Raw genomic sequence first — 72,089 nt, 5'->3', positions numbered from 1 at the left:
CTCGAAGAAGCCATGGATCTAAGAATCAAACACTTGGATGTATATGGAGATTCTGCTTTGGTCATCAATCAAATCAAAGGAGAATGGGAAACACGCCAACCAGGGCTAATTCCTTACAAAGACTACGCGAGAAGATTATTACCATTCTTCGACAGGGTAGATTTTCATCACATTCCTCGTGAAGAAAACAACTTGGCTGATGCATTAGCCACACTCTCTTCCATGATTAGGATAAATCATTGGAATGACATTCCTCGGATCGATGTTATGCGCCTGGATAGGCCCGCTCATGTGTTCACAGTAGAAGCAATCATCGACGACAAACCGTGGTATCACGACATCAAGGACTTTCTTCAAAAGCAAGAGTACCCTCTTGGGGCGTCAAAGAAAGATAGAAAGACTTTGAGAAAGTTAGCTTGTAGATTCTTCCTGAATGAAGATGTTATGTACAAGAGAAACTTCGACATGGTTCTGCTCAGATGCGTTGACAGAAAAGAAGCAGAAATACTCATGAGAGAAATACATGAAGGTTCCTTTGGTACTCACACCAATGGACATACCATGACAAGGAAAATACTGAGAGCAGGATATTATTGGCTGACGATGGAGTCAGATTGCTACCAGTACGCAAAGAGGTGTCACAAATGCCAGATCTACGCCGATAGAATTCATGTGCCACCATCTCTTCTCAACATACTCTCTTCCCCTTGGCCTTTCTCCATGTGGGGAATCGACATGATTGGAATGATCGAACCAAAAGCGTCCAACGGACATCGCTTCATCTTGGTAGCCATAGACTATTTCACCAAATGGGTTGAAGCAGCTTCATATGCAAACGTTACAAGACAAGTTGTCGTCAGGTTTATCAAGAATCACATCATCTGTCGCTACGGCGTTCCTAGCAAGATAATCACTGACAATGGGTCAAATTTGAATAACAAAATAATGAAGGAACTTTGTGAAGAATTCAAGATTGAACATCACAACTCATCTCCTTACAGACCAAAGATGAATGGAGCTGTAGAAGCAGCTAACAAAAACATCAAGAAAATCATTCAGAAGATGGTCATTACTTACAAAGATTGGCATGAAATGCTCCCGTATGCTCTTCATGGTTACCGTACATCAGTACGTACTTCGACTGGAGCGACTCCTTTCTCCCTTGTATATGGCATGGAGGCAGTCCTACCTATAGAGGTTGAGATTCCATCAATGAGAGTTTTGATGGAGGCAAAGTTAACAGAAGCCGAATGGTGTCAAAGCAGATTCGATGAATTGAACTTAATCGAAGAAAAGCGCATGACAGCTTTATGCCACGGACAGCTATATCAACAAAGAATGAAGAAAGCTTTCGACAAAAAGGTTCGACCTCGCACAATCAAAGAAGGCGACCTTGTACTCAAAAAGATTCAATCTTTTCTCACAGATTCGAGAGGGAAATGGACTCCCAATTATGACGGCCCCTACGTGGTCAAGAGAGCTTTCTCAGGAGGAGCCTTAATACTCACGACTATGGATGGAGAAGAATTCACCCGTCCTGTGAACGTCGACGCAGTCAAGAAATACTTCGCCTAAATAAACAAAAGAACAGCTCGCTAAGTTGAAAACTCGCAAAGAGCGGCTTAAGCAAAAAAGAGCGTCTCGGTGAATCGAAAACCCGAAAGGGCGATTCAGGCAAAAGTTAGAGACATAAAAAAATAAAATAATCAATCCCGGTAAACTTAAAACCCGAAAGGGGTAGTTTACGCAAAAGTTAGGGATATATGGCAAGTAACTGTGTTCAGGACAAACTTGATCATTCAAAATCCATAAGCGGAGTATTCATCAGCAGTAGGTCATCTTCTACAAAGCACGAATACAGCGCAACTCTGAGTGGAAGGGAAAGATAACGGTCGTCACGTTTCATCGTAGCCCTTTCCCCGAAAATTACCATTTTCCAACTTTGTAAATACTCCATGGAATCAAGCATTTGGCTGATTACCATTCCATATATAATAATTTGAGCCTTGTGCTTTTCCTTTGCAATCTAGTCTTATTCAGTTTCTTGAAATGCATTTTAAATTTAAACAGTCACTTTCTTGAAACAAATGTTTTCATAAAATAAAAATGAATTTACTTGCAAAAATAAAGGTGAAATTTCTTTCTGAGGTTTACAAACAATAGGAAGAGTGCAAACAGTTGCTCCAAGAACGGTTGAGACTCCGGGAACCAATATTTCCCCATGAGGTCGCTTTGCGAACATCTCCCGATGACGGATCTTTACTTCAATTCATATTACTTACTTCGGACAGCGGACAACTGATAACCCGATATTCCCAAGAGAGTTCGAACTCCAAGAAGAGGACATCTTCTGATCAACAAGAATTCAAGTCGTATCATTAGGATTTTACATCCGCGACAATTCTATTCACATTCACTTTTCATTTTATCGTTGTCATAATATTCATGCATACATTACATCACAACTGCATAGTCAAATTAGGCTTTTAATCATGAGAATGCCCGAGTCATGAGGGCATGAACTCAAGTTTCCCCTGCAAGTCCTGGAGAAACTTTTTCCTTCAAGACAACGATCCATGTAGAGAGATTTCCCCAAGCAAGTCAACAGATGGTAGTCTCCCTCAAGGAGATAGTTTGTTCACTTTTGGAATTCCTCTGCCGAGATTCTCCTGCAGAGCGGCATTCGACAGTCTTCTTCAAATAAGATAGTCTGCTTCACATTTTGGAATTCCCCAGAGGTTTGGTATTTCCCCAGCAGGGTCAAGTGATGCCACTTCTTGTCAAAGAATAATCCAGAATCTCCCAGCAGATCGACAAATGATTCCCCAACAGAATCGGTGAATGGTAATCTTCATCCAGAAGATAGTTCATGATCCCCAGCGGAGTCAACAAATGGTAGTCTTTCCCCAAGGAAAGACAGTTTGTCTGTTAAATACTCAAGAGATCGACAAATGGTAGTTTCTTCAAACAGTTTGTCCGTTTCAGGGATGTTTAGTTCCCCACAGAGTCAATAAATGGTAGTTTTCCCCTTAGGAAAACAGTTTGTTGATTCCTCAGGCACCAATCGACGAATGGCAGTTTTCACCCCGAAAACAGTTCGTCCGCCTTCAAACAAGGTCATTAGCCCCTCAAAAGAGCGCGGGCCCATATGACAATCTTTCAAAGATGCCAAGTCAAAAGGGAAGATGGTGAAGTTTCTTTATTACCATCAAATGGTATCTCATCTCCAAGTGCTGATGAGAAGTTTGATGAGGAAACAAACCCTTGAAGTTTCTCTATTTACCGTCAAATGGTATCTCATCTCCAAGTGCTGATGAGAAGTTTGATGAGGAAACAAACCTTTGAAGTTTCTTTATTTACCATCAAATGGTATCTCATCTCCAAGTGCTGATGAGAAGTTTGATGAGGAAACAAACCCTTGAAGTTTCTCTATTTACCGTCAAATGGTATCTCATCTCCAAGTGCTGATGAGAAGTTTGATGAGGAAACAAACCTTTGAAGTTTCTTTATTTACCGTCAAATGGTATCTCATCTCCAAGTGCTGATGAGAAGTTTGATGAGGAAACAAATCTTTGAAGTTTCTTTATTTACCGTCAAATGGTATCTTACCTCCAAGTGCTGGTAAGAAGTTTGATGAGGAAACAAACCTTTGGAAATTTTCTCTTTATCTGAGATATTGTCCAAACGCAACCAAGACCAGTTTCGAGATTTGGACATCCGGAACAAGAGGAGGTTGTTTACCTTTTTCTAAGTATCAACACTTAGTTAAAGAAGATGGATTGCGCATCCTATATTGCCATCCATTCACCAGAATCCACATCAAGTATTTCTGCAGGAGTTTGTCTCATCATCCCCCGCCAAGCGCGACTATGGGATCAAGTCATGCAAAGACTATGTCAATTACAACATCTCAGGAGCGCCCAAAATTCGGGCATTCTTTGATATTTAAGTCTCTTTTACGCAGGAGAGATCGAGATATCAATCTCTCTCCCTCCAGATAAAAGAAACTTAAATAGGGGCATCTGTCATACCCTAATTTTTGACCCCCCTGAGATGGCATATCTTCAGGATTTTTCATCAGGTCAAGACAAGTACTCAGAGCAGTCATTTCTCCATCTGGTATCTAATCGAGGATGCTCAAAGACAAGAAAGCTCAGGCAAAGGATCAATCAATACAAGGATTAGTCCCTAATACAATCATGGGGCCCAAAAACTTCACTTTTCTCATCTATGATTGATTAGACATCCAATCATATAAGTACAGGTTTACTCAGGTCACCAGACTAGGGTTTTGAGCCTATCAAGGACTAAAGTCAGGGATCACATTTGGGGAACCCTGAAAAACCTCAGAGGGTCATTCAAAGACATCAATCATCTTCAAATAACTCATATGACAAGATCTACTAGACATCACACTTCAATTCAAAGTCTACAGTCATTGTTTTCACATGGTCGACAAATTAGGGTTTTGACCTAATTCACCAAGATAGTTGACTTTTGATCAGGGCATGAATCCAAAACTCAAGACATGATTCAAGGATCTCTACTACCTCCATATAATCCATTTATATCATCCATTTGGGGAGAAGATCTTATTTCTACACAAAAGCCCAAAAATTCACTTTGTCAGGAAGAAGTCAACTGTGAAGGATCATCATTGACTTTTAAGGCTTTTGGTCAAAAAATGACTTTCAAGGATCAATATAATCAATATATGGATGTCAAAGTCATTTGGCCAAAGAAATTCAAAGAAATTCATCAAGGAGCGAAAAGTCGGGAATTAGGGTTTTTGAGGGCATGGTGAGATCTCAAAATTTCACCTACACAACTCAAAAAACTTCCAACATGAAAGTTGTAGATCTTGCCAAATAAAACAACATCTTACAAGGGAACTTTTTTCAAAAGATCAACCATTTATGAAGTTTTGGAAATTTTGAAGTTTAGGTCATAAACACTTAGAAATTTTTCTAAGTGTTTTAACCTAGTTTTCTTCCAACTTTGACCTCATTTTTCACAAATTTCCCAAAAGATTCTGAAGAAGACATAAACTAATGATTTAAAGTAGATGTTTAGGGCTTTCCAAATTGTGTTCAACCTTCTCAAAATTCAATTTGAGCTAAGAGTTATGCTTGTTCAAAGTTGGCCTCATGAAGTGAAATTATAGGTCATGCATCATTTTGGAACTTTGAAGTTTTGTGCACATGACCTCAAATACAGATGCTACATGACCCATAATACATCTGCAAACATGCCATGCATTCATTTTCACCATGCCATAAGAATTGAAGAAGATTCTAAAAAACAAGAACATGTGATTATGTAATGATTACATTTGTGAATTTATGGCAAATTGATGAATCACCCAAGGAATCTTCTCACCAACCGATTAGAGCTCATTTCTGGCTCAGAATTGTCCCCTAAGATTAAACAAAATCGAGGGCTAGGGGATTGATCAAATGGAATCAAAATTCTCATCATTGCATAAGAGATACTTGCAAACTTCCTTCATGGCTAAGAAAGCAAATCAACTTCACTAAGGAAGCTCACTCCTCTGCAGCTATACTGATCCATTTGCCTATAAAAACAGATGCATTCCTCATTCAAAAACACACCAAAGCAACCATATTACTTGCTTTCTCTTTCTCTTCTCTTGTTCATTGTTTTTCAAAGTTCTTTGGCAAGAAGAATCGATTTCTTCAAACCAGAGCTTATCTTTGGGAAGTGAGCATTCCAACATCTCAAGGGAGGTCATTTGAGGTGATCCAAGCACCTGGATCATTTCTGTAGGTGGAGGAACACCATTGTTGCTCTCACTTTGGAGCATCTGCAGTTGGAGGTCCATGGAGTGATTCAGAAGGTTTCAAGGCAAGCCAATCATCCAGACACACTCCTCAGGTCATAGTGAAGCTAACCAGATGGCTGCAGCTCATCTGTAACTCGAGAATCAACACCCTCCATGTTCACTTGAAGCTGAAATCGAGGGAGGTCCATAGAACAATTCAGGAGGTTTGAGGTCATTACAAGCATTCAGTTAGCATCACTGAGCCACAAGGAAGCTTTTGGGATCATTCATACAAGCCCAGTTGCTCTCTATCATCCTCACGATCTCCATTTTCAGAGGTAAGTTTCTGAACTCCACCTCTTTAATTTAAGCACTCTTTATGATATAGCTCGATTCTATCTTGTTCAGCATCATCAGAGGATTGAAAACCCTCTATCATCATTCATTTATTCAGCTTGTGCATCATTTAATTTTAAAATTAGGGTTTATGTGTTCTTCGTGTTCATGATGAAATTCGTTAGTTACACTTAGAATAAATGAATTTTGAGCCCATGATCATGTTCCTTGTCCAAAAACGAGTGAGATTGATGTTTACATCATGCCATTTAGTTGAGAAACCAGAGAGTTAGGAATTTGAAAATCTGAAGCTCGAGGAAGAAGATGAACATGGCGCGCGTAAAATTTGAATTTCCTGGCTTATCTGAAAATATAATATATTGAGTGTATATAGTTAACAAGCTGCGCGCGCAGCTCAGTTGGTTAAGTTTTGAAATGTGATCATGAAGGGCGTGGGTTCGAACCTCTCTAGGGCCAAACCAATTTTTTAGCACCCATTTTCATTCCCTTTTTTTATACAAACTTCACACAATTAATTCACCTATCAAATTAATTTATTTTCACTTCATTTTTCACACACTTGTCATTTAATATACCTATTTTGTGAATAATAAAAAAAATCATAAAAATATTATTTATTTCATATATTTTTATTAGGTTTAAAATAGTATGTTTTAGGTGTTTTCTTAAATACTTTAATACATATTTTCACTTTGTTTTAACCTAAATTATTTTCTAAATAAAGTTTATGATAAAACCCTAATTGTTTAGGTCTTAATTAAGTAAAAAATCTTTATTTTTACTTTAATTAAGTTAACTTTTGTCAATTCTCAAAACTGTTTTCAATCTCCGAATAAATCGAATAATTAGGGTTTTCAAACAACAAAACCTTGTATCATTCCAAATCATTTTCAAATTGCTTTTATCACCAGTACTATAAAGTACTGGGCCTCTAATAGAGTGTAAGTCCCAAACACCTTCTCTTCTTAGCTTGTTTTCAAAACTGTATTTTCAAAATCTTCTTTCTGTTTTAAAAACATTCTTCTGGTATTTGAAGGGCATTATTCCCGGTGAAACTCTTCAGATACCTATGTGACCTTTGTCCATCTTCACTTCTTCTGTTTTAAAAAAACCATTAACTGTTTATTATATATATTCAACTGTTATCAACAAAACAATAAAAATACTGTTGAGGCTCTGTACATACTTCTTCAAAGGCCTCCACTCCATCCAGGTTAGGCTTTACAAGCTTTCAATTTACAGTCTTTGTTTAAATTACTGTCAAATATAAACTGTGCATATATTAGTTTAGAACTGCGTTTGAGTATAAACCTTAGGACAGTTAAACTATATATATATTATAGGAATATGACCTAGGATTGAGAATGTCTTCCCGGTGAAGGCTCTTTCCTAATTAGAGATCTGTAGTTCAAACCCCCAAGATGAATTATTCCCGGTGAAACATCTTGGCAAAAACCTTAGAATCCAAATAATAGGACACATCCACCCAAAGAGGAATTATTCCCGGTGAAACCTCTTACCCATTTGCTTAGAGCCAAAATAAGTTCAAAACTACATAGCTTTCTCTTGTGCTATAACAAGGACCCTCGATTAGCCTCCTCTTGGGCTTTGTACAAGGACCCACAGGCTTCTTAAAAGCATTTCCAGCTTCCTCTTGAGCTTGTATACAAGGACCCATCAGGTTTCTTATAAACATAGGAACAGGTCTTTAGTCACCTTTTAGCCTACCCTGGTGAGTTTCTTCCAATTTAAAACCAGACTTTAAACAAGCTAAGTTTGTCTCAATTTCACATTGAGTACATTTTTGGAATGAGAGACATGGACAGTCTTTGTCACCCTTATCTTCATCAATCTTCCTTAGCAGAGTCTAGGATCCATGTTTGGTCATCCTCAGCATTGAGTCAGCCTTCATCTTGGGCTTTAAACAAGAAGTCTCCATTAGATAATCTTTCTGCCATTCATTTTCAAAAACCCCTGGAAAGGGTTAGCCTCCAAACATCTGTCTAAAAAATGTCAAAAAAACCCCTGGAAAGGGTTAGCCTCCAAAATAAATTAATTAATAATTTCATTCTCTTAGGAGATAATTTCCCCAAAAGAGTCAGAACCCCTGGAAAGGGTCAGCCTCCAAAAAAACATGATAAAGTCAGTCTTTTAACAGACAAACTCACCAGCTGAGTCAAAATCCCTGGAAAGGGTTAGCTTCCAAAGAAAAACAGTCTTTTAATAAATAAAACCTCCTCAGTAGAGTCAAAACCAACAAAAACAGTTAGCCTCAACCTTGGGCTTCATACAAGGCACCCAAACAATAAAACCCCCCTGTTAAGAGTCAGCCTCAACCTTGGGCATTGTACAAGGCAGATAAAAGAGTCTCCCCAGTGAGTCCTTCATCACTCAGTAGCCACAACCTTGGGCTTTGTACAAGGCAGATAAACCATATCTTTCATGTGTCAAAGATTCCTAACACTTAGGATCTTTCCCCATATAGTCACCCATACTTAATTCATTTAAGAGTCCGCCACAACCTTGGGCTTTGTACAAGGCAGAAAATAATGTTTTCCCCTAGCTAGAGTTAGCCACAACCTTGGGCTTTGTACAAGGCACATAAAATAGAGTCATTCAATTATCCTCAACAGTTAGCCACAACCTTGGGCTTTGTACAAGGCACACAAATAGAGTCTCCCTAAGTAGAGTCAGCCTCAATTCTGGGCTTTGTACAGAACACTAAAATACCCTGTAATTAATCCCCAATGGAGTCATCTCCCAGAGTCAATAATTAATTAATCAATCAAAAAGCCTCAAGCTTGGGCCTCATACAAGCCAGCTAAAGTCAAATCTTTTATACAGTAGATAGACCTAGCTTATCTCTATAGAGAGATATTTTTACTACTCTACCACATTCAAACAAACAAACATTCAATTTCAATTTTAATCAAGTCTCCCATTTAGGATTTTGAAAGGCATGAGCTGGCAGTAAAACCCAGACATGTGGTAACTTTCCCTAATTTGGATGAGCATCTTTCTTTCATTTAAGATGCATTTGACTGGTATACTTGCACATACACAAGTAAGGCCCCCCTCTTGAATGAAATGAATTCAGTTATTCTGTCACTCCTTTAAATGTTTGTGGTAGAATAGTACAAATACCTCTCTGTAGAGATAATTTCATGTCTCTTTACTGTAAACAGAGATTTAATTCCAAGCTTCAACCTTGAGCTTTAAGCAAGGCACCAAAAAATAATTAATTTCCCTAGTTAGTTCCCCGAACTACATTAAGCTCTGACTTCCACTAGGGATATGTAGGCATGAGGTTCACAAGGAATCTCAGCGAGCTAATAAAATACCAAAAATAGTCAGTTTGTCTGTCTGTCTGTCTTTTAAAATCAATTCAATTCTCTCTCCTAATACAAAGGAGAAACTTTCCCAATCATTAGCAATAAACACAAACACAATGACACAGAGAAGGTTCCTGTAGAGTACTACAGATATGTAGGGTGTTTAAACACTTCCCTATGTATAACCGACCTCCCGGACTCCAGAATTTCTAGTCTAGGTGTAAATCCCCACACTTAGCAAACTCCTAGGGTTTAGTTGAGATCTTTTTTTCCCTTTCCTACTCGTAGGACAAATAAGAAAGTTCGTGTGATATCGTAGGAAGAACTGAAACAAAATTCATCCCACCACGGGCGCATTCTCCTTCCAAATTTCGCGTGAAGGGTTTAGCGTGCCGTCCTCCCAAGTGAAACGGGGAGGTAAAGAAAACGACCACCACAAGAACTATGGTTGTCAAATTCGCTGGTAGACTCTTAAACTCGCACATAGAATCATTTTTTGATAGACTCGAGTAGACACATGTAGACTCGCACAAACTCGTATAAACTCGCGAGTCTATGGCGAGTTTAAGAGTTTATAAATTTTTTTGATATTTTTTTAAAATCCAAAATGGCCCAAATTCCCTAAAAGATTTTATTTAATTTTTAAAAAACTCTTTTTTGCTTGTACGGGAATTAGAAAATATCTCCTCTGGTATCATGTTTCACCAACATTTCTTCATCCATTCATCAACAATGTGCATTTGTTCTGTCTCTTTCTTTGTTCGTGTTCATTGTCGTAAGCGAATCCTTTGTTGTAAGTATGTTCTTATATGTTTCATTTGGATATTTCTCTTGTATACTCTCTTGTCTAAATGTGACGTGTCATTGTTCAATCAGGTGATTCAGGTCCACTGATCGCAATCCCTGTCTATCAATAATTGGCTTTTAGGGATTTAGATAGATGTTTTAGGGGGAAACACAATCACATGCTTGAAGACATTTCCTTCTCTCGTGGAGGTCCTCAAATTGGTTGATTACGAAGAAAAGCCCTATATGGGTTTCTTATATGCACATATGGATTTAGCCAAAGAAAAGATAAAAAAATCAACAATGTTTATTTTGATTTCTTCAATGTTTTAATTAATTTTTTGTCGTTTCTAATATAATATGTTTGGTATTTGTAGATATGCACTCATCTTGAAAATCATTGATGAACGTTGGGATAATCAACTTCACAGGACCTTACATGCCATAACATATTATTTTAATCCTCAATTCTACTAAGATAATTTTAAAGATGAGGATACCGAAGTTAAAAATCGGTTGTTTAGTTGTTTATTTAGGATCATAAATGATGTTGTTAAGCGCAACAAATTCTTAATCAAATGATTGAATTTAATTATGCTAGAAGAATGTTTAGTTGTGAAGATGCAAAGAACTCTAGGAAGAATATGTTACCCATTGAACAGTGGGATTTCTATGGAGATATGTCTACAAAATTAAATAGGTTTGCAATTTGTGTTCTAAGCTTAACTTGTTGTTCCTCTTGTTGTGAATGGAACTCTAGCTCATTTGAAATGGTAATGAATTATTAATTGTTTATTTATATACTTTATTTTTTATTTTTTAGAAACATTGAGTTTAATTGTTATTTACTTTGTAGGTTCATACAAAGAGAATAAATAGGTTGTATCAAAAAAAGATGAATAAATTTGTTTATGTCATGTACAATTTGTAAGTGAATAGTAGAAAAAGAAAAGAAAAAAGTGTTGTTCTTTCATTTAAAGATACTCATTCAGATAATGAATGGATAATTGAAGATCCTAATGAAGAAAATGTGCAAATTGAAGTTAACGTTGAGCAAGATGATGTTATTGTTAACAATGTTGTGAAAGCTGATGTTGTTGTTACTAATGTTGTGCAAAATGATGATGGTGGCAATAAGGAATTAGGTGGAAGCAGAACTTCAAGCAATCCAATTTTGGTTAATGATGTAAGTAGGTGTTTTATCTGGGGTAGAGTTTGATGATGATAATCATGATACCGATGAAGATGTTGGTGAGATTATTGATGGTGATTATTTCACTAGAGCTTTGGATGTTTAAAGTCATTAGCATATTTATTTAATGATTTTTTTTTTACTTTATGTAGTAGTCAATTAAGAAGAAATTAGTACTTTAGGTCTTTAACAACATACTTTGATATTTTCTTTTTTTTATTATTGATTTTTTTTGTTAAGAAATTTGTTATAAAGTATCAAACTTAAATTTTGATGTTAATTGGTGTTCTATTATATATATATATATATATATATATATATATATATATATATATATATATATATATATATATATATATATATATATATATATATATATATATATATATATATATGAGGCATTTACAAGTTTAAAAATATATGTGTGTGTCAAGTACGTGTCACTTATAGATTTTTGAAAGTCTTTTTTAATTTTCCATAGACTCGTACGATTATGCGAGTCGAGTCTACAGACTCTTTGGGAGTCTAAGTAGACTCGTGAGTTTGACAACAAACTTTTTGTAAGAGCCAGTTAATTAACAGTTTATAATCCTTTATTCATTTTCTTAGTTATAATAATGTGTATTGAATTGTTAAAGTGCTTTTTTTGTTATAGAAGAGCCAAATCCAATATATTTTGTGTATATTTAGTTTATAGAAGACTAGAAGTAGGTAACTGAGTTGTTCTTGATGAAATTTTCATGTTTCTTGATTGTCGGTGGAGCTGTGCTGGATGATGGGTCAATTACTGAGATTAAAATGAGATAGGGGAAAACCTTAGTCTCCACGCTAGGAGCATATCTTAATACCCAGGCCTCTGAGGGTGTGTCTTGTGTTAATGCTAACATTTTAAAGGTTTGGTAGATTGTTGGACAATTTCTTCAGATGATGTAGGCACTTGGTTTTACACAAATGACACTCTCTGATTTTAATGTCTTAGCAGTTGTAATTGTCAATGATTATTTAGCTCAATGGTATGCTAAATGGATGGGGGGCGTGTTATCGTTTCTTAGGTCTTTCTTATGGTCTTATTTAGGTAAATTCTCTCTTCCAATGGTTAAATTTTTTTTATATATATGATTTAATCTTCGAGTTTGTATCTACTTACTAGTTTAATTGATTTAATTTTCTATAAAATAATTATGATTAGTATTTATCTATTATTTTAGGATTAATTTAAGTGCAAATACATGAAAGTAAAGACACAAGAACATTCAAATTGTGGATACAATAACATACAAATATAAGAATTAATTTTTTTTTTATTTTATGTGAAAATTCAAATATAAAAAATAGGAACATGAAGTTAATATATAGTAAGATGTTAAGTATATGATTTCTTTTGCAATTGATTCTTATTAATATATTATGAAATCAAACTTTTTAGATTGAACTATTTGAATTTGATAGAAAACAATATAATGGTTTAATTTTAGTTATTAAGCTTTCTTATGGGTTAAAATGCATTGAAAAACATTTTAAATTGGTAATTTTTATTTTAATATTAGTAATAGAGCTTAAAGGCTTTAAAGGCTGTGCAGTGTCAGTGTAAAATGTTTTATATGGTCAGTGTATTACAACCCTTAAAAGGAAATACTTTATATCTGATTTTAGAAAAAAAAGTTAAACTTCTACAAAAATTAACGGTTATGATTTTACTGACAGTGTAAAACTGTTTTACACTGTCGGTGTATTTCCATTAAATTCTTAATGATATTTCTCAATTATATTAAAAATTGAATTTATTAATTTATTATATTTTGATATAACAAAAATTATATGTATTGAAGTTTTAATGACAGCTAATAATAATAATTTGTAGGTATATTTTCTCTTGTAATACCAACATAGTGTATAATGACATTCATTGTAAATGTAGGAAAACGTTTTGTCGTAGTTAAAAGTTATAATGACATTTAATTTACCGTGACACCATTCCCACTTATAGTTGATGCCAAAGGTGGGTGTTACTCAAATTCTTACAAATATTTACTTACAAATTATTGACTTTTAGTGACAGTTTTTATGTCACGAGAAGTCTATTTTTGTAAGGTTTATTTTTCTTATTGTTCTATTATTAATAATATTTGTGGATTTCTCATATATTATTATAATATCTTATGTATTAAAGTTTTTTTGTTCATGTAATTATTTTAGTGTGTAATAAAAAGATTGATGACATGTCGATAAAAAGATCTCTAATAAGGCAATGATGATATCTGGTATGGCGGAGCGGTGATGTCTATATGGTAAGCATTGCAATATTAAAGTCAGTTATTTCAGATAGGTGAAACTTTGTATCTGTTGCAGCGTGTAGACGAGTTTATATATGACCGACAGTTAAAAATGGCCTTAGTTAACGTTGTGTGGAGTGTGGAAACTGTTGGATTAGATCCAATTGTTGATGGTGATTAAGTTGTTTGAACTCGATGTGTGTATTTTTTGCGATTATTTACCTATCCAGTAATCTTCTGTGAGGTTCTCTTAAATTTGGCATTTGATGTTGGGTTGGTTTTGCTTGGCCTTCATGCTAGTCTAAAAGACAGTTGCACCCCAAGTCTTTGTTTCTCAATATGGATATGAGTAAGGAAGATGCATTCAGACTACCCTAAACTTTTCTCTTGCTCGCTGCCTGACGTAGAGGCAAGTATCCACTTTAGATACAAGGTCGAAGACACGCTGTGTAGAGGTAGGTGACCTTAGAAACATGAACATTAAATATCTTTCTTGTAACCAAAACATTTCATGATGTAGCTTCTCTACATGGCCCTGGGCTTCTAGGATATGGGTGTTATAAATAGAATACTTGAGTGTTAATGCACGAACGAGATCAGACATGGGTTGTTGAATTTGCTTTAGTGCACTTGCCTTTTGTTAATCTTGGGGTTCCACATTGTCTACATGTTTACAAAAAGATAAAGTTGATTTTTTCTTTTGGTCTTCTTTGTTTATTGAGGGATTATTCTTCTTTCTTACCATGGTTTCTGTTGTGATGTTTGTATTATGCTAATGTTGACAGAGAGGGTGTAAATGGAAATTCCCCTTCGTAGGTGCAAGCCGTGACTCGAGCTTACATCAAACACTTTTTGTGGATCTATATGCTTGCAGGTATCAAGCCGATGATCTCGATGCTGGCAACCTCGTTGGTGTTTTTATGACAATAACGCATATGAACGTTGAAGTCGGTGATGAGATCTTTCCAACTGTTTGATGATGGCAATTAAATTAAAGATATCTCAAGTCTCATCAAGTAGAATATTCAAGGTTTTAGTGAAATGCTTGTATGATTGGTATATCTAGAAAAGGAATTTGAAAGCTTCATGGTTGTTAAAGAGAGGAAGTGTGAAAGCTCTTTTGGTCATGTCTGTTTGAGTGACCAGAGTCTCGTTAAAGATACTAATACAACTCACACATACTTAAAATACTTTTAAAGCCTCCTTTTATTCAACAATGTCACCTAAAAATATTTGTATGGCATAGCCAATAAATTACGGGACTGTCTATTTGATTAGGAGACTTTTTCAAGTTGTCTAAACGATTAGATCATTTATCTAGTCGATTAGATAATACCTAATTAAGTCTATGATAGATTGTAACAGTCTCTTAACTAATGAAAATTTATCTGTATCAAAAATTTCCTTTTGGGTCACAATAATTGATTATTAGATGCACCTAATCGATTAGGCCATTATTTCCATTTTGAAGCAAATTGTTTCCTATATAAAAGAGGTTTCTCCTCACTTCATTTCAACCAGAATTTGAATTTTTCTTAATTCATTACAATTTATCTATGTCTTCTCTCTTTATCTCTCTCTCTCTCTCTCCCTCTCTCTCTCTCTCTCTCTCTCTCTCTCTCTCTATATATATATATATATATATATATATATATATATATATATATATTATATAAATTCTTTTACCAAAGTTGCCTTAGTTTCTTGTGAATAAAAACTACTTATGAGAAAAGAGTTGTATCAATGTTGTGCCTCTGTTGTTATTTTCAAGAGTGTGATACTCTTGAAAAATTGAGTTTGGTTCTTGATATCAACCACTAAAAATATTTGTTAGGTTATTAAACTCAACATGTAAAAGTTATGTTCGATTATTGAGATCGTTGGTGAAATATCTACTCGGTTTGTGAGGAAATCTCTCTTTTTATTTAAGGGAAAAGCCAATTTAAAATCTCCCATTTGAATGTAATAAGGGTTTGTTGGCATAATCTATAAAGGCTCAAAATTATAGTGAAGTCTCAAGAAGATCTCTTGGGGACAAGACTAAGCCAACATTCTGTGATGTCAAGACTCTCCATTCAAAGTGTTTTGATGAAGACAAAGTACAAGTCAAATAATCATGTCAAAAAGTATGAAAAAAGCTTCAATAATATTTAATCAATTCAAGTGTCCAAGTCTTATCATGAGCAAAAGCTAGCACCAAATTATTCAAGATTAAAGTTTAAGACTAAGCATGGATCTTGATTGATAGAGGTACAAGCATGCAATTATATTGATAATTTTAGTGCTCAAATTATTCTTCAAAAAATCACTTGCATGCATTGGTCATTTATGTTCAAAATCACTTTCAAATATATATTTTTTTATCATACTTGAGGCATGTTAAATCACTTTAAAATATAATTTTTTATCATGTTTGAACCATGTTAAATCACTTTCAAATATAATCTATCATGGATAAATCAATAGATGTTGCATTAGGTTGGTTCAAATAGTTAGACAAATTTTCAATTTTATCAAACATGCATTTTTTGGTAAATTGTGGCATTTTGACCTGCCGTAACAGCACAAAATTAGCCACAATTTACAACGTTCTGCAACAGTATTTTTAAATTTGAAATTTAAAAATTGCTGCAGACTTGTTAAGTCAAGTGACCGTTTTAACTTAATTATGAAGTACTGTACAAAATTTAAAATTATATTTTTTCATGAACCATTGTTATTATAAACTATTGCAAACCTTCATGAAAATGTCTCAACCTTTACCATATTTCATAGAGGTGTTATGTACTTATAAATACATATAATTTTAAATTAAAAATCACCTCCTCCATTGCAATTAGAAATCATATTCTCATTCATTTTCAAACAAGTGTTTTTGATACTTAAACTTTCATTGATATTTTTCTGCCTATTGTTTCATCTTCAATTTAGAAAAATTTCTCCATCATTCACAAAACACTTGAGAATTATATTGTCATTATAAATTGCTTGTTTGGAAGAGAAGATCAATCATAGTGATTGATATATGTTCATCAACTTTACTACTCAAATATTTTCCAAAAGTGTTTTGTAATTGCTTGTTGTCCAGAATTATTGGAAACAAGAAAGTAGCAATGAAAGGATTTTTTTTCTTGTTCTACTTGGTTGGTTGTACCTTGTTTTCCGGGATTATTGGAAGCAAGAAAGTCACTTTGAGAGGATTGTTCTCTTAGCAGACTTGGTGTAAAATCCAAGATGATTGTTCTTGGTCCAAGATGATTGTTCTCTTAGTGGACTTAGTGTAAAATTCAAGACGATTGTTCTTGGTCCAAGAGGATTGCTCTTGGTGTTTGTGTGAGTCTTGTATAAGTCATAAACAATAGTAAAATATCTTTCAAGTTACCTTTCTTATGTGACCCTCCTTTCTTTCAGGCATTCAGGGCACACCTTTCTTGTGTGACCCTCCTTCTTGCAATGAAAGCATCGAATGCCAGATGCTTCGCCGCTGTAATGATGAGAGACTAGTATGCTATTTATAATAAAACCTAACATACTAACTAATGAGCTTTTTCCACAAAGTCCATTACACAAGTGAACTTAATAAACAAGCTAACTTAACAAATTGGGGTTTAAACACTAAAACCTAATTTAACATGCTAACAATCCTAGCATCTTCGACACAAGCATGTGAACAACCTTCGACTTCATGCTTAATCCTGTTGAACCAAGAAGCTACCTTTCGACCATAGTAGAGTTCGATCCAATATCTCACAAATAGAATTGCTCAAAATTATTTAGATCTGAACCTAGACTCTTGTATCCATCACACTGGGACACTACACAATCTAACTCCTGAAGACTAAAGGGAGGCGATAGAAAAAGGTTATCGTCATCTGAAAGAGAGCCGCAGACTACTCCATCCAGACGAGGTCAATCATCATTTTGTTTTTGAAAAATATGAGGGAAATGATTCAGTACTTCATATTTTTCTTAATTATAGAACCTATATAATGTATCAAGCCGAGTATGAGTTTTACACATAAATCTTCTCAACACTTTGGTGAATTTTACCATTCTCAAAGTCTCTAACATTTAAAAAAAGAACTGAAATTTTTTTAAACTAATCATTGGTACCACCAATATTATTTTAGTAAACCTAGTACAAGAAGCTCTTATTAGTCTTAGTTCTAATTAGATACACTTGATTGCATGCATCCACGTTTATGTTATCTTGTCGAAAATCTTTTATTTTGTATTTTTGTGTGTTGTGACTGTTGGGAACCAACCCCACAATCGACAAAAACTAAACTATAATATTTTATATATTCCTATGGATATATAGATCATAAGTCGTGTACCAGACTAACCTTATACCAATCTAAACAATTAAACATAATCCCACATTATATATTATTAAACGATTACATTGAACTTGATGCATGTTTAAGTTCTTCCTAAATTCCTATTAAAATTAAATATTTCACAAAAGAATGTTGGTGGGTGAATGTATTCACAGTAGCCATTATCAAAATCATAGATAAATACAAAGACACTGGTAGGTAGGTGAATGCATTCCCAGTAGCCATTATCAAAATCATAGATAAAATTCCTTCTAACTATCAGTTGACTTTCCCTCATTCCACTAAAGACAAATATTCATCTTCTATATAAACCCTACAAGCCATGCACATCATATTCATCAATCAAGCTATAACAACCTTTCATTCCTTCATCCAAAAAATAATGGCTTTCAAGAATTTCTCCTATCTACTTTCCATGTTCTTGATCTTTGTTTCATTGTGTATAGCAAATGCTGTTCCACCAGAAACCATTTGCAACTCTATTGTAAACCCTACTTATTGTAAAACCGTTATCGGTAATCAAAATGGAAACATCTATGACTACGGTCGCATTTCTATTCAAAAATCGTTGTCACAATCTCATAAGTTCATCAACTTATTGGACTCATATCTTCAAGGTAGCTCGTCTTTGACTCAATCCACAATTCACGCTCTCGAAGATTGTCGATTCCTTGCTAGCCTAAGTTTTGAATACTTATCAAACACCTATGCCACAACAAATACATATAGTAATGTTCTTCCAACTTCTCAAGCAGAAGATTTCGAAACGTTTCTTAGTGCAGTTTTGACTAACCAACAAACATGTTTGGACGGTCTAGACACTATAGTTTCTTCTGATCACAGAGTGAAGAACGACTTATCGTTATCACTCTCTAATGAGAAAAAACTTAATAGTGTAACCCTAGCCTTGTTCTTGAAAGGTTGGATGCCAGAGAAAAAAATAAGAACATCATGGCCACAAAGCGGCAAACACTTGAATTTCAAAAATGGCCGGTTACCATTGAAGATGTCAAATAAAGCACACGCTATTTATGATTCAGCTAGACGCCATGGGCGAAAACTAGTTCAAACTCAAACAGATGAAAATAGTGTTGTGGTAAGTGATATTGTGGTTGTTAGTCAAGATGGAAGTGGAAACTTTAGCACTATCAATGAAGCAATTGCTGCTGCACCGAATAACACAGTTGCTAGTGATGGATACTTTCTCATTTTTATCACTGAAGGTGTGTATCAAGAGTATGTATCTATTGACAAAAAGAAGAAGTACTTGATGCTGGTTGGAGAAGGAATCAACAAAACAGTTATCACAGGAAATCACAATGTTGTTGATGGTTTCACAACATTCAATTCTGCCACATTTGGTAAGAAAAATCTAGATTATGTCATATGTTATATATATTATCTATAGATTAAAGATTTCACTAACTTAGTTGATGCTTCATATGGATTTACAGCTGTGGTAGGTCAAGGGTTTGTGGGAGTTAATATAACATTTCGCAACACGGCTGGACCAGGAAAACATCAAGCAGTTGCAATGAGAAGTGGGGCTGACATGTCCACATTCTACCGTTGCAGCTTTGAAGGGTATCAAGACACACTATATACACATTCTTTGAGGCAATTCTATAGAGAATGTGATATCTATGGAACAGTTGATTTCATATTTGGAAATGCTGCAGTTGTTTTACAAAACTGTAACATCTATCCTCGTCTTCCTCTTAATGGACAATTCAATACCATCACAGCGCAAGGTCGAACCGATCCAAATCAAAACACAGGAACTTCTATACAAAATGCAACTATTAAAGCAGCAGATGATTTGGCTCCTAATGTTGGAACAGTTGAAACATATTTAGGGAGACCATGGAAGAATTATTCAAGGACGGTAGTTATGCAATCATCTATGGATAGTTTCATAAATCCTTCTGGTTGGCATATATGGGATGGTGATTTTGCATTGAGTACTTTGTATTATGCAGAATATGATAATAGAGGAGGTGGTTCAAGCACTGCAAATCGAGTCACATGGTCTGGTTATCATGTTATTGATGCTTCGGATGCAGCAAATTTCACAGTCTCTAATTGTTGAACAATCACGAGAGATGGTTTAGAACTAAGAGTTTTTGAGTTTTTTTTGGTTGTTATGTTTCTGTAAACGTGTGTATCTTTTATTGTGTATTTTCACAACTTACTGTAAAGATTGTTATTAAACTAATTAATTAATAATTCGCAAAGTTTATGCATATCTTTAAAGGAATGATTTAATAATCAATGTTTAAACATATTTCAACAATTATCAAGTTTATTGTGTTTAATACGTGGATAAGTTGGTGAAGGAGTTCTTATGATCATGGTTATTTCTAAAATGTGCAGTAGCACCTAACCAAGTTCATGTATGTGTAGAACTTCATTTTGCTTATTGTTCAATTTTTGAATAATATATGTGGTTTTCTCATATATTATAATATATTAGATTGAGACGACCCGCGCGATGCGGAGGACTTTGATCAATTTTTTTAAAGTAATATTGGACCGTATCTGTGTTTTCACATCAAGAATTTTCTCCAGATGAAGAGATGTCAAGGATACTGTTGACTTCCCAAACCAAAAAATTTTATTGGAAATATCTTAATAAACGCTGGTTTAGGAAGAATATCCTAGAACATAATTTAGAATTGTTGATTAATCACGAGAGATGGTTTAGAACCAAGAGTTCAGTGTCAAATGAATTTTTTCATTCTAGTACTCTATACGAGAGTTATCAATATTTCTCAAATCATTTCCTATCTAATGGAACCCTATCTAACGGAACCCTAGTATATGTTCCAATAATGAACGATTGGTTTAACTGAAAAATGAAATAAAATAGATACTTTCTTTCCCGTCGTCTCAAGTCGATATTAGGGGATCTTTCAATTGAGAAGATCCCCTACTAATATGGAGAATCCCTATTTTCGTTGACCGAGCCTACTTGTTTTGAAGCAAATAAAGAGATCCACAGGGTGATTTGTCCTATTCAGATATTCACGACCAATAAGTACATAATTTTTCTGATAGGTCCTAGGTCCTGGTGCTGTCCTGAAAGGAGAAAGAAGGTTGGTATGCCAACAGGCGTCAATTATGGAATTCACCCGACCCGAGAGTACAGTACCTATTTTTTTTTACTGTCGAGTGCCAAAGTAATTCAATGGGTAAGTCACCAATCTCCAAAATTGAATATAGAATGTACCTTATCCATTGGTTTATGGGGGTTGCAGGTGGGACGATTTCAAAATTGACTGTATTCATTAGATAGGTAAGATCACCAAAACTTCGTGATCTGCTGACGAACTTATTCCAATTCAATAACATGTCTCAATATTTTGCCTTGAAGAGGACTCGAACCTCCACGCTGTTTAGCACGAGATTCTGAGTCTCGCGTGTCTACCATTTCACCACCAATCGAGTCACATGGTCTGGTTATCATGTTATTGATGCTTCGGATGCAGCAAATTTCACAGTCTCTAATTTTGTGAGTGGTGATGATTGGATTCCTCAAACAGGTGTTCCATACTTGACTGGATTAATATAGTCAAATCCAAACACCTAATATACCAACACGTTGAGTTATATATTTTTTGTTTTTGTTTTAGTAAACGTGTGTTCCTCTTTATTGTGTATTATCACTAGATAGGGGACATGAAACTTATTGTAAAGATTGTTAATAAAGTTTATGCATATCTCTAAACAAGTGATTTAATAATTAATGTTTAAACGTAGTTCAACAACTAATCAAGTTGATTGTGTTTAATATGGATATAATAAGTTGTGAGAAGGTGTTCTTATTAATGTATACTATCCCATGACATTTTTGTTAAGTGAAATCTCAACCCTACACTTATAAGTAAAAAATATTGAATGATAGAGATTTAAGGGTTGATATGTTAATTGCTCCACCTCCAGCGAAATTCATAGTGGAGGAAAATCACTCTCTTATTATAAGTATGCTTATTTCTAAAATGTGAAGGATATTGATCACCGTCTATAAACAAATCCTTGTCGTTCATTTCATGACTATCAATGCTTAAGACACTGCGATTAGTGATCCGCGTGAAACATAAAAAACTTCTATTATAAAAGCATTATGAATATAAAAAATTTACAATGAAACAACAGGGAGCGCTTGAAACTATCTACATCCTCCACTTTAAGGTTTGCAAGAGTATTTGTCATGAAGAGTTCTCTATGATGAATTGCAAGACCAGAAAATTATTTGGATTTAAGATTTGTGTTCTTAAACATTTATTTGAGCAGAAAATCATTTATTTATCTAACTTTTTTTTTTTTTTGGTTTCTATTAGAAACAAAAGAAAGAAAAAACAATAGAAAATATATTGGCACACAACATTTGATTTAGCCCAGAATATCAAGGAATTGAAGATCCAACATATGATCTTCATGGACAAATTAGTTTTAATTTTATTATTTTATATAAACAATATAATATTCTGGGTAAACATTGTAGTTTGTAAACAAATTATTTTATTAATTTTCTAAGTAAACAATGTAACGAGTTTTAATTTAAAAAAATCAATCTTACCTCTCGATTTTATAGATAAACCGAGATATTTGAGGCGTTAGTTTTGTAAATAATAAAAGTGGACATGACGGGGTTCGAACTTATGTGCAAAAAAGTTAACCTCTCGGTGTTTTAAGAACTGGGGTGTTAAGTCGTTACTTTTCATAACGTCAATCGTTACCTCGCTTCCACTATGAAAAATAAAACCTTAGACAACACTTTTTTTAAAAGCGTTGTCTATTTTAGAGCTGTTGTAGGTATAGACAACACTTATTTTTGAAGTATAAGCGTTGGTTTAAGTTCACTTTAAGCAGCGTTTTCTGTTACAAGAGCTGGTTTAAATCCTCTTAAGGCAGCGCTTTTTGATAAAAGCGCAGGCTTAAGTGCTGTTTATATGTTATGAGGTATTTTTACTCATTCAAATTTACATGATGTAGTTTTGTGGAAGATCCCAAAACTAATGACAACAAGCCGGTGAAGTTCATCGAAAGATACTCTTCACCTCCCTGTTCCATATGCATATTGATGTTTAGTTTTTGGCAAGCAATGGTAATTAACCAACCTGAATTTAGTATAATTCCTAAACTAATTTTTTTAAATGGAATCTCAACTTTTAAATAATTTTCAATTAGGTCTCCTACACTTTAATTAGTTTTTGTTTGGATCTCTAAATACAGGGACTAGGTATAAACTATTTAATAGTTTAGGGACTTTAGTTTCTCTCAAAATTGAGCTAAATCTGGTTTGAAGGTTAGTTTCTCTCAAACTTGTATTTGGTATTTGCCTATTTTCTTTTCCTTGTGCACAAGTTTGAAATAAAAAATAAATAAAACTAACTTGGCTTGTTTTATTATTCATGTTGAATTCGGAAAGCTGTACATGAATCTTTATCGTTGCTTACTTACTTTTTCGTGCTCTCTTCCACGCGGCGTCGTTTCCCTCTCGTATTAGTTTTTTTTATAAGAGGTACTAGGGGTACCCCAACCCTTATAAGAGGAGAACCGAAACAAATTAAAACAGTGAAATTAAATATAATCCGCCGGATTTTTAAACCATTCGTAAAAGTTACAAGTAATTCTTTCCTTTGATTCAATAGCAAGCCACCACCATGAAAACCACAAAGACGCAAAAAACAGTTCTTCTTCGTCCAAAACTGCGTTATTAAACACGATATCATTTCGAACTTTCCAAATACACCAGCATATTGTCAACCAAATAGCTCCAATTCTGCAGCCAGACATGTTTCCCCTTAGCAAATCAATACACTTCAGCAAGTGGCAGCATCAGTCTTACATAACAGGAATATCCACATTCAGCCAAATATCGATTTCCCTCTCGTATTAGTTCCCACCTTATATCTTAAGATTCGTTTGCTCTTCATGCACTTCAACTGTCTGACGAAATGCCATAACTGACTGGCTTATATCCCTTCAATTCAAGAAAATCTTTGCCGCATTCGTAAAACTTTTGCTAACTTCACAAGCTTGAATCACAAGGTAGTTAAGGACTATTTCCGTCTAGTGGACTCCATCAATGCTTTCGGGTCCTTAGATTCAAGCTCTCTCCGATGAGCAATTGGCCGCCAAAATGGAATATTTTCGCCTCCGGCATGGGCAACGGGAGATACTTACGGATATTCAAGTTGATTCGCTTCACTATTTTTATTCTATTTCTTCAATGCTTAATTTGAGTAATCTTTGAACCACGACTTTTGAATGTAATTGTTGATGAATGAATGAATGAATGTTCGCAGTTGTTCATGAGGCTACAATAACAAAACTTGAAATGCGCCATTTTGATGTTCATGTCTCACTCTCTTGCATATGTTTGTCAGTTGTATCAAATAATAAAGTATGGAGTTAAAAATGTGAAAATCTACTATCCAAAAATATTTGACATTCTTGTAGTTTGTTTTGATATAGTTTTGCTTATATTTTTATTATAATTTAAATTGTTAGAGTGCACTTTTTGTTATAGAAGATCCAAATTCAATACATTACATGCATATTTAGTTTATAGAAGATTAGAAGTAGGTAATTGTGTTGTTCTTCATGAAAATTCTTTAGATTATAACTTAATATATGTATGAGTTATTGTGTGTTTTTGTTCATATTGGAAGCTTCAACACTTGACCAGGAAGTTTTTAATTTTAATGCTGATGATGGATTTTTTCATGGAATTGAAGAAGCGTTGTTAAGGTATAGAGAATTGGTCCCTTAATTGCGGCTTTCCGGTATTTGATCATTCGTCAAACTTCATCTCATTTTTTATATATATTTCATTTAGCTTCTTGCTTATGCTATTTATCACCTCAAATTCATGACAGGACCTTGACGATTTGCCCCTATCATTGAGATAGGAATTACAAGAGTTATGCAAAGTGAAGGCAGTCGGGTCAATGTTTTATTGACTATAGCAAACGGCCAGGTAGAGAATTTTGATATAAAATAGTTTTTATAGGGGTAGAATTCCTTTACAATTTAAATTTTATATGAATTCTGAATATCTAAGTTTAATGATTAAAAATGTAGTTACTAAATGAAATTGAAATTGAAGTGAGAATTAACTATAGTTTTCATATAGAACTAGCATGAAACTTAGAGATCGCATTAGCCGAACAACGTTCTGTCATGCTGTGCTTATTCTTGCTAGTGGCCACCAATTAGCAACTTGAGACTAAGTATGATAAATAGATTGATTTTTAATATTTTCAATTTTTCACAGGTCACAGGTGAGCGTGAACAAGCGAGCACACAAGAAAGAAAAACCGTAGAAACTACGATTGTCAAACTCGTGGTTAGACTTGTAAACTCGTACAGGTCACAGGTGAGCGTGAACAGGCGAGCACACAAGAAAGAAAAACTGTAGAACTATGGTTGTCAAATTCGCTGGTAGACTCGTAAACTCGTACGAGTTTACGAGTCTAGGAAGCAAAATTGAGTAGACTCGCACATAGAATCATTTTTTGATAGACTTGAGTAGACACATGTAGACTCGCACAAACTCGTATAAACTCGCGAGTTTACGAGTCTATACATTTTTTTAATATTTTTTTAAAATCCAAAAAAGGCACAAATTCCCTAAAAGATTTTATTTTATTTTATTTTTAAAAATATCCTTTTTGCTTGTACGGGAATTAGAAAGTATCTCCTCTTGTATCTTGTTTCACCAAAATTTCTTCATCCATTCATCAACAATGTGCATTTGTTCTGTCTCTTTCTTTGTTCGTGTTCCTTGTCGTAAGAGAATCCTTTCTTGTAAGTATGTTCTTATATGTTTCATTTGGATGTTTCTCTTGTATACTCTCTTGTCTAAATGTGACGTGTCATTGTTCAATCAGGTGATTCAGGTCCACTGATCTCAATCCCTGTCTATCAATAATTGGCTTTTATGGCTTTAGATAGATGTATTTGGGGGAAAGACAATCACATGCTTGAAGACATTTTCTTCTCTCGTGGAGGTCCTCAAATTGGTTTATTACGAAGAAAAGCCCTATATGGGTTTCTTATATGCACATATGGATTTAGCCAAAGAAAAGATAAAAAAACTCAACAATGTTTATTTTAATTTCTTCAATGTTTTAATTAATTTTTTGTCATTTCTAATATAATATGTTTGGTATTTGTAGATATGCACTCATTTTAAAAATCGCTGATGAACATTGGGATAATCAACTTCATAGGCCCTTAGATGCCATAACATATTATTTTAATCCTCAATTCTACTATGAAGATAATTTTAAAGATGAGGATACCGAAGTTAAAAATGGGTTGTTTAGTTGTTTAAATAGGATCATAAATGATGTTGTTAAGCGCAACAAAATTCTTAATCAAATGATTGAATTTAATTATGCTAGAAGCATGTTTGTTTGTGAAGATGCAAATAACTCTAGGAAGAATATGTTACCCATTGAACAGTGGGATTTCTATAGAGATATGTCTACAGAATTAAATAGGTTTGCAATTTGTGTTCTAAGCTTAACGTGTTGTTCCTCTAGTTGTGAATGGAATTGGAGCTCATCTGAAATGGTAATGAATTATTAATTGTTTTTTTATATACTTTATTTTTATTTTTTAGAAACATTGAGTTGAATTGTTATTTAATTTGGAGGTTCATACAAAGAGAATAAATAGGTTGTATCAGAAAAAGATGAATAACTTTGTTTATATCATGTACAATTTGAAAGTGAATAGTAGAAAAAGAAAAGAAAAAAGTGTTATTCTTTCATTTGAAGATACTCATTCAGACAATGAAAGGATAATTGAAGATCCTAATGAAAAAAATGTGCAAACTGAAGTTAACATTGAGCAAGATGATGTTATTGTTAACAATGTTGTGAAAGCTGATGTTGTTGTTACTAATGTTGTGCAAAATGATGGTGGTGGCAATAAGGAATTAGGTGGAAGTAGAACTTCAAGAAATCCAATTTTGGTTAGTGATGTAAGTAGGTGTTTTATCTGGGGTAGAGTTTGATGATGATACTCATGATACCGATGAAGATGTTGGTGAGATTATTGATGGTGATTATTTCACTAGAGCTTTGGATGTTTAAAGTCATAATTAGCATATTTATTTAATGATTTCTTTTACTTTATGTAGTAGTCAATTAAGAAGAAATTAGTACTTTAGGTCTTTAACAACATACTTTGATATTTTCTTTTTTTCATTATTGATTTTTTTTGTTAAGAAATTTGTTATGAAGTATCAAACTTAAATTTTGATGTTAATTGGTTTTCTATTATATATATATAGAATACTTGGGTGTTAATGCACGAACGAGATCAGATATGGGTCCTTGAATTTGCTTTAGTGCACTTGCCTTTTGTTAATCTTGGGGTTCCGCATTGTCTACATGTATACAAAAAGATAAAATTGATTTTTTCTTTTGGTCTTCTTTGTTTATTGAGGGATTATTTTTCTTTCTCACCATGGTTTCTATTGTGATGTTTGTATTATGCTAATGTTGACACAGAGGGTGTAAATGGAAATTCCCCTTCGTAGGTGCAAGCCGTGACTCGAGCTTACATCTAACACTTTTTGTGGATCTATATGCTTGCAGGTATCAAGCCGATGATCTCGATGCTGGCAACCTCATTGGTGTTTTTATGACAATAACGCATATGAACGTTCAAGTCAGTGATGAGATCTTTCCAACTCTTTGATGATGGCAATTAAATTAAAGATATCTCAAGTCTCATCAAGTAGAATATTCAAGGTTTTAGTGAAATGCTTGTATGATTGGTATCTAGAAAAGGAATTTGAAAGCTTCATTTGTTAAAGAGAGAAAGTGTGAAAGCTCTTTTGGTCATATATGTTTGAGTGACCAGAGTCTCGTTAAAGATACTCGCCAAAATTGATATTTTGTATCGCTTAATTTAATAGCACTTTTAAAGAAAGTGCTATTATAAACGAAAAAACATATCTATAATAGCACTTTATTGTCAGGCGCTATTATAGGATGTAGACAATGTGATTTTGATAGCACTTTATGAAAAAACGCTATTATTAAACTTCAGTAAGATAGCATTTTTTTACAAAACGCTATTAATACTATACACTAAGATAGCACTTTCGTCGAATCGCTATTAATATTATTCATTAGGATAACACTTTTAGAAAACGCTATTATTGTACTATTCTATATTAGCGCTTATACAAAAGTGCTATTGTTTTCATAATATATATTTAATAAAATAAATAAATAAGAAAAAGAAAAACATTTCGTTTCCCCCACTAATTTTGGTTCCCCCTATTTTTTTAACTTTCTTGAAACAAAATTAAAAAAAAAAAAAAAAACAGAAACAGAAGCTCGTGAAAATCAAAATCCCTTCGAAAATCTTCTCCAAACTAAACCATCTTCTTTTCAGTGTACAACAATTGATTATCTCCAAATCATCGAAATCGCCTCCAAATCAGTTTCATTCAAATCATCTTAGGGCTTCTAATCATCTTCTCAAATCAATTTCATCTTAGGGCTTCAAATCATCTTCTAAAAAAGATTTAGGGTTTCAGCTCGTGAGTAGCCCAGAACGAACAAAGGAACATAGCACTTTCATTGAACGCAACTTTCAGCTCGTGATTCGGTATTGGATTCACCTATTTCAAAAGGTAAATGTTACTGATAAATCAATTTTGATGTTTTCAATGCTTATGAATAGCAATAGATTATTGTTTATGATTTCGTGCTTCGATTTGGTATTTCAATTCAGCGTTTCGATTTAGTATTTTGATTTGGCGTTGCGATTTGGTATTTCAATTCAGCGTTTCGATTTAGTATTTTGATTCGGCATTTTGGTTCAGCAATTCGACTATTTGTGTCATGTTTTCTGTGTTTAATGATGTATAAATTTTCATATAGGAATTAGACAATTCAACAATTTGATCAGTTTTCTATTAAAGGTTGATGTATAAGTTATTTCTATAAGCATGCGAAAATACAAAAGAAACTTTCTACCTATTACCTTCCCCATGATGATAAATAGCTAAGTTTTTTTTTTTGCTATAACTCAGTGTCTTGGTTTGCAAATGGCAATGTAATATCACCTATTTATATATAAAAGAAACTGTGGAAAAAGTTTGAAATTGTACAGGGTGAAAATAAGAATCTGATAAAATAGTGGTAAAGAGTAATGTAAATGGTTCAAATCAATCTGAGTTGGAAGGGTTGTAACAACTTTGAAAGGAGCTTTTTCTGTCGTCTGCTAGTTTCGTACACGAACCTTTTATAAGTGATGGTTTTCTACCAATAGCATACTATATGTTGGTTCTTCTTTTGTACTTTTCTTCTTTTGGGCAGATTCACGTTACTTATTATTATTTGACACTTTTCTACTTCTAATAAACTATGTACCCACTTAATGAAACTTTTGGCTAAAGTGTGTTAACCTTTGAAATCCTAACTCATAGTGAGATAACAATGACAAAATACTAATTCTCAAAATGACAGGGTCTGCTTTCTACATCTATTGGTAACTCCTCTTCTCAACTTTAATTTTTCCATAACATGTTCATTTGTTAGAATATCAACATTAAAATTTATGTTGTTAATTTTTGTTTGAATATGATTGGGACTGCTTTCAATGGTTATACTTATGAGATCTCAGTTTACCTTTTCAATGTTTTTAGTTTATAGTTTCTCTTTACAGGTTGTTATATCTCTAGGCTTATTGAAATATTTTCTTTATAGTTTCTCTTTACAGGCTGTTATATCTCTAGGCTTATTGAGATGTAAGTGAAGTGCAACCATGCACTACATATCTCCTACTTCTTTCTACTTGTGGTGAATGACTCCGATTTTCTCTCGGTATGTTTGGTATTGTACATGGCATCTCATACATGTAATATTATTTTAACGGTCCATAGTCGATGGTCTTTTTTATTATATATTTCACTAATCAGTGATCAAATTTCAGGTACTGAAATTAAACAATTTGTTTCTTTATACCCACTTTATCTTAATGTAAAAATACCTTTTATGGTAGGGACTAAGAAAGCCAAAGAATTGTCTTGGAAACTTTAACAAATTCATCTTTGAAAAAGGAAAATGAACTCCACGTGAAAATTATGGAGCTTGAGACCAAGATGAAGGAGTTAAGTTGGAATAGGTATGTTTTTGTATTTCTTTGAAAATTTACAATTGAAACAGTATGTTTAAATTTGAAAATTAAAAATTGTTGCAGACTTGTTAAGTCAAGTAACCGTTTTAACTTACTTATGAAGTACTGTACAAAATTTAAAATTATGTTTTTTCATGAACCATTGTTATTATAAACTATTGCAAACCTTCATGAAAATGTCTCAACCTTTACCATGTTTCATAGAGGTGTTATGCACTTATAAATACATGTAATTTTAAATTAAAAATCACCTCCTCCATTGCAATTAGAAATCATATTCTCATTCATATTCAAACAAGTGTTTTTGATACTTAAACTTTCATTGATATTTTTCTGCATATTGTTTCATATTCAATTCAGAAAAATTTCTCCATCATTCACAAAACACTTGAGAACTATATTGTCATTATAAATTGCTTGTTTGGAAGAGAAGATCAGTCATAGTGATTGATATATGTTTATCAACTTTACTACTCAAATATTTTCCAAAAGTGTTTTGTAATTGCTTGTTGTCCAGGATTGTTGGAAACAAGAAAGTAGCAATGAAAGGATTTTTTTTCTTGTTCTACTTGGTTGGTTGTATCTTGTTTTCCAGAATTATTAGAAGCAAGAAAGTCACTTTGAGAGGATTGTTCTCTTAGTAGACTTGGTGTAAAATCCAAGATTATTGTTCTTGGTCCAAGATGATTGTTCTCTTAGTGGACTTAGTGTAAAATTCAAGAGGATTGTTCTTGGTCCAATAGGATTGCTCTTTATGTTTGTGTGGGTCTTGTATAAGTCATAAACAATAGTAAAATATCTTTCAAGTTACCTTTCTTGTGTGACCCTCCTTTCTTTCAGGCGTTCATGGCACACCTTTCTTGTGTGACCCTCCTTCTTCCAATGATAGCATCGAATGCCAGATGCTTCGCCGCTGTAAGACTCCGACTGGCTTTTGCCCTTTTTCTTGTCGAACTTACCATCCTTTCGCAAGAATTTGACCTTAACGGTAAAACCTTCACCAACAGTCGAAGGTTTATGCTCCTTTCGCTCATTCAAGTCCTTAGAATACAGGGCTGATTGAACTTCTTCAAAGGTCAGGGACTCCCTTCCATACAGGAGAGCTTCTTTGAAGTGAGCATGTGATCGAGACAAAGCGCACAATAGTAATAGCGCTTGATCTTCATCATCGATCTTCACATCAATATTTTCAAGATCAAGAATCAGCTTGTTGAACATATCCAACTGCTCAGCCAACACTTTGTCTTCAATCATCTTGAATGAATACAAAGCTTGCTTCAGGTATAGTCGATTTACCAGTGATTGGGTCATGTATAAACTTTCAAGTTTCACCCATAACCCCAATGTCGTCGTCTCCTTCGATACCTGTCGGAGAACCTTATCACCAAGGCTCAACAAAATTGCATTGTGTGCTTTCTCGATCATGGTTGTCTTCTCTCTTTCCGTTAACGCAGTGTCCATAACCGCCGCACCCTTCAACGCTTCCAAACAACCCTACTGAACCAGTACGACTTTCATCTTCAAGCGCCACAGACCGAAATCGTTCACTCCGGCGAACTTTTCAATCTCATACATTGTTGAAGGCATCTTCTCCACGCTCACCGCACCAATTTATTGTGAATTCAATGCCAAGAACAAAGTATAATGCAAGGGCAAGAATAAGGAACAAGGAAGAAGAATAACACGAGAATTGGTTATAACTGCTATTCTTTTACTTTCTCTTAGAAAACAAGATTACAAGTTTACAAGAATAACAAATAACCTCTCTCACCCTAAATTAGGATTTGCTGTGTTGTAATGATGAGAGACTAGTATGCTATTTATAATAAAACCTAACATACTAACTAATGGGATTTTTCCACAAGGCCCATTACACAAGTCAACTTAATAAACAAGCTAACTTAACAAATTAGGGTTTAAACACTAAAACCTAATTTAACATGCTAACAAACTGTTAGCTGGAGATTTCGATTGAAGGATATGCTTCTTGAAGAATTAGAGTTCGAAGAAGAAGATGGATTTCGATGGCCATTCTTGAGAATAAATGGTTTTTAAAGGCCATTTCCGAGGATGTCATTTATGATGAAGATGATTGAAATCGAAGCTGAATCGAGATAGATTGTCTTTGAGACTTAAGCGTTTTTTGAAATACAATGAGTACTGAAGCTTAGCGTATTTCGTTTCATTCTCACTAAAGATCACGGTGCCACGTATCGGAAGAGAATTTAGGCGGGAGGATTTGAATTTCGAAATATTCTGTATAACCAGACAAGGACAGATGGCGCCCCAGGGATTCGAAACTCATGCATGTGAGCAACGTGGCATTTCCTTAGCGTAGGACCGTTAGGGTCGAATTAGTATAAATAAGGGTCTTAGTATCAGGATCCAGTGTGTTCATTTTGTACAAATCACTCACAAATCACTCAAGTATCAAGTGTTAAGAGAAAGAGTTCGCTGAGAAATGTACGTATGACACCACACTTTTAATATGTTTGTATTTCTATTTACAAAATCAAAGTGTCTTTAAGTTTCTTTTACTTTTCGCCCAGTTTTTCCTTCAATTCTAGTTTTCTTATTGATAAGTCTTTACATTATTGCACTTTACATTTCTCTACTTTACGTTTCTGAAAGTTACATTCCTTTATCTTTTCGTCAAATTTTTTACTTACATTTATAACCAGTTTATTATTCAGTTGTGTACATTCTTTGTTAGTTTATTTTGCAAGTTGTTTACATGTTCATACTATAACCAAGTTTCGAAGCAAAAGACCAACAAATATGAGCCAAATTATCTCGAAAGACAACTATTTGATTATGTCCTAGGATCAATCTAGTCGATCCTACGAGTAACCAAAGTATATTTATAGTTTGGAGGACTAGCGGTTGTTTACCGGAAATCACCGTAAACAAATTTGCATACCCGGTGGGACAGTGTCAAACAGTTTGTCATTAATTTGTTGTTTTGTTTTTGTCTAGAATATATCAAGACCTTGTATGAACCTTAGGAACGGTAAATAACCAACAGTGCACAATCGATTCCTAAACGAAGGTACAACAAGAAAATGGTCAATTCGACCACTGGCAGGGGAAATTAAGATCCCCTACAAGGGTCAGGAACAGTAGCAGCAAGTACTACAAATGTTTCGACTTCTATGTCAGAAGCACAGGAGATACCCGCTTCGACAGGGTCTGCAGCCATAGTTAGTTCCCAGGCCATGCGTGAAAATACATTAGTACCAACAGGGACAGTCCTAGTTTCCAGTTCGACCCCTGTGCCTCACTTCACAGGCACGACAGAAATACCACATTTTGCGGCAAATTTCGCAAATCAACAACAAACCCCAAGACCATCGTCATCATCATTCGAGGGTTGGAGACTTGGAAATCCTTATGGAATGCGCTTTTCATATATGGCAGGCTTACATGGTCCGGGACCTACATATACTCAACCTAGTGCGACGACATTTTCGCCTAACGCTGGTTCAGTAGGTCGAAGCGCACAAAATATAGGCCCATTGGGCCAAATGCCTCTCTTAACTACCAATAGTTAAGCAGTATTTTGGCATGAGATGGATGCAAGTAACCACGATATGGTTGGTATTCTTGCTAGAGAAATGGGATCGATTTTTTCTCCCTTAGTAGCAAACATTACCAGGACTAACCAGGATAATGTAGAAACATACCAAAAAATATCTTCACAAATAGGTCGTATGGCAGATTTCTTAGGGGTCCCTCAAACATCTACTAGGCTAAGAAATAACCAGTCTACCTATTGAGAAGGTGAACCAGTCTTAGAACGTGTTCAAGATGTAGTTCAACCACCTAGGCAGGTATCCGTCGAAAGAAATCAAGTAATAGATTTAGAAAATCATAATCTAAGGACCAATACTGGTCAATAAGAAGTTCCCCATGAACAGCCTAGGCTAGTTGTAGTGGGCAGGAACGAACATCCAGACGAAGTATTACACAGGGTTAGGAGAGACAATATGGCGACAGAAAATAACCTAACCACCAGGATAGAAAGAATTATGGCCAATAATGGCCTTAATACTGGACCTCGACGTCCAAATTACACTTCCCCTGTAGCAGAGTATATTATGCAAACGGAATTACCAAGAGGGACCAAAGTACCCAAATTTACGAAATTTTTAGGGGATACTAGTGAATCGACTGTGGAACACATAGCCCGATACTTGACAGAGGCTGGTGATTTAGCAGGCAACAAAAACTTGAGACTTAAATATTTCCCTAGTTCGCTAACAAAAAATGCTTTCACATAGTTTACCACCTTACCCCCAAATTCCATGGATGCTTGGGCACACTTGGAGAGGTTGTTCCATGAACAATTCTATATGGGCCAAACCAAGATAAGTTTGAATAGGTTCCGTTTGCTGAAATCAAGATGCTTCACAGTTGTTCCAGAACATGAATTAATCGAAATGAATGCAGGAGGTCTAGACTATTCAATTAGAAAGAAATTGGATACTCAATACAGTTTTGAAGAGTGTCATACCCCAATTTTTGACCTAAGATACCACCTCATATCATTGCATATGCATCATTTGCATCTCTAACAAATTGCATAGTTTGTGTTTGCTACTTGTGACTCAGCAGGGATTTAATCAAGAAATCACTCATCAGTACAAGCAACAATCAACTAGGGTTTTGTTCTCCCTTCATCTCAAATGAATCATCTTCATCAATAATCAACATTTGGTCCTCAGAGATTCATTTCAACAAGCTCAACAGCTTTGAATCGACTGAATTAGGGTTTTGACTGAAGACAGCACACTCCTGACTTTTGCTCAGAATTTGACCTAATGGCTTGGGACATGATATCAAGACCTCAAGTGCATCATTTTGACCTAATCCATTGGCTCATAACATCTCCTACACAAAGATTGATCAGACAAATCCTCAGATCAGGGTTTTGAACTATCAGGGACTAAAATCAGGGATCACATTTGGGAAACCCTAAAAACCCCCAGGAAGTCAATCAAAGATTTCAATCATCTTCAAATAATCCCTATGATAATATCCAATGAAGATTGTGTCTCAATTCAAGATCCACAGACATCAATTTCATCAGGTCGACAATTAGGGTTTTTGACCTAATTCACTGAACAACTGACTTTTTAATCAGGACATGGTGCCACAACTCAAACCATGGCTCAATATCCTCTAATGCTTCAATATGATTCATTCATACCATTCATTTGGTGAGGGTAGCCTGTTTCATTTGAAATCTCCAGAAACGCGATTCGACTGAAAAAGTCAACTGTACAAGAACACCATTGACTTTTGAGGAATTTTGGTCAACCATGAATTTTGAAGTTTTAAATCATCAATATAATATGAGAAGTCATTTGATCAAGAAAAATCAAGAAAATCAATCAAGAATCAAAAAGTCAAAAGTTTGACTTTTCATACTTAGAAATTTTTCTAAGTGTTTTTCATGGTTTTTTCCAAACTTTGGAGGGGAATAACTCAAAATTTCACCTACAAACTGAAAAAAACTTCCAACATGAAAGTTGTAGATTTTGATCCAATAAACAACTTTGACACATATAATTTTTTTCCATAAGATCAACCATTTAAGAGATATGGAGCTTCAAAGTTGGTATCTTATGAAAATTTCACTTAAAACTTCATTTTCTTCAAAGTTCATGGAACTTTTTCACCCATTTCCTTAAGAGACTTGAGGAAACTTTCAACTAGGATTTTGAAGTGTGTAACATGAGCTTTCCAAAATGTCAAAGAGCATGAAAAAATATGAACCATTTTGCCAAATGATCCAAGTAATGATGCATAGATGCAATAATTGGAGATATTTTTCTGATTTGAGATCAGAATGGAAGAGGATAAGAAGCTAGAGTTTTAACCATGGTTTAGTCACTTTTAACCATGTGCATTAAATGTAAAGATTCCATTTTATCTTTAAATGCCAAATCACCAATTCTTGATCAACTTGCAAAGCTTTGTATTCAGAAACCTTGGCCTATAAATAGAGGTCCTTACCTCATTCAAATTCACACCAAAACCTCACAAAAGATAGGTTTCTCTCTTCTTTCTTGAATTACAAGTTTCATAAAGTTTCAAAGAGGAGAAAATGCAAGTTCCATCCCTTGCAAGTTCTGACCAAAGTGATGCTTCCCACAAACCATAAACATCACATATGATGTGTTTGAACCATCCATACACCCCAAAAACACCTAAAACTCAAAATCACTACCTCACTTTCCAAATATGCATAACATGAGACTTATCATGCCAAATTTTATTTAAGCTCATTTCTGACCAAGTTAATCATCCAAACACCATCCATGTACCATATATGAACTATCCCAATCATCATCCATGATCTGAAACATCAAAATCATCAAATTCGATCCTCACACCATAGCTCTGCAGATCGGGTGCCACAAACTGATCAAAAGGTTTTCAGTTCATTCCAAGACTTCAAACATGTTCCATAAGGTCCACTGAAGGTGTTCAGATCAAGAAACAACATCTGGAATCCCTCATTTGCAGAATTCGATTTCCAGTTTTGACATTTTTAAGGTAAGCTCTCTTGAACTTCAAACTCTATCATACATGCATCATAAATGAAAAACTGCCATACTATCTTGTTTCTGCACATGCATGGATCATTAACCCTCAATCAATTGCCAATTATCTTGCACAAACACGATTTCAGATTGAATTAGGGAATTAGGGTTCTTCGTGTTCATCAGAAAATTAATGATCTTAGAGTGAAAATAAATGAAATTAAATGATACCATCATGTTCCTTGTGGAAAATCGAGCAAGATAGGCTATTCACTTGATCAAAACAATCCAGTTTTCAGAATTTTCAAATTCAAATTAGGGTTGTGTTCTTGGCGCCATATTTTTGAAACTGAAATTTGGAAATCATCTCAAAATATATTTTAATTCGTTGCAAGTATTAACAGACCACGCGCGTGGTCCAGTTGGCTAAGTTTTTGGATAATAACCTCAAGGTCACGAGTTCAACACTCCTAGGGGCCAAACCATTTTTTTTACACTATTTTTTCTTCATTTTCTTTAACAACTTTAATTAATTATTTAACCAATGAAATTAATTCATTTTTCATTCATTTTTTACACACTTCTTGTTTAACACATATATTTTAAGAATATCAAAAAAAAATCATCAAAAAATATTTATTTGATACATTTTTTAATAGTTTTAAAATGACTTGTTTTTAAGTAATTTTAATACTTTTAAATATTATTTTTCATTTGATTTTCAAAGTTAATCACTTGTAAATATTTTTTGAAGCAAACCCTAATCATCTAAGTGTTAATTGAGGATAATCTTTTGTTTATCTTGATTAAATTGACTTCTTTCAAAATTCAAATCGTTTTAAAACGAGCAATCGCGTTTCTTTTCAAAAAAAACGATAAACCATTTCTTTTTGAAACTACTGATTAAATCTTTTTAATTGATCAATTGATTTTCAAAACGATGTGGGGCCTCTCGAATATTAGAGAGTATAAGACCCACTCCTTTTTCCTTTTATACAGTTTTTTCTTCTTTAAACAATAAAACTTCTTCAAAATAAAATCTTTTCAAACAATTTTCAAATCATTTTCAAAACAACCAAACTTCAAAGAAACAAAGCTTTTCAATATACCATGGGCCTCCATGTAGGTATAAGCCCCAAGCCCTTTTGTACATACCCACTCTAGTACATGAAATTAGGTATTTCATTGTACGCCTTTTGTACATATCTCGATCAGTTTGATTTTTAACTTTGAATAACAAACCAAAAATGAAGGTTTCTTTAAATCTTCCCAAAAATATACCATGGGCCTCCATGTAGGTATAAGTCCCAAGCCCCTTTGTAAATACCTGTTTACATAGCTTTGAATAAACTCAAGTGGACTTCTCCCCGAGTGTGAGTCCCGAGCCCTGTGTATACAAATGGATCATGCTTACAGGTATATTTCCTTCATAAACTCCATTATATACACACACTTTGTCATATATGTATAACTGTTCATATTTGTTCATGTACTTGTTCATATTTGTTCGTACTTGTTCATACTTGTGATTGTGTTATATGCTTATTCAACTTAGTACAACACTAGGTTCCCCATAGCCTCCTATTGGGCTTCGTGCAAAGAATCTCCCTAGTTTAGGTTAGGACATAGAGTATGGTTTCCCGGTGAAATCGCTCTAAGAGCTCAAACCAACTATACCATGCCTCCCCTTGGGCTTTGTACAAACGAGTGACCCTCCCATAGCCTCCTCTTGGGCTTACAATGCAAGGACCCTGGATTGTCCCTCCCATAGCCTCCTCTTGGGCTTACAATGCAAGGACCCTCGGATAGCCTCCTCTTGGGCTTCGTACAAGGACCCACGGGCTTCTTATAAGCATCCCCAATATCCAAATCAAATACCCTAGGAGATTAGACATTTTTCATCTCTATGCTAGGAGTATCTCTTCTATATCATCACAAACAATCAATCAATCAAAATCAAACTTTTTTGCCACGAGGCTGGCTAATCAATCAAACTGTTTTACCACCGTACTGGATGATTAATCAAAGTTTTTGTCACAAGGCTGACTTCATTGAAACTTTTGCCACAAGGCTGACTTCATTGAAACTTTTGCCACAAGGCTGGTTAAACAAAAACATCTTTATCATTCTAAGCACCCTAAGTGGCATGGCCCCGGGCTTATAATGAAAAGATTTTCAAACAAAAAACAAACAGATGTATGTGATGATATAGATTAGATACATCTAGCATTTAGACGACATTTGTCTCTTTTCCTTTGCTTCCACTAGCATAAGTGGGAACTACGATTGCTCTGACTTTCTCAACATCCCTTTGAGAATACGTAGGCACAAGGTCGATCCTTGGCGAGCAAAACAAAACAAAAAAAACCATTCAAACCTTAGCACCCTTAGACCCCGAGCTACAGATGCTCTGATTCCCTCTAGGGGATATGTATGCAGAGGATCGCGATGATCTTTGCGAGCATAATCAAACAAACACCTTAGGTCCCACCTCTTTCTCACAAGAACCTCCACCACAACAAGAATGGAATAAAACAAAACAAAGAAACCTATAGAGTACTATAGATACGTTGGGTGCTAATACCTTCCCTTCGTATAACCAACCCTCTTACTCAAGATCTCTCCCCACTTTTAAGGTTATTGCAACTTTTTTCCTTTTCCTCTTTTGGAAACAATAAAAAGTTTGGTCCGTACAAAAGAAAAATCATTTTTTTGAGCACTCGAGCCCAAAGAAGGCATCAGGTGTCTCATTTAGAAAAGACAACGATTTTTCCCCGCGACAGAAAAATGGCGACTTCACTGGGGACCATCTTTTTATTGTTTCCAAAGAAAGGGTTATTTCCATTTATTTTGTTTTTATTTTGTTCTTGTTTGGTTCTTTGGTTCTGTTACATCTGTGGTTCTGTTACAAGTGATACATTATGGACAAATCCTAACCCGGATTAAGTACACATAAGAAATTAGGTGGAGGGTATAGTCATGTGCAGGCGCACGTGAGAATCCTTCCGCTCAGTGGAGGTTCCTTGTTTGTAATATATGTTTAGCGAGTTAATTGCGAAGACATTGTTGCTTTCATTGAACTGTAGAAGCTGAGTTGGCTGTAGAACCCCAACCCATCCTGGCCTTATTAGGTTGTGGTGCAGAAACTATTCAGGTGAAGACTTGGATTAGTTGTCATGCGGAGAACCACACTCAGACGAGTTTTTCTTGAGAATATTGCTGGCTCATGAGTTTAATTGTGGAAAGCCGGTAATATCCGAAAGAAAGATGTAGACTCTGACGTATCAGTAGAACATGTTTTGCAGGTGATTAACTAGAACTATCCCATATTTGGTTCTCTGACCTCATGCTCGTGACGCTGGACCTTTGAACCTATGTGTACTATGTTTGAATTACCATGTTTGTAGTACCATGTTTGCGTTACCATGTTTGAACTACCATGTTTGCTTTACCATGTTTGAATATGTGGCATCCACGCATCCATGCATTCATACATTCAAAAAAAATCCATCTTTTCCCATAAAAACATGATTTTTCCAAAAATTTAGAGAATTTTCTTTGCAAACATTATAGGATTAGGTTATGGAATGGGTAAAAAGGCATACTAAGAGGTACGGTTTCAAAGAGCCTAATGTGGAAAGACTGAAAGAGTTAGCGTCTTTTGTACAAGATCCTTCTGATTTTAGGAAAAGCCATGGAAAGCTTTTGCCTATCTTGAACACTCATGTTGATGAAGGACTTCTCAAAACCCTGGTTCAGTTTTATGATCCCGTCTACCGGTGTTTTACCTTTCCAGACTATCAGTTGGTACCAACCTTGGAAGAATATGCCAATCTTTTGGGTATTCCTGTGTCTGACAAAATACCTTTCAATGGTTTGGAAGCCATTCCTAAGTCACCAGTCATTGCAACAGGTACCCACTTGAAGAAATCTGAAATAGAGAGTAATTGGACTACCAAAGGAAACCTTCCAGGTTTGCCTTCACAGTTTCTAATAAAGAGAGCCTTTGATTTCATCGAGACTGGTAGCATGATAGCTTTTGAAGCTGTACTAGCCTTGCTCATCTATGGGTTGGTTCTGTTTCCCAATATCGACGACTTTGTTGATATCAATGCCATAAAGGTCTTTTTGAATGGAAATCCCGTTCCGACTCTGCTTGGTGACATGTATTTCTCTGTCCATCATAGGAATCACCAAGGTGGTGGAATTATTGTATGTTGTGCACCTCTGTTATTTAAATGGATTGTTTCACACTTACCTAAGTCTCCCATTTTCACGGAAAACCGGGAAGGTTTACGTTGGTCTCAAAGACTTATGTCTCTTACTAATAATGATATTCAGTGGTATACCTTGACTCGCTGCGGTACAGAAACCATTGAAAGTTGTGGAGAATTCGCCAACGTACCCCTCATTGGTACACAAGGAGGAATTAACTACAATCCGGTCCTAGCCCGACGACAACTCGGGTATGCAAATTCAACTAAACCCATTGGCCCTACAGTGGAAAGCTACTTCTATCAGGAAGGAAATGATCCTCAAGGGTTGAAAACAAAAATGGTGAAAGCCTGGTACGACATCCGATGGAAAGAAAAAGGTGAGATAAGGAACTGTATCGCTACGAACGCCTACATCTGTTGGGTAAAGAAAAGGGCAAAGGAGTTTCAAATGCCTTATGATTATGAAAAACCCATGTTCCCCGTGGTACCTCAACGACCCAACATTCCCGCTATGGAGGAATACCAAGACACTTTGACCAAGATGAGGATAGAAAAAGACGCTTGGAAAGAAAAATTTCGAAAAACTGATGTGGAAAACAGAAAGTTGAAGAAACAAGTGAAAGAACATGAAGAAACTCTCTATTATCAGGATGGATGGCTCATGAACAAAGATGAGAAGATCCGTCGGAAAGATGCCGCAATCAGAAGATACATCAAAGAAAGCAAGAAAAAGCTTGAAGGCTCAACAAGCAACGCTCCAACTCCTGACAATTGGAAGAATGTGGTTGACAAGCTGAAAGCTGAAAAGGCCGAGTTGAAAGCTTACTATGGGAAAGAAATCATGAAGCTCAAGCTGCACAATGCATTTGGTTCTTCGTCTGATGAAGATGTTTAGGATTTGTTTAGATTTTCATGTATCATTTGATTCTGTAAGGAGCTACGCTCCAATGTTGTAACATTTCCCATTATTTCAATAAAAGAATTGTTTGTGTTCAAATGTTTGCAAGGAAATAATCTTTAAAATGTTTGGAAAAATCATAGAATTTCTCTTTGCATACATCATTCTGCATATCGAGTCTGTTGTATAGAGTCTCATCTTTTGGATCTTTCTCCATAAGATCGTCAAGCTGTCGCGTCTCAAAGTTTCTCGACCGCGCTCGCAATCAGATCACAGATACAATACTCGTTCAAGCAGAAGAAGAGTAATGGAACACTCTGAACAAGAGAATATTGAGCTTCGTGGTACAGTGACCACTCTTCAGGAAAAATTGGAAAGTCTCACTACTTTGGTTGACTCCTTAATGGCCGCACAGAATCAGCCGCCGCCACCCAACAGTCAAGCAACAGTGACTTCTGAAGTCACTACTCCAGTTTCTACAGTTGCATTCGGTATTCCATCTTTCTCTATGCCAGAAGGTTGGGGCCCGCCTTTCAGCTTTGGTACAGGTTTCCGTCATAATTTCTCTGGGGTTCAAACAGCTACAACTGAAGCGCCTGCTGCACAAGGTTCAGCATTTATTCCACATTCAGGGGTAACTTTTTCCCAAATCACTATGGCACTTTCTCAACTTACTATGACAGTTCCGACCCCTACGGTTCACACTGTTCCTTATGATGGCAATGAGATTTATCATGATCAAGGTGATAGCACAAATCAGCGTAATCTTGTGGGAGATCTCCAAGAGCAGTTTAACAAGATGCAGTTGGAAGTCAAAGCTACCCGTGGGAAAGATTTGTTTGGAAAGAATGCCCAGGAGCTATGTTTGGTTCCCAGTGTACAAATACCGGCTAAGTTCAAGGTCCCTGACTTTGAGAAGTACAAAGGTAGTTCTTGTCCACAAAGTCATCTTGTGATGTATGCCAGAAAGATGTCTACTTATGCAGATAATCATCAGTTGCTTATCCATTACTTTCAAGACAGTTTGACTGGTGCCGCACTGAAATGGTACACAGGTTTGGATAGCACCAATATTCGGACTTTCAACGACCTAGGTGAGGCCTTTGTCCGACAATACAAGTATAACTCGGATATGGCTCCGGACAGAGATCAGCTTCGGTCCATGGCTCAGAAAGATCATGAAGCTTTCAAAGAATATGCCCAACGATGGAGAGAAATTGCTGCTCAGATTAATCCACCGTTAAAAGAGAAAGAGATGACAAAGATCTTCTTGAATACCCTCAGTCCGTTTTATTATGAACGCATGATTGCTAGTGCCCCAAGTGATTTCACCGAAATGGTAAACATGGGGATGCGTCTAGAAGAAGGAGTCCGAACCGGACGTCTGACTAAAGAAGGTGGATCTTCGAGTGGAACCAAAAAGTTCGGAAGTGGTTTCCCAAAGAAGAAGGAACAAAGTGTTGACATGGTATCCCAAGGGAGGCCAAGAGGAAACGTCAATCGTCGACAACAGATTGCTGCTATTGCGCCAGTCGTTAATACAGCACCAAATCCGGGATTTACCCCGCAGTTTCAACAACAACAGCCTCGACAACAGGCTCAGCAGTTCAACAATAATCAGAATCGTGTGCAAAGAGCTCCACAGTTCGATCCGATTCCAATGACCTACACAGAATTGTACCCTGCGCTGGTTGAAAAAGGTCTCGTTCAAACTAGAGCACCACCACCGGTACCTGAGAAACTCCCATGGTGGTACAAAGCAGAGGTCTCATGCCCTTATCATCAAGGAGCACCTGGACATGATCTTGAGCATTGCATAGCCTTGAAATATGAAGTTCAGAGGTTGGTTAAATCTAATCTCCTCTCGTTCAGAAATTTGAATCCAAATGTGCAAGCAAATCCACTGCCCAATCATGGAGGGCATGTTGTAAACATGGTGAATGGATGTCCTGGTCCATACCGAGTCTATAATATCAACTTCTCAAGAGCAGATTTGGTACAAATGCACGCTACTCTTTGTCGGGGGCAGAATTTTCGCCAGCATCAATACGGTTCCTGTAGAATATGTTGTGTGGATCCTCACGGGTGTTCAATTGTGAGAAGAGATCTCCAAGTTTTGCTAGATAATGGTACTATTGAGATCTACAGAAATAGGGATGAAAATGAAGTTAACATGATAGGATGTTATCCGCATGAGCTTTTAGTCTCAGATATCAACTCGGAAATGCCTACAGTTAACGTCATCGTTCCTCATTTCAACATGCCTGAGCGCATGGAAGTTACTTACAACAAGCCGAAGGTTCCAATTGCTCCTTTGATCATTTGTCTACCTGGACCTGTTCCTTATGACTCTGACAAGGCAGTTCCATACAACTACAATGCAACAATGATAAAGGATGGACAAGAAGTTCCTTTACCAACTCTCTCATCTGTCGAAAACATCGCTGATGTGAGTCGAGTAACAAGAAGTGGACGTGTGTATACTCCACTACCTTCAAAGCAGCCTAGTACTCCTATAACTGGGCAAAATCCTGTTAATACACCAGTGGGGAATCCTATGGAAACTCCTGTCAGTAATACAAACACTGATGTTGGTCAATCCAGTGGAACCAATGTGAATCCTGATTTTGATGAAATTTCGAAGCTTATCAAAAGAAGTGAATACAAGATTGTGGATCAGCTTATGCAGACTCCTTCAAAAATCTCAATACTTTCATTGTTGTTGAATTCAGAAGCCCACAGAGAAGCCCTGATGAAAGTTTTGGATCAAGCTTTTGTAGATCATGATGTGACTGTTGATCACTTTGATGGGATAATAGCCAACATAACAGCTTGCAACAATTTAAGCTTCTGTGATGAAGAACTCCCCGAGGAGGGCAGAAATCACAATCTTGCTTTGCACATTTCTATGAACTGTCAGTCAGACTCTTTGTCCAATGTGTTGGTAGACACCGGATCTTCCTTGAATGTGATGCCAAAGACGACTCTTGCTCGCTTGTCTTACCAAGGAATGCCTATGAAGTTCAGTGGTGTAGTTGTCAAAGCATTTGATGGATCGCGAAAATCTGTTATCGGTGAAGTCAACCTTCCCATGACAATTGGTCCACATACATTTCAAATCATTTTCCAGGTCATGGACATTCAAGCTGCTTATAGCTGTCTGTTAGGACGACCATGGATCCATGAAGCAGGGACAGTAACTTCTACGCTCCATCAGAAGTTAAAATTTGTAACAAATGGAAAATTGGTAACAATAAGTGGAGAACAAGCCTTGATGGTGAGCCATTTATCCAATTTCTCTTTCATTGGTGCTGATGATGTGGAAGGAACTCAGTTCCAAGGTCTCTCTTTAGAAGACGAATCTTCCAAAAAGAAAGCATCAATCTCTTCTTACAAAGAGGCGGTAAAAGTAGTGAAAGATGGAACTACCACTGGCTGGGGGCAAGTTGTGATCCCGACCAAGAATGAAACCAGAGCAGGTCTCGGATGTTCACCAACATTCTCAAACTGCACCAAGAAGGATGAAACCCTTCGTCCGATCAAAGAAACTTTCATTAGTGGAGGATTCCTTAACCGAATTCCTCAAGAGGTTAATGTCCTTATCGAAGAATGCATCGAAGAAGGTCTACCTGATCCTGAAGAAGAATGGAAATGTTATCTCAATGACTCGGGATACATATCTCAGGAAGAACCATATCCTCCGTCAGAGAAACCCAAAGGCAAAGAAACTGAGCCTGTTCCTGCAGAAATCTGGGACACCTTGGGACAACCAAGTGGAAAATTTGATTATATGGTGAAATACACTGCACCTGAAAGTTACAAGATTGCGATTGAAGATATCCAACCAACTGGATGGGGAGATTCCTTTGAATATGATAGTCAACCAGAAGAGGTTTATCAGCCCTGTCAATTTTCTCAGCAGCCTGAAATTACTGAAGATTTCGGATTTAATGCATCTGCCAAGGTTTATAATCCTGAAGGTGGTTATTATCACATAAATGCCATTTTTGAAGATGAAGGGGAAGATGATCCCGCAGCTGACTCAGAAAGTGTCGCTGACAATGAGTCTCTTCATCCTGAAGACTGGGAAATACATCCTGAAAATTCTGAAGATTGTGACTCGTCTTACGCTCTTCAAGAAGTAGAAGAAGATCGTTTTAACTCTACAAAGAACAAGGTTGACAAACCAGGACCTTCAAATCCTGCTCGACCAGCGGTCAATGTCAATACTGAAGATAATTCTGAGGAGAACTTTCCTGAATACATAATACACAGAGGAGTTCGTTGCTACTGGAAGGCTGTCGACGTTCCGAATGTTGTTCGCCGCTCAAAGTAATCACCTCGCTGTTATTTTGACCTCCTGCCTTGCCCAAAGCAGAGAGATGTTTTATAGGGCTTTTCTTTTAAATGTTCCGCCCAAATAACTTTGTGTATAGGGCTTTGTTTTAAAGGTTTCCCTCTTTGTCCTGCCCAAGGCAAATGAGTTTGTGTTTAGGGCTTTGTTTCAAAAATGAATCATAAATAAAGTGTCATTTTGAATTCCCTACATTATATGTTTTATTTTTGCTTTTTTTTTGGAAATGGTAATCCTAAAAAACCAAAATAATAAAAAAAAAACTATTCAAAAAAATCTGCATACACTCTTGCATTCATAAATTTTCTGAAATAGATATAAATCACATGTGCAGATTTACTATTGATAAACCCATTGAATGCAATAACCCTATGCCCTCTCCCAACTTTGAGTTTCCTGTGTTCGAAGCCGAAGAAGAGGAAGAAGAGGAGATCCCGGACGAGATCTCTCGATTACTTAAGCACGAGGAAAGAGCCATTCTGCCTCACAAAGAGCCTTTAGAAAAGATCAACTTGGGTTCTGAAGAAGACAAAAAAGAAGTGACCATTGGATCGCTGCTTGATGCTGATGTCAAGAGTAAGTTGACAGACCTTCTCAAAGAATATGTTGACGTGTTTGCCTGGTCCTACCAAGACATGCCTGGGTTGGATACCAATATTGTTCAGCATTACTTGCCATTGAAGCCAGAATGTCCGCCAGTTAAGCAGAAATTACGAAGGACTCACCCTGATATGGCTAACAAGATCAAAGCGGAAGTTCAAAAACAGCTCGACGCAGGTTTTCTAGTCACCTCAGAGTATCCTCAATGGTTGGCTAACATAGTGCCAGTTCCGAAGAAAGATGGTAAAGTTAGAATGTGTGTTGACTACCGTGACTTGAACAAGGCCAGTCCAAAAGATGACTTTCCATTACCACATATCGACATGTTGGTTGATAACACCGCTAAGTTCAACGTCTTTTCCTTCATGGACGGGTTCTCTGGTTATAATCAGATCAAGATGGCTCCTGAAGACATGGAGAAGACATCTTTCATCACCCCATGGGGGACATTTTGCTACAAAGTGATGCCGTTTGGATTAAAGAATGCAGGCGCAACTTACCAAAGGGCAATGACTACTCTCTTTCATGACATGATGCATAAAGAAATTGAAGTTTATGTGGACGACATGATAGCCAAGTCCAGCACAGAAGAAGAACATATTGAATACCTTTTGAAGTTGTTTCAACGACTAAGGAAATATCAGCTTCGCTTGAATCCTAACAAATGTACTTTTGGGGTTAGATCTGGAAAACTCTTGGGTTTCATTATCAGCCAAAGAGGTATTGAAGTAGATCCCGACAAAGTCAGAGCTATTCAAGAGATGCCTGCACCAAAAACTGAAAAGCAAGTAAGAGGATTTCTCGGACGATTGAACTATATCTCCAGATTTATCTCTCAAATGACTGCTACTTGTGGGCCAATTTTCAAGCTTCTCCGCAAAGATCAAGGGGTTGTATGGACTGAAGATTGCCAGAAAGCGTTTGACAGTATCAAAGAGTACCTGTTAGAACCACCAATATTGATTCCTCCAGTTGAAGGAAGACCATTAATCATGTACCTTACTGTGTTGGAAGAATCCATGGGTTGTATGCTTGGACAGCAAGATGAAACCGGTAAGAAGGAGCATGCCATCTATTACTTGAGTAAGAAATTCACAGACTGTGAGTCTCGTTACTCCATGCTCGAAAAAACATGTTGTGCTTTGGCTTGGGCTTCAAAACGTCTCCGCCAATACATGATCAACAATACTACTTGGTTAATCTCCAAAATGGATCCGATCAAGTATGTCTTTGAAAAGCCTGCCTTAACAGGAAGGATTGCCCGATGGCAAATGCTGTTATCCGAATATGACATTGAATACCGTGCTCAAAAAGCGGTCAAAGGAAGCATTCTCGCCGATCACTTGGCGCATCAACCAATTAATGAATATCAATCTTTCAAGTTTCACTTTCCTGATGAAGATGTCTTGTACTTGAAGATGAAAGATTGTGACGAACCGTTACCTGAAGAAGGTCCTGATCCTGGATCAAGATGGGACCTAATTTTCGATGGAGCAGTAAACGCTTTTGGCAATGGAATTGGGGCAATCATCATCACTCCTAAGGGTACTCATATCCCATTCTCCGCCAGATTGCTATTTGATTGCACCAACAACATCGCAGAATATGAAGCTTGTATCATGGGTCTCGAAGAAGCCATTGACTTAAGGATCAAGATCCTAGACATATATGGAGATTCCGCTCTCGTGATCAACCAAATCAAAGACAAGTGGGAAACTTACAACCCTGGCTTGATTCCCTACAGAGATTATGCAAGACGTCTGTTGACTTTCTTCAACAAGGTGGAATTGCATCATATACCTCGAGATCAGAATCGAATGGCAGACGCCTTGGCTACTCTATCTTCCATGTTCAAAGTCAATCATTGGAATGATATGCCTACAGTCAGAATTACGCGCCTTGAAAGGCCCGCCTATGTGTTTGCAACTGAAGCAGTCATCGATGATAAACCGTGGTTCCACGACATCAAACGCTTCCTTCAAACTCAAGAGTACCCGCTTGGGGCATCAAACAAAGATAAGAAAACTTTAAGGAGACTCTCTGGCAGTTTCTTCCTGAATGGAGATGTGCTATACAAAAGAAACTTCGACATGGTTTTGCTCAGATGCGTGGATAGACACGAAGCAGACATGTTAATGCATGAAGTGCATGAAGGGTCCTTTGGAACTCATTCAAACGGGCATGCAATGTCCAAAAAGATCTTAAGAGCAGGATACTATTGGTTGACAATGGAATCTGATTGTTATAAACATGTGAAAAGATGTCACAAGTGCCAGATCTACGCAGATAAGATCCATGTGCCACCGACTCTACTCAACGTTCTCTCATCTCCATGGCCTTTTTCCATGTGGGGTATCGACATGATTGGAATGATCGAACCAAAAGCTTCAAACGGTCATCGTTTCATCTTAGTAGCAATTGATTACTTCACCAAATGGGTCGAAGCAGCATCTTACTCCAATGTTACAAGACAGGTGGTTGTGAGGTTTATCAAGAATAACATCATTTGCCGATAAGGTGTTCCCAGCAAGATCATTACTGATAATGGTTCAAATTTGAACAACAAAATGATGAAAGAATTATGTGAGGAATTCAAGATTGAGCATCATAACTCTTCTCCTTACAGACCAAAAATGAACGGCGCCGTGGAAGCCGCTAACAAGAACATTAAGAAGATCGTCCAAAAAATGGTCATCACTTACAAAGACTGGCATGAAATGCTGCCATTTGCTTTACATGGGTACCGTACTTCAGTGCGTACTTCAACAGGGGCAACTCCCTTTTCTCTAGTATACGGCATGGAAGCTGTGCTCCCCGTAGAAGTTGAAATCCCGTCAATGAGAGTCCTCATGGAGACTAAGTTGTCAGAGGCTGAATGGTGTCAAAACAGATACGATCAGTTGAACTTAATCGAAGAAAAACGTATGACTGCTCTATGCCATGGACAGTTATACCAAGCAAGGATGAAACAAGCTTTCAACAAAAAGGTTCGACCTCGTGAATTTCAAGAAGGAGACCTCGTGCTTAAAAAGATCTTGTCTTTTCAACCAGATTCTAGAGGCAAATGGTCTCCTAATTACGAAGGCCCGTATGTTGTCAAAAGAACATTTTCTGGCGGCGCCATGACTCTTGCAACCATGGATGGTGATGAACTCCCACATCCTGTGAATGCTGATGCAGTCAAGAAATACTTTGTCTAAAAAAATACAAAAGAACAGCTCGGTAAGTCGAAAACCCGCAAAGGGCGACTTAGGCAAAAATGAGCGTCTCGGTGGATTGAAAACCCGAAAGGGCGGTCCAGGCAAAAATTAGAGACAATAAACAGAAAAATTCATCCTGGTAGATTGAAAACCTGAAAGGGCAATCTAGGCAAAAATTAGGGATTCATGACAAAGTAACTGCATCAGTCCATACTTCGTCACCTGAGGAGTCTTTTTTTTTTTCATCAAAGGATCTTCAAACAAATCATCGCCAAATCTGAAGCGACAAGCACAGTTGTAACTCAAAGTTGTTAGAGGGAATAGTGGTTATTGCTTTCAATGTAGCCTTTTCCGCATAATTACCATTTCCAACTTTTGTAAATACTCCATGGAATCACGCCTTTAGCTGATTTCCATCCTATTAAATAAATTTGAGCCTTGTGCCCATTTGTTTGCAATCTCTAATTTCTTTTAGCTTGCAAAATGACGCTTTAATTGTGTTATTCACTTTTGAAAAAAAGAAAAAAAATAAGTTTTAAATGAATTTACTTCACTTTTCTTTTTCAAAATAAAAACGAAATTTTCCTTTGAGTTATGAACAACAGAAGGAACATCAGCAGTCGTCTCCATAGGATGAACAAAAGGATTCTCCCTGAAAAATTGTTGAGACAACGGTATTCTGGTCCCAGAAAAGAATTCCTGAAGCAATTACCCCTCGAGGTAAAGAAGCTCTTCTATCCCCAGCGAAGAAGCTCTTTTATCCCCAGTGAAGAAGATTTTCCATCTCCAGTGAGGAGGTTCTTCCATCTCAATAAGAAAAGATGCTTATCTTCCCCAGAGAAGTTTAAAGCACGCAACACCATTCATCACCTGTGTTATCTACACCGTGTTGAAGAACATTTGCCAAGTATCTGGTTGTATTGCGACGTCGGTCCTTCTCCAGTATATACTTCATTGTCTGTCAGTCTCGTCAGCATGCATGCTACATTCATGACATTCATCATTCATACATATTTGCATCATTTATGCATTCTTGCATTTTTCAATAATCGCTTGTTCAGGATATATCTATCCCAAAAAAGAAGAGAAAAAAAAAGAAAAAGAAAAAAAAAGAAATAAGTATGGGCGTGTCATCTCTCCAGTAGGTTGTCACCCATAAGCAGAAAGAACATCTTCTTTCTCCAGTTCCCCACTGAGATCATTCCTCGTGGAAGAAGGTTGCTTTAGTTTCTCCTCTCAAAACAAAGGAGAAAATCCCCAGTTGAGTTCATTCCTCATGGGTACAAAGTCTTGTTTGACTGTCTCTTTCCAATTCATTCTTGGTTAGAACCTTGTCTTTACCAGAGGTTCAAAATACCAATTCCTCAAATAGAGTCGTGAAAAAACAGACCATAAACAATAGCCTCATCATCTGAGCAGTTTATGTTTCTTTCAAAAAATTTTCCTCTCAAGGAAATCAATCATGAAAATCATTTGACGATCAGGGCCTTATTACTGTTCACAAGGCTGAATATCCAGTAATTCCCCTAGCAAAGTCTCCAGGATCATTTTATCACTCGGCTGATAATTGATCATGTCTTCAAAACCACTATCACGAGGCTGGTAGTCGGTAACCTTTTTGTTCTGGTTATATTATTTAACATGCCTATCACAAGGCTGATAGTCGGTAATATTAACCGAACCATTGAAACTCTTTTTACCTTGTCAAGTCTATCACCATGCTGATAGTCGGTAATATAGTTTCATACCTTTCACCTTCGCATTATTAAACAAGTCTGTCCCCATGCTGATAGTCGATAATGTCGATAAGTAAGCTTTTCTTATAAAGCTATCATTCCCCGGTAAAGCATACACTTGCTTTCCTGATAAAACGGATTCTCTTCCTAAAACGGATTGAGACATCCTTCCCGATCTCTTTTCCCCAGCGGAGTCAGTTCTTGATATTCCCTCGGCAAAGATATCCTTGCATCATTCGCAATTTTGGTATCTTAGGTCCAAAATTCGCGTCTTCTGATATTTAAGTCTCTTCCACCCTATCAAAACGAAGATTTTCAATCTTCATGTCTCAGGTTGAAGAAACTTAAATAGGGGCATCTGTCATACCCCAATTTTTGACCTAAGATACCACCTCATATCATTGCATATGCATCATTTGCATCTCTAACAAATTGCATAGTTTGTGTTTGCTACTTGTGACTCAGCAGGGATTTAATCAAGAAATCACTCATCAGTACAAGCAACAATCAACTAGGGTTTTGTTCTCCCTTCATCTCAAATGAATCATCTTCATCAATAATCAACATTTGGTCCTCAGAGATTCATTTCAACAAGCTCAACAGCTTTGAATCGACTGAATTAGGGTTTTGACTGAAGACAACACACTCCTGACTTTTGCTCAGAATTTGACCTAATGGCTTGGGACATGATATAAAGACCTCAAGTGCATCATTTTGACCTAATCCATTGGCTCATAACATCTCCTACACAAAGATTGATCAGACAAATCCTCAGATCAGGGTTTTGAACTATCAGGGACTGAAATCAGGGATCACATTTGGGAAACCCTAAAAACCCCCAGGAAGTCAATCAAAGGTTTCAATCATCTTCAAATAATCCCTATGATAATATCCAATGAAGATTGTGTCTCAATTCAAGATCCACAGACATCAATTTCATCAGGTCGACAATTAGGGTTTTTGACCTAATTCACTGAACAACTGACTTTTTAATCAGGACATGGTGCCACAACTCAAACCATGGCTCAATATCCTCTAATGCTTCAATATGATTCATTCATACCATTCATTTGGTGAGGGTAGCCTGTTTCATTTGAAATCTCCAGAAACGCGATTCGACTGAAAAAGTCAACTGTACAAGAACACCATTGACTTTTGAGGAATTTTGGTCAACCATGACTTTTGAAGTTTTAAATCATCAATATAATATGAGAAGTCATTTGATCAAGAAAAATCAAGAAAATCAATCAAGAATCAAAAAGTCAAAAGTTTGACTTTTCATACTTAGAAATTTTTCTAAGTGTTTTTCATGGTTTTTTCCAAACTTTGGAGGGGAATAACTCAAAATTTCACCTACAAACTGAAAAAAACTTCCAACATGAAAGTTGTAGATTTTGATCCAATAAACAACTTTGACACATATAATTTTTTTCCATAAGATCAACCATTTAAGAGATATGGAGCTTCAAAGTTGGTATCTTATGAAAATTTCACTTAAAACTTCATTTTCTTCAAAGTTCATGGAACTTTTTCACCCATTTCCTTAAGAGACTTGAGGAAACTTTCAACTAGGATTTTGAAGTGTGTAACATGAGCTTTCCAAAATGTCAAAGAGCATGAAAAAATATGGAGTGTAGCCATGGTTTTGAATTTTGACATTAGTGAACTTTTCACTTGAAATTTCAAGTCATTTTGCCAAAGTTATGAACCATTTTGCCAAATGATCCAAGTAATGATGCATAGATGCAATAATTGGAGATATTTTTCTGATTTGAGATCAGAATGGAAAAGGATAAGAAGCTAGAGTTTTAACCATGGTTTAGTCACTTTTAACCATGTGCATTAAATGTAAAGATTCCATTTTATCTTCAAATGCCAAATCACCAATTCTTGATCAACTTGCAAAGCTTTGTATTCAGAAACCTTGGCCTATAAATAGAGGTCCTTACCTCATTCAAATTCACACCAAAACCTCACAAAAGATAGGTTTCTCTCTTCTTTCTTGAATTACAAGTTTCATAAAGTTTCAAAGAGGAGAAAATGCAAGTTCCATCCCTTGCAAGTTCTGACCAAAGTGATGCTTCCCACAAACCATAAACATCACATATGATGTGTTTGAACCATCCATACACCCCAAAAACACCTAAAACTCAAAATCACTACCTCACTTTCCAAATATGCATAACATGAGACTTATCATGCCAAATTTTATTTAAGCTCATTTTTGACCAAGTTAATCATCCAAACACCATCCATGTACCATATATGAACTATCCCAATCATCATCCATGATCTGAAACATCAAAATCATCAAATTCGATCCTCACACCATAGCTCTGCAGATCGGGTGCCACAAACTGATCAAAAGGTTTTCAGTTCATTCCAAGACTTCAAACATGTTCCATAAGGTCCACTGAAGGTGTTCAGATCAAGAAACAACATCTGGAATCCCTCATTTGCAGAATTCGATTTCCAGTTTTGACATTTTTAAGGTAAGCTCTCTTGAACTTCAAACTCTATCATACATGCATCATAAATGAAAAACTGCCATACTATCTTGTTTCTGCACATGCATGGATCATTAACCCTCAATCAATTGCCAATTATCTTGCACAAACACGATTTCAGATTGAATTAGGGAATTAGGGTTCTTCGTGTTCATCAGAAAATTAATGATCTTAGAGTGAAAATAAATGAAATTAAATGATACCATCATGTTCCTTGTGGAAAATAGAGCAAGATAGGCTATTCACTTGATCAAAACAATCCAGTTTTCAGAATTTTCAAATTCAAATTAGGGTTGTGTTCTTGGCGCCATATTTTTGAAACTGAAATTTGGAAATCATCTCAAAATATATTTTAATTCGTTGCAAGTATTAACAGACCACGCGCGTGGTCCAGTTGGCTAAGTTTTTGGATAATAACCTCAAGGTCACGAGTTCAACACTCCTAGGGGCCAAACCATTTTTTTTACACTATTTTTTCTTCATTTTCTTTAACAACTTTAATTAATTATTTAACCAATGAAATTAATTCATTTTTCATTCATTTTTTACACACTTCTTGTTTAACACATATATTTTAAGAATATCAAAAAAAATCATCAAAAAATATTTATTTGATACATTTTTTAATAGTTTTAAAATGACTTGTTTTTAAGTAATTTTAATACTTTTAAATATTATTTTTCATTTGATTTTCAAAGTTAATCACTTGTAAATATTTTTTGAAGCAAACCCTAATCATCTAAGTGTTAATTGAGGATAATCTTTTGTTTATCTTGATTAAATTGACTTCTTTCAAAATTCAAATCGTTTTAAAACGAGCATTCGCGTTTCTTTTAAAAAAAACGATAAACCATTTCTTTTTGAAACTACTGATTAAATCTTTTTAATTGATCAATTGATTTTCAAAACGATGTGGGGCCTCTCGAATATTAGAGAGTATAAGACCCACTCCTTTTTCCTTTTATACAGTTTTTTCTTCTTTAAACAATAAAACTTCTTCAAAATAAAATCTTTTCAAACAATTTTCAAATCATTTTCAAAACAACCAAACTTCAAAGAAACAAAGCTTTTCAATATACCATGGGCCTCCATGTAGGTATAAGCCCCAAGCCCTTTTGTACATACCCACTCTAGTACATGAAATTAGGTATTTCATTGTACGCCTTTTGTACATATCTCGATCAGTTTGATTTTTAACTTTGAATAACAAACCAAAAATGAAGGTTTCTTTAAATCTTCCCAAAAATATACCATGGGCCTCCATGTAGGTATAAGTCCCAAGCCCCTTTGTAAATACCTGTTTACATAGCATTGAATAAACTCAAGTGGACTTCTCCCCGAGTGTGAGTCCCGAGCCCTGTGTATACAAATGGATCATGCTTACAGGTATATTTCCTTCATAAACTCCATTATATACACACACTTTGTCATATATGTATAACTGTTCATATTTGTTCATGTACTTGTTCATATTTGTTCGTACTTGTTCATACTTGTGATTGTGTTATATGCTTATTCAACTTAGTACAACACTAGGTTCCCCATAGCCTCCTATTGGGCTTCGTGCAAAGAATCTCCCTAGTTTAGGTTAGGACATAGAGTATGGTTTCCCGGTGAAATCGCTCTAAGAGCTCAAACCAACTATACCATGCCTCCCCTTGGGCTTTGTACAAACGAGTGACCCTCCCATAGCCTCCTCTTGGGCTTACAATGCAAGGACCCTGGATTGTCCCTCCCATAGCCTCCTCTTGGGCTTACAATGCAAGGACCCTCGGATAGCCTCCTCTTGGGCTTCGTACAAGGACCCACGGGCTTCTTATAAGCATCCCCAATATCCAAATCAAATACCCTAGGAGATTAGACATTTTTCATCTCTATGCTAGGAGTATCTCTTCTATATCATCACAAACAATCAATCAATCAAAATCAAACTTTTTTGCCACGAGGCTGGCTAATCAATCAAACTGTTTTACCACCGTACTGGATGATTAATCAAAGTTTTTGTCACAAGGCTGACTTCATTGAAACTTTTGCCACAAGGCTGGCTGATTAATCAAAGTTTTTGTCACAAGGCTGACTTCATTGAAACTTTTGCCACAAGGCTGGTTAAACAAAAACATCTTTATCATTCTAAGCACCCTAAGTGGCATGGCCCCGGGCTTATAATGAAAAGATTTTCAAACAAAAAACAAACAGATGTATGTGATGATATAGATTAGATACATCTAGCATTTAGACGACATTTGTCTCTTTTCCTTTGCTTCCACTAGCATAAGTGGGAACTACGATTGCTCTGACTTTCTCAACATCCCTTTGAGAATACGTAGGCACAAGGTCGATCCTTGGCGAGCAAAACAAAACAAAAAAAACCATTCAAACCTTAGCACCCTTAGACCCCGAGCTACAGATGCTCTGATTCCCTCTAGGGGATATGTATGCAGAGGATCGCGATGATCTTTGCGAGCATAATCAAACAAACACCTTAGGTCCCACCTCTTTCTCACAAGAACCTCCACCACAACAAGAATGGAATAAAACAAAACAAAGAAACCTATAGAGTACTATAGATACGTTGGGTGCTAATACCTTCCCTTCGTATAACCAACCCTCTTACTCAAGATCTCTCCCCACTTTTAAGGTTATTGCAACTTTTTTCCTTTTCCTCTTTTGGAAACAATAAAAAGTTTGGTCCGTACAAAAGAAAAATCATTTTTTTGAGCACTCGAGCCCAAAGAAGGCATCAGGTGTCTCATTTAGAAAAGACAACGATTTTTCCCCGCGACAAAGAGGTCGAAATAGATTTAGCCGAATTAAAAGAAGCACCCCCTTACTCTTGTAAATTGCTCACCCCTTCGAATGGAAAAAATCCTGTCGAGAATGACAAGAGTGATAAATTTCCAAAGAAAACTTACACTTTTGACGTCACTAAATGTGACAAAATATTTGATTTACTAGTAAAAGATGGCCAAATGATAGTGCCTCCAAATTCTAAAGTTCCTCCATTGGAACAGCGGAAGAAACGAGGTTTTTGCAAATATCATGGTTTTTTAGGCCATAAAACCTCACAGTGCTTTCTTTTCAGGGATCTAATTCAAAATGCTATCAAAGATGGACGTTTGAAGTTTGCTGATAAGGGAAAGAATCACATGAAGGTCGATGCTGATTCCCTGAATGTCGCTGACACGAACTACGTTGAACCAGCCGACATCAATATGGTGGATGTGTTTGAAGCTGACATTGCTGAATAGGAGATGATTTCAACAGGAAAGCAGGCTAATGAGGGCCTAAACAACAATGTAACCTTCAATACTGATCTTGAAGAATCATTCGAGATAGAAGTCACTAAAGATCTTAAAGAAAAAACTAGCGAGGCCACTGAAGACCTCAGAGTGAAACTCCAACAGATAAGGATTTCTGAAGTTCCCCCAGCAGACGTCAATATGGTGAATGTTGGGCAACCTTTATCTGAAATAGAGGAACTAGAGAAGTTTCTGCAGAAGGAAAGAAACTATGGGAATTCACGGGTAAGTGAAAGCTTGAAAGATTATCTCTAGAGGTGTCACGAGAAAAATGCTGGACGAATGCTAATGTGTCCAAGGTGCTCGATTATGTTGAATCGAAGGGTCCAAGCTAACTATGAAAGGGCCCAACAAAACAAGATGCAGGGGCACTGGAGGCAAGGAAACCAGTTGCTGAAGGTATACCCAAGGCTAGAAGAAAGCTTGGTGAGTTTCTTGGTCCGATGTCACAAGGCTAAGACAAAGATAGTTATGTGTCCTAGATGTGGGGTAGTTTATGATAACCTGATGGCGAAGTCATTCGAAAGAATATTATTCTCTACTGGTTGGGAGATTCAGGGACTCAGCCCCAGCATGTATGTGTTCGATAATCGAACACCATCAAGAAGGCCTGATAGCCCTTATCCCAAGGCTCGCAGAGTGACATTCAAACTCCCTGCAGAAGTACCCATGGATAGATGGACACAAGCTGGCGCTGGAAATAATAAGTGGCGAAGTTGGGACCAAGGTGGACGAACTGAAATGGCTTATAGAAAGAAGTTTCAGGCATCAAATCGAGAGACGTACAGACTGGAGAATCACAAAGGAAGGAACCCAATGTCCAGATTTCAATGGAGAAGACACCAAAGAATGAATAAAGCCCAGAAAGAATACAAGGCGAAGGAGGTTGGAGAATCCAGCAGCACCAAAGTCCCAATGCAGGGGGCAAGGTCAAGCAAACCTCCGGTAGAACGCAAGTTATTCAGTTCTGAAAATGAGAAAGAAGAAGAAAAGATGCAGTCTAGTCCTTGGAAAGAAGATGATAGGATGACTAATGATTTCGATTCAGACGGAGTGTCATCCATAAACTTCAACTGCAATGTGGTGTCTGTTCTTCCTCATGAATTTTACCAAGAGACGGAGGTTGAAGACTGTGAGGAAGCTGACACAGAAGAAATGGCGAAACACAGACCTGTGTGTTACTATGTGTTGAATAATGGGGCTGTTGAAGAGCAGAATGCATTTTTCGAAAGACCTGACCAAGGTATGGGGAATCATTTGAAACCCCTTTATATAAGAGCAAAAATTGAAAATGTGGGCATTAACAAGGTCCTAGTTGATGGAGGGGCAGCAGTAAATCTAATGTCCCAATACATGCTAAAAAGGATTGGTATGTTCGACACTGATATAAGGCCTCGTAATATGGTTTTGTCCAACTATGAAGGAAAAATAGGACATACCTTGGGAGTGATCCAAGTGAACTTAACTGTGGGTTCGGTAACAAGGCCAACTATGTTCATGGTTATACCAGCAAAGGCAAATTATAACCTTTTGTTGGGAAGAGAATGGATCCATGGGGTTGCTGCAGTACCTTCGACAATGCATCAGAGGCTAACTATCTGGAGAGAAGATGGTATAGTGGAAAACATAGAAGGAGATCAAAGTTACTATATGGCTGAAGTCAATCAAGTCAATAAAACTAGTTTCGACAGAAACTTAGCCAGTATAGGGCCATGCAATGCAGCAGAAGATATATACGCTCCAAATAAAAATGCTATGTATTATCTATCCTTACACCCAAACGAATTCCAGTGGAACAGAGAAATAATGGATGGTCCAGATGACACAGAACCCGTCGAAGGATTACCAGGGATACAGCCAACTGGCTGGGACAAATATGTTGATTATGCCTGAGTCATCTTTCTTCGAAAAGATTTTGGCTTACATAGCCGAAAATAAAAGAAAAGCGGCTCTTAAAGCCGAACTAGCAAACATGGTTGTCGAAGCCATACACAAAGAATCAGAAGTACCAGGCCCTGGGATACACTTTATCCCACAACCACCTGACGATGAAATTCATGACGAACAGGTTTCAAGAAAAGAACAAGCCAAAGATTAGACGCAATCTATGATGAAGAACCTTTGGGGTTTGAAAAAGATCCAATGGTGTCAAATATAAAGATGTTAGCTCAAGACCCACTCGAAGAAGTAATTCTTGGAGACGAGAGTCGAAAAAGGGTGACATACATTAGTGCAAAGTTAGAGCCAGCCCTAAAGTCAAAAGTCATTGCGCTACTAAAGGAAAATAAAGATTGTTTCGCCTGGGACTATGATGAGATGCCTGGTTTAGGGAGAGATTTGGTCGAACTGCAGTTGCCCATAAAAGAAGGGTCGAAAGACTCCTTTGTTTCAAATTCATTAGGACTACGAGGTATGTCGAATGGATTGCTAATATTGTACGTGTTATTAAAAAGAATGGTTCTTTAAGGGTATGTATAGATTTTCGTGATCTAAATGCAGCGACCCCTAAAGACGAATATCCTATGCCTATGGCAGAAATGTTAGTAGACTCAGCCGCAGGCTTCGAATATTTAAGTATGCTAGATGGATATTCAGGATACAATCAAATTTTCATTGCAGAAGAAGATGTGTCCAAAACAGCTTTTCGTTGTCCTGGGGCAATAGGTACCTATGAATGGGTCGTTATGTCTTTTGGCTTGAAGAATGCTGGGGCAACTTATCAAAGAGCAATGAATTTTATATTTCATGATTTTATAGAAACATTCATGCAGGTGTACATAGATGATATTGTTATAAAATCTGTTTCAGATGACAGTCATCTTGATCATCTCAACCAATCATTCGAAAGAATGAGAAAACATGGCTTAAAGATGAATCCCCTTAACTGTGCTTTCTTTGTGCAGGCTGGAGATTTCTTGGGCTTCGTAGTCCATAAAAAGGGAATAGAAATTAATCAGAATAAAACGAAGGCTATCATGGAAACAAAGCCTCCATCCACGAAGAAAGAATTGCAGTCGCTATTAGGAAAGATAAACTTTTTAAGAAGATTTATCTCCAATTTGAGTGGGCGTACGCAAGCTTTCTCCCCCTTACTTCGCCTGAAGCAAGGAAGGTTTGAATGGCACGCTGAACATCAAGAAGCTTTTGAAAAGATCAAGCAATATTTGATGCACCCACCCATCTTGTCCCCCCTCAAATGGGAAGAAACACATGTGCCTGTATATCTTAGCTTCAGATAATACAATAGGTAGCATGTTAGCACAAGAAGATGAAAATGGCATCGAAAGAGCCATTTATTACTTAAGTAGAGTACTCAATGATGCAGAGACTAGGTATAGCGCGATAGAAAAACTTTGCCTTTTGTCTATATTTCTTTTGTATAAAAATCAAGTATCATATAAAGCTAATTGATGTTTACGTTTCATCTCACTTTGATGTTATTAAACACATGCTATCCAAACTAATATTGCATAGTCGAATTGGCAAATGGGCTTTAGCCCTTACTGAGTACTCTCTAATCTTTCAACCTCTTAAGGCAATGAAGGGGCTAATTGTGTCAGATTTCATTGTGGATCATGCAGTGGTTGAAAATCCTCAATAATATGTAGATTTGAAGCCTTGGAAGTTGTACTTCGATGGTTCAACACATAAAAAGGGAAGTGGTGTTGATATTCTTATAATTTCTCCTGATGGAATTCCAATAAAGCTCAAGTATAAAATTGAAGGCCCTCTATGCTCCAATAACGAAGCTGAGTATGAAGCATTAATTGCTGGACTTGAGGCCTTGTTGGAATTGGGGGCAACTAGAGTCGAAATTAAAGGAGACTCAGAATTAGTGATAAAGCAACTGACAAAAGAATACAAATGTATCAAAGAGAATTTGATCATGTATTTTATCATAGCAAATAGGTTGCTTAAAAAATTTGAATATGTGGATTTAAAACACGTCTCAAGGGTAAACAATCAAGAAGCAAATGATTTGGCACAGTTAGCCTCATGATACAAAGTATCAAAGGAAAAATTAGAAGAATTGATCGAGGTAAGAGGCAAAGCAATGGCCACCAAATTGTCTCCAAGTGATCTGGAGAATTCACAATTAGGTTTCGCCAACAAAGAGGAATTCGAAGTATTAAATATAGATTCCTTAGCAGGTACGAATTGCAGGAGTCCAATTGTAAACTACTTGAGGGATCCTTCGACAGATACAGGTAGAAAGGTGAAATATAGAGCCTTATCATACTTCTTGATGGGAAATGAATTGTTTAAGAAAACCCCTGAGGGAGTCTTACTAAAATGCTTGGGCGAAGCTGAAGCGTACTTGGCACTCTCGAATGTGAACAGTGTGGCATGTGGTGCTCATCAAGCGGGGCACAAAATGAAATGGATTTTGTTTCGTTACGGAATGTATTGGCCGACTATGTTAAAAGATTGCATAGAGTTCGCCAAGGGTTGTCAGGAATGTCAAGAACACGCAAGTATTCAACATGCACCTGCAAACGAACTGAGTTCAATCATAAAACCATGGCCTTTCAGAGGTTGGGCATTAGACTTAATTGGAGAAATCCGTCCCACATCATCCAAAGGCCAGAGATATATATTAGTAGGAATAGACTATTTCACAAAGTGGGTTGAAGCAATACCACTAGCCAATGTAGACCAAGAGGTTGTGATTGAGTTTATTCAAAAACATATATTGTATAGATTTGGAATCCCAGAAAGCATAACCACAGACCAGGGATCAGTGTTTACTGGTCGAAAGATGCAAGAGTTTGCGAAAGAGATGGGATTCAAGTTGTTCACTTCTACATCTTATTATGCTCAAGCAAACGGACAGGTCGAAGCATCCAATAAAGTGATAATTGGTATGATAAAGAAACATGTAGGGAAGAAACCTAAGAATTGGCATAAGACCTTGGACCAGGCACTTTGGGCTTGTCGAACATCACCAAAAGAAGCTACCAATACTACACCTTTCCAATTGACGTTCGAACACGATGCAGTACTTCCAGTCGAAATATACTTGCAATCAGTCAGGATTCAGAGACAAGAAGAAATTCCCCCAAATATATATTGGGAAATGATGATGAATGAGTTAGTTGATCTGGACGAAGACAGACTTCGAGCATTGGAAATGATAAAAAGGCAAAAATAAAGGGTGTCAAGAGCATATAACAAAAAGGTGAAAGGTAAAACATTTATTAACAATGATTTAGTTTGGAAAGTTATTTTGCCTATAGATCGAAAGAACCAAGCTTTAGGAAAATGGTCCCCACACTGGGAAGGCCCTTTTCGAATCTTAAAAGTATTCTCAAATAATGCTTACGAGATAGAAGAGCTGGCAGAAGATCGTAGGATCTTAAGAGTGAATGGGAAGTATCTGAAAAGATACAAGCCAGTTATGCACGAAGTAAAGATTGCAAAAACGTAAGCATTAAACTTAGATGTCGTGGGCCAAAATGGTAAAACATTTCGCCAAAATGGCTTTATCTTCATGCAAGTTAAATAATATAAAGTAAGAAAACAAACGATGTCAAAATATATTCCATTATGTTAAAGGATTAAGGGTACACCCGGTCAAGATGGTTGCATTTTATGCAAACCAAAATTACAAAAAAAAAAGTTACTACTAAAAGAAGTATTAAAAATTATGGATAGCAAGATAAAAACAAAGACCCACAATGCCTCCAACAATGCCTCCAACACCCTTCATTTGACCCTTTGCTGCAAACCCTCTAAGCTTGGCAAGGGTAAGCTTTCCGCCTCGAATGGGTCAAGGGATCCTTCCCTGCGCAGTTTAATTACGATCCCTTGTTTGACAAACATATGGGATAGCAATCTTCCATAAGGAAGACAAGAGGGTTTGCCTTGGCGAGAGGCAGCAACGACTTCGGTGAGATGTTTGAAAATCATAAGTGGTATGTTGATCTTCTTTTTCTGGAGAGCACAGAGCATGAAATCCAGGTCCTCCACCATGATGCTTTCCTCATCTTCCTTTCATGGGCGAAAGTTACCCACCAGGAATTGATGAGAGATCCTACAAAGGAGCGCGTTGAAGGGGTCATTAGCGAAAGTACTCGCTAAAACGTCAGAAGTGCTCATAGCAAAAGAGTTGTCAAAAACAAGACCATAGTTTTCACATCTCATCACTTCAGAGATGAGTGTTGGAGAGATGACAATGCGAGACCCGTGGACTCGGGAAACGATGGTGGTTTTCCCCTCTGAGTCCATATGGATGGATGCAAACATCCAGAAATCCGCCAGCATGTTTGGGTAAACAGACACTTCTAAGATTCCCAGATAAACCTGCAAGTTCTGGGTGGCAAAGAGTTCATCAACATCAATGTCATTGTGTTGGAATTCTTTAGCAGATGGTTTGAATTCTTTTTTGATGGCAGAGATAATGTTGTTATAAGTTAGAGGTGTCATCGTTGCAAGAAAGAAGTATAAGAAAGAAAAAACCTTGATGAAAATATGGAAGCGGATGAAGAGATAATAGAAATGATAAGGTTTATATAGAAGATGTTTGACTTGAAGAGTGATTACGCTTTGAAATTTGATTGGACCACGTGTGGGATCCCCGAGGAAAGATATGGAGTCCGCTGTTTCTAGTCTTGGAAGTTGAAGTGTAATCATGTTAGAAACTAATACACGCACGTCTTAATTAGACGTTTTGGAAAAGTGATGTCATGATTAACTGACTGTTACGGCTAGTGGAGTGGAAACGTCAAGTCAAAAACTAAGTGGCTGCGAAAGAGTGATCATGTCACGTGTATAAGCTATCGAGGTCATCATGATGGCTCAAAAATAGGTTTTGACAATTTAAATTGTTAAAATATTATTTGTGACATTGCATGGTAGAATATATGTATAATTAAGAGACAAATAATATATGTATATTCATTAGCCAGGTCGATTACAAAATGCAGGACAAGCACAAAATGGAAAAAACATTACAAAGACTATTATGATTAAGTTAAATCTGCAGGGAGATTGTTCTTCATTGTGGAATATTGAGAGGGCCATAAAGACAAGAGGCGTTCGATTGTGGCCTGTTGCTTCTTCAACTCTTCGATTTCTGGCACTAATTTTTGCGCCGTTTCGATATGTTGAATCCCCGCTTGTACCATTTCATGTAATTCTTTTTGCTTTGACTGCTTGATTTCTTCCTGGCGAGACTTGGCAGCTTTCACTTTCTCTTGGAGGCGATCAATTTCTTCTTCCCAAGATTTGATATTCGCTCCGCAAGTGTCGTACTCCTTTTTGAGTTTCGCACGCTCAAGCTCAAGGGCACCAGCTTTGGTAGTTGATTCGTTAGCAGCTTTCCACGAAGAGCTATGAGAAGTTACTTTCGTGTTGAGTTTTTGGTCAACCTCTCGCTTTCGAAGATTATCAGCTTGAAGCTGATCAATCTAGGAACTTAGCAAAACAATCACTTGTGAGGCTTCGTCGGAGACTTGGAGTAGATCTACCATCTTTAAAAGATTACTCAAACCAAAGCAGGTGGTGGAGTATTTGCTCATAACTTTGATAAGGTTAGTCTCAAAGAACTTTTTCTTTATCTGGCGAAGGAGTTTTGGAGTATCATTTCCCGTACCACTTTCCACCAAGATGTTCGAAGAAGTCTCAACCATTATGGGTGAAACACTTTTAGCATTCATCATAGCCTTGAGGAAGCTTACAGGATCAGTGTTTTTGAGTTTCTCTAATTCAGCTGGAGTGAGTTCAGAAGAAGTTTTGGTTGAAGTGGTTGCAGGAGCAACAATAGTACCAAAGGTGGAAGTTTCAACATTGCTTGATTTATGTAAACTAGAGACTTCGTTCATAGCTTCATTCCCAAAGTTAGTGTCCTTATTTCTGGTAGATTGCTCAGATGCCTCACCAGTGTTAGAACATTGAGGAGGATCCTCCATATCTTCGTCTTGATTAATAACGGGGGATCCATCATTCAAATGAGTATCTTCATTATGCTCAGGGGAAGCAGCTTTTGCGCTAGGTTCATTATCCTCGAGAACTGGAGAAAGACTGGGAGATTTTTGTTGAGGAACACCTGTTACAAAAATACATTAAGATAAAAGCTACGAAAAAAGTATTGATAGATTCAAGGCCTATAAAGGTATACCTTGGGGATTATCAAGGTCAATGTTGAGAGTTGAAGCTTTGAGGTCAGAAGTAGTTGTGCCTGCATCGTCCTACAAATACAAGGTAAAATGTAAATTTATCATGAAAAGTTAGGCATATTGGATTGTTAAAGTCCAAGATTCGATACCTTAGGTGGGATGTTATCCGGGCTCGAGTTATGACTTTCGACAACTGGGGAATTACCAGTGGTCTTCAATAGTTGTTCATCAGACAGTACTTTATCACTTGATGATGTGAGTTTTGAGGTCCAGATCCTTTGCCTTTAACTGAAGAAATGATGGCCTTCTGTCTTTTCTTCGCGGCTTGTCTAGTATGAGGAGGAGATCTATCCTCATCATCTGAAGCACTAGTATTTGAAGGTTTCCTTTTTGGAGTTGGTGGGGGTTTCGAACTCTGAAAATATTCACAATAAGGAAATTTAGTAATGTCCAGAATACAAGCACAAGTGAGAGTGTGAAAGTGTATAGCATTGGTTTCTTGCCAGTGTTAATAGAGTCATCTCCACTTGCTTTGCTGCTTCTCGAAGCATCAGCGTCCTTTTGTGTAGCTGCCTCTTTGATGACTCGCTTTCGACCTAGAGCTGTGAATAAAGCAAAATTAGTAAACAGACAAACAAAAGGTTGTAATCGAAAGATTATCCAAGCCCCAACCTTCAGGTATTGGAGTCAGAACACGAATGTGCTCGAGGCCTATATGAAGATGTCCTTTGAAATTATCCAAGGTATGCTTAGTCGGAACCACTCGTTCAGCGCGTTTTTTGGATTGTTCGCAGAAGATTTTTGGGACATTCCCACACGCAAACCAGTCTGGAAAAAGGGGACTTAGAGCCACACCAAAATCAGCACTAGGTAGTGGAGGGAATTTTGGAGGATAGAGCTTGAAAGCCACTTCATAACATTTCTCAGGTCGAACATACGTGGGCAATTTCAGCTTATCCAGTTTTATGGAAAATTTTTCATGCAAAGTGACCGCAGCTTCACGAACGGTCTGACTAAGATCATCAGGCCTGTAGATAGTTTCAAAGAATTTTTGAAAGGCTTGAATTTATCTAATATGAGTTGAAGTACCTTTCTTAAAGTTCGCCTGCACATCAGCAAAAGCTTCAGTTAGTTCTTGCAAAAGATTATCCGGATCGAAGATTTGCTTGTTATAATATTCTGTCCACCACTGATGAAAATCTATGGTAGAATAGAAGGCAGGTTCGAAGGAAATGGGAGAGAGGGTCGTGATGCCAACATATTTAGAAATCTTAGACTCATAGTCTTCTTCAGCTGAATGCATAGTGTGCAGACACATATGACTTCTCTTTTCATACATACATTTTGGTTTGAGTTGAACCAACCCAAATTGTCTTGATACGAGGTTAGGTTGGTAACAAAGAAGACAACAGTGGCTCTCCGGAGATCGTGGTCGATGATACAACAGTTTAGGCGTCAAAAAAGCCTCCCAGATAACCATGGATTCAGCTTGTTGATCTGGAGAAGTTGCAAGGAATTCTCGTGTGAACCATTCAGGACCCACCTCTCTTTTCACAAATGGAGCCATAGAAGGACTGAAGTGGTAACGTTTAGCGAACATCATCATGTACGCTCGGAAAGTCTCACGAAGCTTTCCTGGTTCTTCTTTGGGAGTTAGGTGGGCTAGTCTAGTCCCTTCGACTGTTCGATTTCGTATGGCCATATCTTCTTCATCCACAATTCCTTTGCGTGGGAGGTACGCTTCGAAGGTGGCATTGAGCCACACCTGTAGTAACCAGAAGGGTCCAGCGAAGAGAAGAGATCTAGTTTTGTAATCTTTGACGAGGTCTGTTGCTTCGCCAAGATTTTCATAAAGGTACCCTAAAATTAGCTGGCTTAAATTCAGTTTCATTCCAGCATTTATCTAGTTAGCCATACAAAGGTACCTCTTTGCCACTTGGAGGGATCTAGAACAAAAAACGCATCTTGAGAGCCAAAGTGCCAGGAATGCAATATGCTCTTCATCTGTTACTTCATCAGTCGAAGTGTCATGGTGTATTAGGATGAATGGAGTATAAGTGGCTTTGATTTCATTAAATTGAATAGTATCAGTATCCATGTAGTTGGGATCGATAACTTCCCCTGTTGGTCGAAGCCCTGTGATAGCGGCTATGTCGAAAAGGGTTGGGGTAATCATTCCGCAAGGAAGATGAAAGGTGTTGTGAGAAGCATCCCAAAAATATGCAGATGCTACTAACATAGCTTGGTTGTATTCTAAGCCTGTCTTAGACAATTGGATCAGATCATAAATCCCTAAGTCTTTCCAGAATGAATCCTTTTTGGTTTCTGCTTTAGCTAACCAAGCATAGTAAAGTTTAGGATCCTTTGCCAAAGGGATTGATCTAAACACTTTGAGAAAGTTGGTCATATAATTTAACCTAATTTTCTTTAGAACCGCGGCGGCTTCAGTCGAAACATCACCCGTATTGGTGGTTTCAGTTAAGACTAGGTTACCCTCTTTGTCTATTTGGTTCTTGCTAACTAAGGGCCTAGTCTTATAATAAGTAGGAAAAAACTTACCTAGAGAAGAACTACTATCTCCAGGTAAAGGACCCATAAAAGCGTGAGTTTTTCCTGAAAGAACAAAAGGGATGATTACCTGAGAAGCGTAAATAGCGCAAGTTTCTGCTAAATTTGGGTATGGAATGTATTGCTGGTTACCCACCTGTGTAGGATGCTGAAACTGTTGAACAGGTTGAAGCGCATTTGAAGTCTCCGATGTGGGGATTTGGATGGTGGAAGACGCCATGGATGAGATTGCTTCAAGAATTTAGTTTGAAACCTAAAAAGGGTTTTTGTGTGTTTAGTTTCAGAAGGATGGAGAAGAAAGTCGTGTAGTAAGGAGAAAACCTTGAAGGCTAAGGCTTAAGTATTTAAAGGTTTAGTAAGAGCTTTTCAAATATTTTTGAATAAAGGTCAAAAGGACACGCGGCAATAGATGATTTAATCTAACGGCGGTCGAACAGTTGTTAGCCTTACTCCTAGTATCTAGGAGAAATGATCACATGTAATGACAAAGCGTGGGAACGCATGTTTTGAAGAGGCGTGTTTGAAAATGACAAGACGTTTTGAAAGATAAGTCATAAATGATTATGACGTTAGTCAGATGTCTTGGAACTCTAAAAAAAATATGAGTAAAACGAAATCTCATCATGACAAGAAACGCCTATTTCTCTTGTTTGTCAAAACAGGCTTTTATTGGAGGAAATTTGTTAGCTGGAGATTTCGATTGAAGGATATGCTTCTTGAAGAATTAGAGTTCGAAGAAGAAGATGGCTTTCGATGGCCATTCTTGAGAATAAATTGTTTTTAAAGGCCATTTCTGAAGATGTTATTTATGATGAAGATGATTGAAATCGAAGCTGAACCGAGATAGATTGTCTTTGAGACTTAAGCGTTTTTTGAAATACAAAGAGTACTGAAGCTTAGCGTATTTCGTTGCATTCTCACTAAAGATCACGTTGCCGCGTATCGAAAGGGAATTCAGGCGGGAGGATTTGAATTTCGAAATATTCTGTATAACCGAACAAGGACAGATGGCGCCCCAGGGATTCGAAACGCATGCATGTGAACAACGTGGCATTTGGTTAGCGTAGGACCGTTAGGGTGGAATTAGTATAAATAAGGGTCTTAGTATCAGGATCCAGTGTGCTCATTTTATACAAATCACTCACAAATCACTCAAGTATCAAGTGTTAAGAGAAAGAGTTTGCTGAGAAATGTACGTATGACACCACACTTTTAATATGTTTGTATTTCTATTTACAGAATCAAAGTGTCTTTAAGTTTCTTTTACTTTTCGCCCAGTTTTTCCTTCAATTCTAGTTTTCTTTTCGATAAGTCTTTACATTATTGCACTTTACATTTCTGTACTTTACGTTTCTGAAAGTTACATTCCTTTATCTTTTCGTCAAAGTTTTTACTTACATTTATAACCAGTTTATGTTTCAGTTGTGTACATTATTTGTTAGTTTATTTCGCAAGTTGTTTACATGTTCATACTATAACCAAGTTTCGAAGCAAAAGACCAACAAATATGAGCCAAATTATTTCGAAAGACAACTATTTGACTATGTCCTAGGATCAATCTAGTCGATCCTGCGAGTAACCAAAGTATATTTATAGTTTGGAGGACTAGCGGTTGTTTACTGGAAATCACCGTAAACACAACCCTAGCATCTTCGACACAAGCATGTGAACAACCTTCGACTTCAAGCTTAATCCTGTCGAACCAAGAAGCTACCCTTCGACCATAGTAGAGTTCGATCCAATATCTCACAAATAGAATTGCTCAAAATTATTTAGATCCGAACTTAGACTCTTGTATCCATCACACTGAGACACTACACAATCTAACTCCTGAAGACTAATGGGAGGCAACAAAAAAAGGTTATCGTCATCTGAAAGAGAGCCGCAGACTACTCCATTTCTAATATCGGACACCCCTGTGACCCAAACGTCTCCGACCTTTAAAGTTAAGATAGTGTTTCTTCTACCTCTTCTCTTACCATCAAAATCAATTAAGAGTCATGGTAATTCAAAACCATTTGATTTAATTTAAAGAAGGTTATGATGGTCTACTAACCACCCGCATGACCCACCATTTCCATAACTTTGATGTTTACATATTTTTCTTAATTATAGAACCTATATAATGTATCAAGCCGAGTATGAGTTTTACAGATAAATCTTCTCAACACTTTGGCGAATTTTACCATTCTCAAAGTGTCTAACATTTAAAAAAAGAACTGAAAATTTTGTAAACTAATCATTGGTACCACCAATATTATTTTAGTAAACCTAGTACAAGAAGCTCTTATTAGTCTTAGTTCTAATTAGATACACTTCATTGCATGCATCCACGTTTATGTTATCTTGTCGAAAATCTTTTATTTTGTATTTTTGTGTGTTGGGAACCAACCCCACAATCGACAAAAACTAAACTATAATATTTTATATAGATCATAAGTCGTGTACCAGACTAACCTTATATACCAATCTAAACAACTAAATATAATCCCACATTATATATTATTAAACGATTACATTGAACTTGATGCATGTTTAAGTTCTTCCTAATTAATTCCTATTAAAATTAAATATTTCACAAAAGAATGTTGGTGGGTGAATGTATTCACAGTAGCCATTATCAAAATCAAAGATAAATACAAAGACAAATTCCTTCTAACTATTAGTTGACTTTCCCTCTATCCACTAAAGACAAATATTCATCTTCTATATAAACCCTACAAGCCATGCACATCATATTCATCAATCTAGCTATAACAACCTTTCATTCCTTCATCCAAAAAATAATGGCTTTCAAGAATTTCTCCTATCTACTTTCCATGTTCTTGATCTTTGTTTCATTGTGTATAGCAAATGCTGTTCCACCAGAAACCATTTGCAACTCTATTGTAAACCCTACTTATTGTAAAACCGTTATCGGTAATCAAAATGGAAACATCTATGACTACGGTCGCATTTCTATTCAAAAATCGTTGTCACAATCTCATAAGTTCATCAACTTATTGGACTCATATCTTCAAGGTAGCTCGTCTTTGACTCAATCCACAATTCACGCTCTCGAAGATTGTCGATTCCTTGCTAGCCTAAGTTTTGAATACTTATCAAACACCTATGCCACAACAAATACATATAGTAATGTTCTTCCAACTTCTCAAGCAGAAGATTTCGAAACGTTTCTTAGTGCAGTTTTGACTAACCAACAAACATGTTTGGACGGTCTAGACACTATAGTTTCTTCTGATCACAGAGTGAAGAACGACTTATCGTTATCACTCTCTAATGAGAAAAAACTTAATAGTGTAACCCTAGCCTTGTTCTTGAAAGGTTGGATGCCAGAGAAAAAAATAAGAACATCATGGCCACAAAGCGGCAAACACTTGAATTTCAAAAATGGCCGGTTACCATTGAAGATGTCAAATAAAGCACACGCTATTTATGATTCAGCTAGACGCCATGGGCGAAAACTAGTTCAAACTCAAACAGATGAAAATAGTGTTGTGGTAAGTGATATTGTGGTTGTTAGTCAAGATGGAAGTGGAAACTTTAGCACTATCAATGAAGCAATTGCTGCTGCACCGAATAACACAGTTGCTAGTGATGGATACTTTCTCATTTTTATCACTGAAGGTGTGTATCAAGAGTATGTATCTATTGACAAAAAGAAGAAGTACTTGATGCTGGTTGGAGAAGGAATCAACAAAACAGTTATCACAGGAAATCACAATGTTGTTGATGGTTTCACAACATTCAATTCTGCCACATTTGGTAAGAAAAATCTAGATTATGTCATATGTTATATATATTATCTA

General features: G+C 36.5%; 3 protein-coding genes across 8 annotated transcripts in view; all 3 read left to right on the top strand.

The window, feature by feature from the left end:
- The first annotated feature begins 18,421 nt into the window (after nucleotides 1-18,421).
- Nucleotides 18,422-21,633, top strand: LOC131641366 (probable pectinesterase/pectinesterase inhibitor 20). Of its 3 annotated transcripts, none has more exons than XM_058911672.1 (3): nucleotides 18,422-19,423; nucleotides 19,517-20,087; nucleotides 21,513-21,633. In XM_058911672.1, the coding sequence occupies exons 1-3, from the start codon at nucleotides 18,445-18,447 to the stop codon at nucleotides 21,631-21,633; spliced, it is 1,671 nt and encodes a 556-aa protein (XP_058767655.1). In that variant the 5' UTR covers nucleotides 18,422-18,444. The 3 variants fall into 3 exon arrangements, with proteins under 3 accessions (XP_058767655.1, XP_058767657.1, XP_058767654.1); XM_058911674.1 differs by having other exon boundaries at nucleotides 19,517-20,111; nucleotides 21,534-21,633; XM_058911671.1 differs by lacking the exon at nucleotides 21,513-21,633 and having other exon boundaries at nucleotides 19,517-20,247.
- Nucleotides 21,634-28,392: 6,759 nt separating this feature from the next.
- Nucleotides 28,393-46,235, top strand: LOC131641368 (uncharacterized). 4 transcript variants are annotated; one of them, XM_058911677.1, is made up of 4 exons: nucleotides 28,393-28,728; nucleotides 29,807-29,923; nucleotides 30,102-30,224; nucleotides 31,077-46,235. In XM_058911677.1, the coding sequence occupies exon 4, from the start codon at nucleotides 42,207-42,209 to the stop codon at nucleotides 46,233-46,235; it is 4,029 nt and encodes a 1,342-aa protein (XP_058767660.1). In that variant the 5' UTR covers nucleotides 28,393-28,728; nucleotides 29,807-29,923; nucleotides 30,102-30,224; nucleotides 31,077-42,206. The 4 variants fall into 4 exon arrangements, with proteins under 4 accessions (XP_058767660.1, XP_058767659.1, XP_058767661.1 ...); XM_058911676.1 differs by having other exon boundaries at nucleotides 30,754-46,235; XM_058911678.1 differs by having other exon boundaries at nucleotides 30,102-36,797; nucleotides 40,358-46,235.
- Nucleotides 46,236-70,827: 24,592 nt separating this feature from the next.
- Nucleotides 70,828-72,089, top strand: part of LOC131641367 (probable pectinesterase/pectinesterase inhibitor 20) — a 2,042-nt gene continuing 780 nt past the window's right edge. Inside the window, exon 1 of the mRNA XM_058911675.1 lies at nucleotides 70,828-72,045. Within this exon, the coding sequence (XP_058767658.1) occupies nucleotides 71,007-72,045 (1,039 nt within the window). The 5' untranslated portion in view covers nucleotides 70,828-71,006. The remainder of the gene's footprint in view (nucleotides 72,046-72,089) is intronic.

This window comes from Vicia villosa, unplaced genomic scaffold, assembly GCF_029867415.1.
Source record: "Vicia villosa cultivar HV-30 ecotype Madison, WI unplaced genomic scaffold, Vvil1.0 ctg.003699F_1_1, whole genome shotgun sequence".
NCBI lineage: Eukaryota > Viridiplantae > Streptophyta > Magnoliopsida > Fabales > Fabaceae > Vicia > Vicia villosa.
The sequence above is the reverse complement of the archived record's forward strand: the minus strand, read 5'-3'. Positions and strand labels throughout refer to the sequence as shown.

Coding starts and splice junctions, on each gene's coding strand:
- LOC131641366 (XM_058911674.1), top strand. CDS start 18,445: ATGGCTTTCAAGAATTTCTCCTATCTACTTTCCATGTTCTTGATCTTT. Junction 19,424..19,516: donor ATTCAATTCTGCCACATTTG/GTAAGAAAAATC, acceptor ATGGATTTACAG/CTGTGGTAGGTCAAGGGTTT. Junction 20,112..21,533: donor TCTGGTTATCATGTTATTGA/TGCTTCGGATGC, acceptor TTATCATGTTAT/TGATGCTTCGGATGCAGCAA.
- LOC131641368 (XM_058911679.1), top strand. CDS start 42,207: ATGGAACACTCTGAACAAGAGAATATTGAGCTTCGTGGTACAGTGACC.